General features: G+C 41.3%; 4 protein-coding genes and 1 long non-coding RNA gene across 16 annotated transcripts; 1 reads left to right on the top strand and 4 right to left on the bottom strand.

Moving 5' to 3' along the window:
* Nucleotides 1,929–7,392, bottom strand: LOC8084035 (leucine--tRNA ligase, cytoplasmic). 5 transcript variants are annotated; one of them, XM_021462797.1, is made up of 3 exons: nucleotides 7,233–7,392; nucleotides 6,862–6,941; nucleotides 1,929–5,484 (listed from the first exon to the last, which is right to left on the bottom strand). In XM_021462797.1, exon 3 carries the CDS (start codon nucleotides 5,478–5,480, stop codon nucleotides 2,208–2,210), a length of 3,273 nt encoding a protein of 1,090 aa, XP_021318472.1. In that variant the 5' UTR covers nucleotides 5,481–5,484; nucleotides 6,862–6,941; nucleotides 7,233–7,392; the 3' UTR covers nucleotides 1,929–2,207. The 5 variants fall into 5 exon arrangements, with proteins under 5 accessions (XP_021318472.1, XP_021318465.1, XP_002465420.1 ...); XM_021462790.1 differs by having other exon boundaries at nucleotides 7,191–7,390; XM_002465375.2 differs by having other exon boundaries at nucleotides 7,230–7,390.
* Nucleotides 21,271–29,345, top strand: LOC110437413. Of its 5 annotated transcripts, XR_002455514.1 has the most exons (5): nucleotides 21,271–21,578; nucleotides 21,678–21,726; nucleotides 23,024–23,083; nucleotides 23,581–23,585; nucleotides 23,793–24,101. It is a non-coding gene; the product is annotated as an uncharacterized LOC110437413 (long non-coding RNA). The 5 variants fall into 5 exon arrangements; XR_002455512.1 differs by having other exon boundaries at nucleotides 23,581–24,101; XR_002455513.1 differs by lacking the exons at nucleotides 23,581–23,585; nucleotides 23,793–24,101 and adding an exon at nucleotides 29,071–29,345 and having other exon boundaries at nucleotides 21,272–21,578.
* Nucleotides 25,178–28,322, bottom strand: LOC8084033 (omega-3 fatty acid desaturase, chloroplastic). The gene is made up of 8 exons (XM_002465373.2): nucleotides 27,651–28,322; nucleotides 27,474–27,563; nucleotides 27,305–27,371; nucleotides 27,106–27,198; nucleotides 26,805–26,990; nucleotides 26,616–26,696; nucleotides 25,738–25,875; nucleotides 25,178–25,647 (listed from the first exon to the last, which is right to left on the bottom strand). The coding sequence occupies exons 1-8, from the start codon at nucleotides 28,160–28,162 to the stop codon at nucleotides 25,459–25,461; spliced, it is 1,356 nt and encodes a 451-aa protein (XP_002465418.1). The 5' UTR covers nucleotides 28,163–28,322; the 3' UTR covers nucleotides 25,178–25,458.
* On the bottom strand, nucleotides 34,286–37,746 carry LOC110429663. 2 transcript variants are annotated; one of them, XM_021445951.1, is made up of 6 exons: nucleotides 36,801–37,746; nucleotides 36,544–36,705; nucleotides 36,339–36,422; nucleotides 36,114–36,214; nucleotides 35,923–35,985; nucleotides 35,026–35,806 (listed from the first exon to the last, which is right to left on the bottom strand). In XM_021445951.1, the coding sequence occupies exons 2-6, from the start codon at nucleotides 36,584–36,586 to the stop codon at nucleotides 35,702–35,704; spliced, it is 396 nt and encodes a 131-aa protein (XP_021301626.1). In that variant the 5' UTR covers nucleotides 36,587–36,705; nucleotides 36,801–37,746; the 3' UTR covers nucleotides 35,026–35,701. The 2 variants fall into 2 exon arrangements, with proteins under 2 accessions (XP_021301631.1, XP_021301626.1); XM_021445956.1 differs by lacking the exons at nucleotides 35,026–35,806; nucleotides 35,923–35,985 and adding an exon at nucleotides 34,286–34,684.
* Nucleotides 37,908–47,583, bottom strand: LOC8081436 (phosphoinositide phosphatase SAC8). 3 transcript variants are annotated; one of them, XM_021445937.1, is made up of 20 exons: nucleotides 47,327–47,582; nucleotides 47,118–47,198; nucleotides 45,351–45,478; nucleotides 45,139–45,230; nucleotides 43,538–43,595; nucleotides 42,844–42,900; nucleotides 42,721–42,754; nucleotides 42,410–42,490; nucleotides 42,206–42,312; nucleotides 41,813–41,899; nucleotides 41,653–41,730; nucleotides 40,649–40,713; nucleotides 40,418–40,516; nucleotides 40,187–40,286; nucleotides 39,629–39,737; nucleotides 39,475–39,547; nucleotides 39,105–39,198; nucleotides 38,682–38,768; nucleotides 38,458–38,524; nucleotides 37,908–38,327 (listed from the first exon to the last, which is right to left on the bottom strand). In XM_021445937.1, the coding sequence occupies exons 1-20, from the start codon at nucleotides 47,505–47,507 to the stop codon at nucleotides 38,200–38,202; spliced, it is 1,806 nt and encodes a 601-aa protein (XP_021301612.1). In that variant the 5' UTR covers nucleotides 47,508–47,582; the 3' UTR covers nucleotides 37,908–38,199. The 3 variants fall into 3 exon arrangements, with proteins under 3 accessions (XP_021301612.1, XP_021301619.1, XP_021301615.1); XM_021445944.1 differs by lacking the exon at nucleotides 47,327–47,582 and adding an exon at nucleotides 45,662–45,780 and having other exon boundaries at nucleotides 47,118–47,171; XM_021445940.1 differs by lacking the exon at nucleotides 38,458–38,524 and having other exon boundaries at nucleotides 38,163–38,327; nucleotides 47,327–47,583.

The raw sequence follows: 52,401 nt of genomic DNA, 5'->3' as shown, positions 1-52,401 counted from the left end.
TACATGGTTTGTCTAGAACAATGTTAGCACAAAACCTACAAACACATTATAACCCCCCATCGTAGAATATGTGTTTTGTATGTTTTGTACTATGTTAAGGTGACATTATTTGAATGAACACCTCACAAACCTTCTTCTAGTACCAACGTGGGGTTTTTGAAGGTGCAAAAAACTTGCAAGGGGGTCAATGCATCTGCCCAGTCCACACGACCCAAGAACCAACCAGGTCACACTATTAAAAGCAGTGTGCCTCAGATTCAGCATGGCTTTGTCTTCACGAACCTTCCTCTATCACCTCTTATGCACCATCTTGACTACGAAGTGAGGTGTATTGGGAGGGCTTTCTAGCTTTTACAAAGAGCGCATCTTGAGACTACAAATGGTGAAACAATGGGTGTGTGCTAATGGATCGGTGTGGGACTACAATAAGAGGTGGTAGCTAGATCTGACGGTAGAGAATAGAGTTAGTAACCGGTGGCAGGTGGATCCAACGGCGCCATAATAGTGATGGTGGTAGGTCAATATACAACCTGACAATAATGTTGTGATGTTGCTGTCAGGTTAAACCACAACCCAACAGTATCACTGCTAGGTTTTGTTCTAAACAAGCAATGATATACCCACTATCACTTTTAATTTATAGCTCAGAAACAATAGTCAACTATCACAGATGGACTGTGCCTCAACCCGATAGTGGTAGGGGGCTTAACAGTTAGGTTAATAGGGCCCTAAACATTGATCTAGTTATGAAACAATATCACTGCCGATTCACGTACATTTGGTAGCAACAGTCCAATAGGGTCTATCGGTTTTTAAGTAGTGATAGACGATGTCATCAATGTGATTAATAAGAGTAAGGAACTTTTATTAGTTAATGGAGGGAAAGAAATAATAATTTCAGTACTGTAGGCAGGAAGGTATTATCTGTTCTGTAGTGCATCATTTGAGGGTAACTTTTTTCAAACAGGATTATCTTTTTTCCCTCCACTTCAGCGTCGATCTCATATGACTCACATGTACGACTAACACACATTCACCCTCTTTGATTTGTCAATCACACCAAAACAAAAGTTCTGTTAGTTAGAGTTCTAGCTTTCAAAATTCTATAGTTTTCTTTTGATTTGGATATCTAATAATTTATGGATTTATTAGAACCGTGGATACATGTGCGTTATTTGGTTGTTGAACTTTTTTATTTTTATTTTAGATAGATTAAAAAACGAGTCTTCATATCACAAACTATTGATTACATCGTGTGAAAGCACGATTAATGTCAGGCAATTAAGAAATCTAGGCTCCTGAGAAGTACCTGACCAACCAACCAACCCCAGATCCCTTGTCTGTCATATCCTATATTGAATGACGGATAGGTGATGTACCCATCAAATTTGCTCGGCTATTTCTTCAAATCCTTTGCATTTAGGTATAATTTTTCACTTCAATATGCTACGCTATATTAACTGACGAAGGGAGGGTCAGTTAAGTCAATCTCGGGTTGTGCTCGGGTTGTCTTAACACAAGTTTGCAGAATTAGCAGTCGGAGCATCTGCTCCAGCTCCTCCGTCGCACACACATATACTGGTGGAATCGAAGCACATGCTATCAAAGTAGATAAATACTAGTGCTAGTGTGTATCCAAGAGGATGTCAGATGCGGTTGGCTATAGCAAGCAACAAAGGAATTGTATCTTTTTACTCAACATGTAATCATCATGAGCCGCCTCTATTCCTGCACACAATCTAGTCATACAAGTGAATACACCAGAACAGAACGATGTAACTGTGTTGACAATAACAAAACTGGTTTCCCCAGACCAAAGCACAACATACGCTGTTGACAGACACGATGATACTCAGCATGTAATCATCATGAGCTTTCACGTCTATTTCTGCACATAATCTAATCACAGAAATGAATACACCAGAACAGAACGATGTAAAGCCGCATCGCATTAACATACTGTGTTGACATTAACGAAACTGGTTTCCCCAGACCAAAAGCATAACATTCGCTGTTGACAGAAAAACGAAACTGGTTTCACAAAACCGAAGGACAGCATACTCTGTTGACAGACACGAAGCTGGTTTCACCAAAACAAAATGCTACTGTAAGAGCTCAATCTTTAACATTCGACTCTTAAATGTGCGGCAAAATGAACAAGAAAAGGGCCATATGCTCAGACTATTAGCAACGGTGCAAGCAGTCTTTCAGCTCTGTTTGCTGAGGAAGATGGCGATGGGGACACCAGGTGATGGTGGCTTTTCCTCCAGCAGCGAAGCATGCTCACCAGCTTTAGCACGAGCAGCTTCGTTGGACGCCGAGAGCACCTCGACTTGCTCAAGGCCAAGCTGCCTCTTGATCAGCTCCAAGTTCTCCTGGAGAACATCCATCTCACTGAACGGAAGCTTCAAGTCCAGCGCCTGCGGACCAACCTCCTTTGCCTCGTCTTTCTTATCCTTGATGAAGGGCATGCACAGCTTCAGAACTTGCTTCAAGTTCATTTCCTGCCCGATGGGACACTCCTTCAGAGCTTCTGCTATTTCCTTATCAGGTGCGAAGGAGCGACTTTGGCTGTCGAACTTGGACTGCAGCACCCTCAAGCACTGCTCTTTCCAGCCAGTGTAGTGCTCGTCCACATATATAAGGCCAATGCTCATCTTCTTTTTCTCGGATGGAGGTGCTGGTGCAGCTCCCTTCTTAGGCTTCTTGGAACCAGACTCTTGCTTCTGAAGCAGCTTCCTGAACGAAACTATGGAATCCTGCAAGTATTTATTTGCAATTCTCAGTGTAGGATCTGGGGTGTCTGCAACTGGCCAGCCAGCTTTTATTGCAAAGCCTTCTTTCTTCATGATCTTCTGCCAAATGTGCTCAGCATAGTGTGGGCAAAAGGGGGTGATAAGCCTGGTCTGGACATCCATAAATCGCCACAACAGATCCCGGTTCATGCCTGCTGCGCCACAAGAGAGCCTGTACTCATCTCTAGCCGATTGGAGGTCATAGAACCCAGACGTCAGGGCCTCCTTGAACATGAAAGCATCGTAGCTCTTCTCAGTTTCTTTGATTGCAATGTTCATCTCGTTTGCAAACACACGGTCAGCATATGTAGTGGGCGGCCCAGTTCTTAATTTAGATTCAGCAGCTGTAACCTCTTCCATCCATGAAATTTCTTTTGTAAGCCTCAGCACAGCAGAATTTGCAATGTCAGTGACAAAGTTTGCGTCATCCATACCATCACCAGCATCAGCAAGGGCAAATCTAGTGGCATCAGAAGAATACTTTTTGATGGCATCTTCGAGAGTTAAGAAATTCCCTGTTGACTTGGACATTTTTTCAGAATTAAGCATAAGATGCCCATTGCAGCGAAAACCAAGAGGCCAATGGTGTTCAGGAAGAAGTGCTGTATGATTATATATGCAGAATGTCAGATGGTTCTGAATAAGGTCTTTACCAGACACACGGATATCAAACGGGTACCAGTACTCAAATTCCTGCTTCATTTTGTTCAACAGAGCAGCAGGGATGTCACTTTTTGGTGCTGGACCATCACAAAACACAAAATCCCAGACTTCATCTGTCATTTCTTCTGGCCTTACTGAAGATATTTCTTTCCCATACATATTACCATTTTGCAAATGATGTGCAATTGTATAGTAAGCCATGTATAGGGTTGAATCAGAAAGAGATTCTACAAGGAACTGCTCATCCCATGGGATTCGAGTACCAAGGCCAAAAGAACGCGAACAAGCCCACTGGTTCAGCCAGCCCAATGTGTGCTCAAAACCATTACGGGTTTCAGTTGAGAATGTATTCATGCGGTCCAAACATTTGGCTGCCTTCTGCTTCCATTCAGCCTCACCATAAGTTATGTACCACTGATCAGTGAGGGCAACAACACATTCATCACCAGATCTAGACATGACCTTCTTCTCTGGCTCACTATATAGCACTGCTGTGCCTTCTTCCAAAAGCTTGCTTTTAATCAGCGGCTTTGCTTCTTGAACCTTTCTACCACTGAACTCACCTACAATCATTGTTCCATCAGTAAATCCCTTCAGATACGTCATTCTTTTTGCTTCAGCAAGCTTCTCCTTGTCGTTCTGGCTTTTAATCTTAAGATCATGGCAAACCTTCTCTGCTGACTTGTCTCCAAATTCAGGAATGTGGATTATTGGTATAATCTCATAAGGAAGAACCCACTCATCTTTCACTCCATACTTTGCTCTCAAGGCTGGCTTTGTGACTAAATCTTGCAGCGCCATGAAATCATCAGGTGAATCACTTGGAACACTAGTCACAATGCCAGTACCTTTGTCAGTCAAGACCGTGAGCATTGGAAGAGCATATATGGTGTCATTGAAGGCAAGAGGAGATTTCAGTGGCAAACCAATCAAATCATTGCCAGACAGTTCACATAAGCAGGTTGGTTTTTCAGGGACCCTGGATAGGTGTTGGTATGCAAGATTAAGAGCAGACCTGGCTGTAAGTATGAAGACATCAGTGTCATTGATCTCAAAAGCACCATACATTCCATCAGGAAGGACCCAGCAATTTGTCTGTCCATACATCGTCTCAGGTCTTAGCGTAGCAGCTGCCAAATATACCTTCCTCCCTTCCAATGCCTTCAGCTTGGGAGGAAAAGGTGATATCACCTCCATTTTAATCAAGACGTATTCTTGTGGCTGCACACCTTCACCTGTTGCCCTATCATGATCAGCACAAGGTTGGCCATCCAACGGAGAGTAGATCGTGTACCTCATGTCTTTAACAACCTTGCCCAATTTCTTCAGCTTCCTCATCTGCCACTTAACAAAAGCATCATAGTATGGGTTCATGTCAGTAGTTATGAATGACCTCCTCCAGTCACAACCCAAGCCAAATTTCTTGAGAACCTCCTTTGCCAATGGAGGGAAGTGAGTCAACCAGTGATAAGGATCTTGAAATCTGGCAATTTCTTCATCATCTAGACCAAAGCTCTTCATGATCTCCCACTGGTACTTTTGTGCGCCAGCCTTTGCAGTAGCCTTGGACTTCTTCCCCTTAAACTTATCCGGGGCAACAACATCAGCCTGGTCAGCTTGGGTAGCATCTGCTACTGCAGCACCAGAATCCTCTGCCACAGGAAACACCGGAGGATATCCATATTGTTGGATTTCCCTAGCAAGCTTATCAGCTGAGGCCTTGATGGGCATTCCAGTGCAGTGGAAACCAAAGGGCAAAAGGACATTGGAGCCACGAAGCCTGTGGTATGCAGCACCGAACTCAAGCTTGGACAACGAGAAGGCATGGCCCAGATGCAGCAAGCCATTCATGTAAGGGTATGGAAAGTTCCCAAAGAATTTTTCCCCAGGGCTTGGAGGCTCATTGCCAGGATCAGCCTCAAAAACCTTGTTCTCATCCCAAAACTTCTGAACCTCTGATTCATTGTTGAGCAAAAAGTCTGTCCGGGCACGACTCTTAGGCTCATCAGGATTCGTTGACATTTTCCTGGAATATCAACAAGAAGGAATGTCAAAGACCAACGCCTCAGATTGATTCTTTTAATAAACATTTATAGCTGAAGTGTAAAAGAGCTAACAAAACTAAATTGATATCTGAAGTGTAAACGAGAGAAGAGCTAACAAAGGCATGAAACATACAGAAACAAACATTTATTTTTGGATTGATGAAGTATAGCATCACAATCTCATGTTAACTCGACTGAATTCATATCTTAGATGTATGAAAAAAGAGAGCTAACAGATGCATGAAACATACTTAGCATCTATTTTGAATGAAATATAAAATCACAATTTGATATTAAGTCAACTGAATTCACAGCAGTAACTCAAAAGGAGAAGTGCTAACAGGAGCATGAAACATACGGAAACAAACATTTGTTTATAGTAGCGAGGTATACCATCACAATTTGATTGTAGTTCAACTGAATCCATATCTAAGTGTAAAGAAGAGAAGAACAGGTGTATGAAACACAAGATACAAGCATTTTTTTTAAGTAAACCATCACAGTTTAATGTCAAATGATCTGAGCAGATATCTTAAGTGTAAAGAAATGGAGAAGTTAACAGACACATGACAAAAACAGGAATACACATTTACTTCTGAACAAAGTATAACACCAGAAACTGTCCCCCCCCCCCCCCACCCCCACCCCCATACCACCCTAAGAAGCAAGACAGCTACAGATACAACATGAGACAAGCTGCTTATTTCGAAATTCAGTCTAACCCCAAATTGGCACATGAATGGATTGCTACTGATAAACCTGTCCCAATTCATCCATGAAGCAAGAGATCTGCAGTGAGCCAGATGAAAAACACACAAATAAATTCCTTCTAAACAAATTATCTCAACATAAATTCGACATTTTTATCTCCAAGTTTGTTTGGCACATGAATGAATTCATATCCACCCAGCAAAGGGATCTGCAATGAAAGGGATGGACTGAACTACCCGTCACAGAAAAGGATGCGGATGCGAATGGACGATCATACAAACAGAGTCACAGGGACATCACTTCCTCTCCTCTCCATCACACTCATGCTAGAAATCACCCCACCAAGTCAATCGACAAGCACGCTCATGCTAGAAACCACCCCACCAAGGCAATCAACAAGCAGATCAATGACAACAAGACAGTCCTGTCGAACCCCACAAGGAGAAGCTAGCTAGGATGATTTGCTGATTCAATGGCAATAATGTGTTTCCTAAAAGATGAAGATACCCAAAATCTTAGTATGCCATCTGCTTATTGCCATGAACTGAACTGCCCTATCGTCATTGGGACTTACTATGCATTACCAACTAGGCAATTACAAGTGACCAAGCTGAACAAGCAGGGAAAAGGACTGAAAAACAACTAACCCTCCGTTCACGTAGCAGATGCTCCTGACGATGTCCTTGATTCCCCGGTTCAGCAACTTGGCATCCGAGCAGGGGCGGATCTAGTAAAGGGACATGGGTGTACACCCAATATTTTTTTGCAAAAAGTTAGGAAGTTATTAGGCATCAAATCAGGTGCGGATAGTAAAGGGACATGGGTGTAAACATATACACCCAATAAATTTTGCACAAAGTTAGAAGTTAGTAGGCATCAAATAACCAAATAGTCGGGTACAGTTTGAGCACTCAAATTTAGATCGAAAACTCGGTTTCGCACAGCAGACAGGAAAGAGAAAAGGGGGTGGGAATACAGCGCTCATCGCCGGCGAAGAGGTAGGCAAAGGCCTCACCACCTGAGGTAGGGCGGCGGCGGTAGTCCACCCAGTCGTCGCAGACAGAGAGGGCGGAGAGCCGCAGGCACGGCGGCTCCTGTGCGGGTGCGGGGTGCGGCACTGCGACGGGCGGCGGCGCCTGTGCGGGAGCGGGATACGGGCGTGCGGCTGCGGCACGTGAGGGTAAGAGGGGGGAGAAGAGTAGTCAGTGGGCCGCGCTTGGTGGGCTTTTTTTTACATATACTAGGGTTACAGGTCAATGGGCCGCACCTGGGGGCCTTTTTGCACTAGATGGCTTACATTTCGGGTCCCCGACGAGCACCCGTGCGAAGAGTTAAAACCCACCTCCACCCTGGCCCGTTTCAGGTACCCAACCCGCAAACCCGCAGAGAGAAATCTGGACTTGCTTTGGAACCCACGGGTTTCGGATCCAGACCCACCTTGATGTCGTCTTTAGGGGGACGAAGGTTGGAAACGAGATGTCATTTTATTATTTTGCTATTTACTTCACCCTAAGTTTTTTAATATACATGTACGAGATCTTTCTGATTTATCAACCACATTATTCCATCTATTTCTCTAAATATTCTCTTTGATCATGGTAAATATGATCGTGTTAAGACAGTTTATCTTCAGTCCTAAGGTAACTAAAAATATATTGATTTATTAGCCACCTTTTTATTGGAATTTGATAGGCACAATAAAACGGTTAAAGTCTAGTAATAATGGTTCGTGCATGTCGTTCTGGGTATCCTAATAAGTAATAAAAAAGTTAAACGTCCGATTCGGCTCGTTTGTACCTCAAATTAGCTCGTAATCGAGGAGAAAGAAAACATATTATAATCAATAATTAAGCATGGCCAAATTATCAACATGATTTTCATTGGAAGACTAGAAGTAAAGAGCTAATTTGAATCAATATATGCAATATTGTGTATATTTTTGCTCACTGAAGACTTGACTATGATTGGGATCTAGTACAGTGCTAGATTTTAACATCTTGTGATGGATTGGATCTTAAGAGATGACAAACGGATGTGCATGCACTATCCATCACATTTTACTAGTCTTGTAGTAGATCTTGGGCATCCTGGCATCGATGTGGTAGTATAGCCTATTGGTGGCCCATAGGCCATAATAGCAGTGGCGTGTTTGCTGCTCGGTGGGTAACCATTGTGGGAGTATAGAGTAACAAGATAGGGATACATAATTCGTGAGCAACGATGCAATGGTAGGCGTGTCTATACTATAAGGGATGATAGGGGGGTATTTGTACCGGCAAGTCAAAGCCTTGCTCAGTGGCCACTCTAGAATCTGCGAGAATTTGTACTGTCGGTGGTACCGGGCTTAGGCCGGTAGTACCGGCAGGTCAAATTTGTGCCAACTCTGATTGCGCAGATTTGAACTGCCAGTGGTACCGGCCATCCACTGGTGGTACCGGCGATGGTCGGTAGTACCGGCACAAGCCCAGTGGTACCGGTAGGGTTATTTCTCACGCATTCTAGAGCCTTCTAACGGTCAGATCTAAGGTAGCCGGTGGTACCGATGGTACCGACAGATGTTCAGAATACATGTATAAATAGCTCTTCCCTCATTTCTAACCATTATCTCTTCATTTTGCTTCGACTCCATATCTGAGAAAACAGTCTCCAAGCTTTGACTCACTCACTCTCTCTCCCTCTTTGCTCCTAGGCTTCAATCCTTGAGAGATTCGAGCTAGAGAAGTGAGATTAGAGAGTTGGGAGCTTCGATTCGCGACTTGAGCACTCGGTTTCTTCACCTTGCCGGTTGGTTTGCATTTGTTACTCTTGGATTCTTGGAACCCTAGCCGGCTAGGCGTTCTTCGTGGTTGCACGTGTTGATTCACTTGTAAGGGCACCCCAAAGTGTTTGTATCACCCTTTTATTTTTAGTGGAAATCTTGAGCTAACCTTTTGTGGTTGCTTGAGGGAGGAGACCTAAGTAGTTAGACCTTCGTGGTCACCTTAACAATGGGGACATAGGAACTCCTTAGTGGGGATTACCGAACCTCGGGAAAAAGATAATATCTTGTCTTGCTTGGTGGTAGCTTCGACTACCCTTGCTCTTTGTGTGCTTCGTGTTCTTCCTCTCTATCCCCTTTCTTAGGTGAACAAGGGCCGATCTACCTTTTGGAGAAGAACCAAGCCAAGAGAACTTCAACATCATCCTCTTCTACATCTAGGAGAGTGGGGTAACTCTCAGATCTGAAATCAAAACTCAATATACTCTGATTTCGTAGCCTTCTTAGGGCGTCGGTAGTTCTAGCAGTTTGCGTCGGTAGTACTGGCTGTCTTACACCTGTAGTACCAGCCCAAACTGTCGGTGGTACCGACAGGTATTTAACTTCTGTAACTTGAGTTTTTGAGTTTTAGGTTTTTAAGATATGCCTATTCACCCCCTAGGCCAATTAGATCCTTTCACTGACCTACATGCTATAAGCAACTGAATGAGAGAAAGAGAGGCAATTAGTTGACATGTTGCTGTTGCCTGAGCACTGAACACAGGGTTCTAGCGTCTGGTGGCTCACCTTTTATGCGTCTGGTGCTCCCGACTTTTGTCCACTAAAAGAGCCAACGACTCTATTTGTGTGAGGGGCTTTTAAATAGAAGGTGGTCGGCCTTGGGGGGTTCTCTCTTGCACTTTTGAATACTTGAGGCATACTTTGAGCTAGAGAACACTCCCTCCACTCTTCTTCTTACTTGATTGTCAATCCTAGTGAGATTGAGTGAGATTCAAGTGCATTGCTTAGTGAGTTGCATCTAGTGGCACTTGATCCTTGAGTTTGCTGCAGATTTCTTATTACTCTTGGGTGTTTCCCGGCGCCCTAGATGGTTTGGAGCAGTGGAGGTGTTGAGCTCATGATTGGAGATTGTTTCAAGCCTCACCAAGTGATTTGTGAGGGGTTCTTGAGCCTTACCCACGGGAGATCGCAATTGGATATTCTAATGGATTGTTCATGGCTTGGAGGATCCCCATCTTATGAGTAGATGTGCGGCACGTGCTGAGAGTTTGGCTTTGTATCACCAATTAGCTCGTGATCCATCAAGTGGGTGTATCGCCACAACGAGGACTAGTTTGTCGGGAAGCAAGTGAACCTCGGTAAAAATCGTGTGTCATCTCATGTCGAGGATTCTCTATTGTGTTTGTGGTTGGTTGCATATATCTCTTCTCTATAATGTTGGTATAACAATCACACTTCACTCTTTTACTTACTTGCTAACCTTGCTAGTTGTTTAGCTTGTATAGCCTTCTCTTGTTGTTGTGGTTTAGTGTTTAGCCTTGTACTAAATTGTTTTGGTGGTTTGCATAGCTTAATTGAGCTATTGCTAGAATTGCTTGGGCTATTTGTTTTACTAACTCACTTGCTTAGTAAAGTTTGTAAATTTTTTAAATAGGCTATTCACTCCCTCTCTAGCCATTTAGACCTTTCACCCATCAATGCAAATTAGTTATCTTATGGGTTGCCAAAATGTAATAAAAATATAAGTTAGGGACACATATACATGTGTTGTAGGGTAGAAGCATGGATGATTTGTTCAGCTGGACCTGCAAGACCTTTGTCAATTCATCAATGGGTTGATACTAAGACCTTAGAAAAATTACATATATGATAACAAAGACTTTTTTATAGAATAAAATCCATGCATGATTTGTCTAGAACAATATTAGCATCAAATCCTACACACATGTTGTAACTCTCATCGTAGAGTATATGTTTTGTACTATGTTAAGGTAACATTATTCGAATGAATACCTCACAATAGTACCCAAGTGGGGTCTTGAAGGTGCCAAAAACTTGCAAGGGGGTCACTAGGGCTCCAAACAATGATGGGCCAATGCCTCTGCCCAGTCCACATGACTTTGTTTGCATGAACCTTCCTGTATCACCTCTTGCACACCATCTTGACTACGAAGTGAAGGTGTATTGGGAGGGCTTTCTAGCTCCTACAAAGAGCACATTTTGAGACTACAAATGTTGAAATAATGGATGTGTGCTAATGGATCCGTGTGGGACTACAATAACCTCAGTTGTTCATGTGTGACGATATGCATGTCCAGTTATGATTTATATAAAGATGCAATGGTGGCAGCTGATCTAACGATGGAGAACAGAGTTAGTAATCGGTGGTAGGTGGATCCAATGGTGCCAAAACAATGATGGTGGTAAGTTGATATACAACCTGGCAATAATGTTGCGATGCTACTGCTAGGTTAAACCACAACCCAACAATATCACTGCAAGGTTGTGTTCTAAACAAGCAATGATATAGCCTTTATCACTATTAATTTATAGCTCAAAAACAATAGTCAACTACCACAGATGGACAATGGCTTAACTCGATAGTGGCAGGGGGCTTAACTGTTAGGTTAATAGGCCCCCTAATCATTGATCTAGTAATGAAGCAATATCATTGCCGATTCACACACGATAGCAATGGTAGGGATTATCGGTTTTTAAGCAGTGATAGACGATGTCATCAACATGATTAATAAAATTAAGGAACTTTTATTAGTTAATTGAGGGAAATAAATAATGATATCCTTGCTTTCCATGAGTGTAGGCCGGAACTTTTATTAGTTAATTGAGGTAAATAAACTCTTCATTCATTTATCTCCATCTAACCAAGGGCCTGTTTAGATTTGAAATTTTTTGGCTAAAGAGAAAATTTTTTGTGGGATTGGGGCCTAAAAACTAAATGGGGCTAAAAATTTTAGGGCCAAAATTTTGGACTGCAACTGTGCACGCACTCCCATGAAAGCCCACCAATGACAACTTGAGCTGCATGTTGTCATTGGTGGGTTTTCATGGGAGTGCGTGCACAGTTGCAGCCCAAAATTTTAGCCTCAAAATTTTTTGGCCCCGTTTAGTTCTTAGGCCCCAATTCCACAAAAAATTTTCTTTTTGGACCAAAAAATTTCAAATCTAAACAGGCCCCAAAAAAATTATTCAAAAATCTCCATCATATTAGCTTGGAATTTCATGCATTTATTGCCCTCTGTGCTGCTCATTGGCTACCACTTGTCTGCATTTATTACCTTTTTACTCCTTATTGGTTGTTCTTTGCGTGTGATTACTCATATGCGCTTAGCTTGCGATAATTAAATACAAACTGAATGTTTTTGCTTTGCTACTTAGTCACTGCACGAAAGACTAAAACGATGGAGATAAATGAACGGAAAGAGTATATCGTTTGAGTCTATTTTTTTTTCAAACAGGATTATCTTTGTTCCCTCCACTTCAGCGTCGATCTCATATGACTCACATGTACGACTAACACGCACCTTCACCCTGATTTGTCAATCGCACCAAACAAAAGTTCTGTTAGTTAGAGTTCTAGCTTTTAAATTCTGTAGTTTTTTTTTTTGGATTTGCATATCTAATAATTTATGGATTTAGAACCGTGGATACATGTGCGTTATTTGGTTGTTGAACTTTTAAATTTTTATTTTAGATAGATTAAAAAACGAGTCTTCATATACAAACTATAGGTCTGAGATATAGGACCAGAGTTGTAATTGTACACTACGAAACAAGACCATTATTGATTCATCGTGTGAAAGCACGATTAATATGAGGCGATTAAGAAATCTAGGCTCCTGAAAGTACCTGACCCCCAACCACAGATCCCTTGTCGTCGTATCCTAGCTTCCTCCTGAATCACGTTTCCGAATGACGATGCTGCTCGATCATCTTCTTATTTTGCCTTGTCATTAATTGACTACTTTAATTAGGCTACTCTGACCGAGTTAAGAATCCAACAGACGTGACTCATCACCAGAACCACTCTCAAATCCCAATCATGCCTGCCACGCTGCTAGCTGTGATGCTCAATTCACGTCTTGTCGTCATAATGTAACTACTTCGCAAAAAAAGTAATTAAGTAAGTACTTGAAAGATGTGACTATTTTTAAAAATATAATTTTTAATTAACTAATATTTTCATTCTCCTGAGTTTGTCTTAATAAATCAAATACTTTAATTTTTGTCAAGTTCCTATACATAATATTATTACCATCAATCGTATTAAAGATGACTTTTTACAAAAAAAAATAATATGTTTCATAATATATCTAATGATGCACATTTGATATTGTAAATACTGCTATTCTTTCATATAAGCTTAGTCATCAAATTTAGAATAATAATTTTACTTAAAACAAACATATATTCCTTTAAATTTAGGGTGAATGTATTAGCTTCCTCGTTGCGCCACTTTTCGTTTTATTGCAGAAACTAATTATTATAGCTACAATATGCATGCGTAATCTAGCATCCTAGGTCATTCACCAAATAATAATTAGCACGGTCCGAAAACAACAATAATTAGTGGTTGTTGCTTAGGCTGTCTCCAAGAGGAGACCTATTTGAAAACCCAAACTCAAAATGGGTCTCGAACACAATACCTATAGCCTCATTTTGGGTATCGAGAGAGGCATAACCCAAATTTAGGTATCCTCTCTCCTCGAGACCTATTTGCAGAGAGTTTTGTCTTTTAGGTCTTGTTATTGGAGAAGACTAAAAATAGGTATGAAACCTTTTACCTATAGCGCTACCCAAAGGATAAATGGATCTTGTATTTTAGGTGACGATCGTTGGAGATAGTCTTAAGCTGTTCATAATGCATCATATCATGTCACTGTGTGCTTGATTTGATTATATCATCATGCATCATCACTAAAAAGGGGATAGTAAGGATTATCGGTCATTTGCCATATTTTTTGAGATTTTGGCGATTATGAAGATAGCCCAATCACTAGGACTAACATGTGTCCTTAGACGTGATTCACGTGTCTATTTAGGTTCTAGGGATGCAAGAGAACAAGCGGTGTTCAGTCCGGAGAAGAAACCAACCACAAAACAAATAACATAGAAAATGTATGAATCACCGAATGATCCTAGGATCTTGATTTTGAATGGACTGGACAAACGAGATAGCATTGGACAAATAGGTCATTCTAGGGCAGGGCTGTTCACTGGTCTGAAAAGTCATGACTGAAATTATTATTGGTTAATTTATTGTGAGAGAAAAACATCGTTGGCTGGCAGAAAAGTACGGCTGAAAAGAAAACCGTTTCATAATTTTTTCATGTAGTACAAGATCATCAAAATTGGAATTTGTGGAGCCAGGATTTATAGCCAAAATACATAGCGATAGTCTTGCTGAAATTTTGTAAACACCGGACGGTCCAACACCCCTTTCCAGTTGTCCGATGGTTTAGATTGGAGATATTCTTATAGAATCTTGCAAAGAATTTCATAATTCATGGAGTACAACTCTACTACAATAACTTGATCACCGCCGGTTGAGGACCTCATCATCGCTGGTTTTGCAGCGCGGTGGTGAAAGTAGTTGGCAAAAATAAGATTTAATGGCATTATTATTTTAGTAGGAAGCAACGTGGTTGTCAATTTCAAGATTTATCGACTCAGTCTTTATAAAGTACTCACAGAGTGAGCTCCTGAGTCTCTAGTGTGTTTCAAAACCAAACGCACATGTGGATAAGTGGATAACACGCATCTCTCGTCCTGCCGTCCATTTGGCCCTCAAGTGGGCACGCAATAACCTGTAGAGTATAGGGTAGTAGTTAGCTTTGAGTTACTTTCTGACCGATGACATTTTTCTTTGCAAGTGGATTGATGACATTGCACGCATGCCAAACAGTTTCATCAATTTGCAGTAATCTTGACGAGATCCCGCGCCAAAGAATTTGCGACAGCTTCGCTTTTAATTGGTCGATTTTCACCATTATCGTATGCGGAAAATTCAATGCCAGCTCACGCTGCTACTTATGGTTTGTTTGAAGGAGTTGCTTCTATGTCGGAAGCCTTGGCGGAGTCCAAATTTGTTTAGAGAATGTAAATAAAGTATATAGAGTGTGATTGGTTATTTGCATTAGGCTTAGACCTCATTCAATTAGGGTGATATTCTAGCCAATGAAATTCTTATATAAATTAAGTAACGATTCGGGCCAGAAATTCTTCCTAGCTAGGTTTCCCCGGGAAACTAACAGACCTAGCTTGCATTAGGCCTTATGCAGCACAAAATGTTTTCTGGTAAAAAAAATCAGATGTTGTCAGAATATATATTAGCAAATCAAATTTGTTATTTATTCTGGTTTTATCTACTCCTGGTATCCAATCAGGTGGTAGATTCAATAATGAGGAATTGTGGATAGATCGGGACACAGGAGATAGGACTTTGGGGTACCAATATCTAACGGCAGGGTTGTTGTCACGCACATGTTTCAGACTTGGATGGGCCAAAAGGAAAGTTAATATTAAAGATTGGTAGCTCATCCTCCGCGTCCTAATCTGGCCAACTCAAGCCCATTTGGACCTCTTTTGACTCCAACGAGATGATCTCCGACCATGACACCATTGACAGTGCCCCAGCAAAGTAGCTGGACACAATCATTCACGCTATCGTCCTTCTGATGGATGCCCGTACGGTTGGCCTTTTACAATAGTGAATTCACCTTTCACAATAGTGTATGATTAATCGTCTTTCCTCGATTAGATGTAAACCGAACTTCCTACTCTATCCCAGCATATAGAGACTAGATTGATTGTATTACCTGAAACGTATAATTATCCATATATATAGATCTTTGTCAAATGCTAAATGTTGGACTCAGCAAATCTTTCTTTGCCGAGTGCCACACTCGGCAAAGAAAGCTTTGCCGGGTGCCGAACACTTGGCAAAGCTAAGACACTTTGCAAAAGGCTATCCGTGTCGAGTGTTAGACACTCGGTAAAGACGACCATAGGTAACGGTCATCAATCTTTGTCGAGTGCCTTCGTCGGACACTCGGCAAAGTTTTTTTTTAAAAAACATTTTCTTTATCAAGTGCCTCTTCTCTGACACTCGACAAAGACCCTGGGTGAAGACAGTTGACAAAGATTTTTTTAAAAAAAAATCGTTGCCAAGTGTCCTAGGTGAAGGTAAAAAAAATCTTTACCAAGTGTTCTGCGGGAAGGCACTTGGCAAAAGTCACCATTAACGATCACCATGACGATGCTTTTTCTTTGCCGAATCTTGTGGCAGCATTCGGCAAAGCCTCTATCGAACACTTGATAAGTGTCACTCGGCAAAAAGATCTTTACTAACAATTTTTTTGTCGAGTGCGATATTTAGCTTTGCCCAATATAATTAGGCTTTTTTGCCGAGTGCGATAAAGACCCGTAGCGTGATACATTCCATTTCCATTGCAACGGACGTACACAAGGGACGGACACATTTGCTGGACCACCCGCGGACGGTCGGGCGGACGGCTTCGTATGTGGGGTGCCATAACGGGAAACAGCAGAGCAATGTTCGTGCACGCACCGTCCCGCTCGCCAGCGCCGGGTACACGTCGACAACCCGCCCGATGGGCGATGGCGACATCAGCCGGTGACGCGACGTGACGCTCCCCGCGCCGCTGGCACGGCCACTCGACACTCGCGGCGGAGGGGCGGCCAAGCAAACGTGCGGCCGGTGCTGCACCGACCCAGAAATTGCAACGTTTCCTCACGACATCATTACCATAGATTTTTTTCTTTTATGGTCAGTCTCAGTCGCCACGTTTCGGTCGATCGGAGACTCCGCGGTTGTTGCAATTTAGAGGCATGTGCGTGTGTTAGTGTTACAGCGCCTAAACGGCTGAACGTGACATGACTAGGAATTACATGTGGCTACCAAGAAATGTCGCAGTGTGCGCTATCTAGGCAATAAGCTGTCAGTGTTATACTGCTGTAGTTATGGAGCTCGCCGACATGTGAAGAGATTTCAAAGTTCATTTTCCCAGATCGATCGCAACTATGTGCTAGGACAGAGACACCATAATATTGCACATGGGAAACGCATCGAAAAATATGTAGGTACACGTAGAATGCTCATGAGTCACGACTGCATTCCACTTTTCTTTACAGATACTTTTTTTTCCTGATTCGTTGGTCCAGACCTTGTGGGTGTACATGTCAATGCAGAGGCAGATTGCTTCGTACTCCTATGCAGCTATACCGTATTTGTATTAAGGGTTTTTAAAGATTTTTCGTCATATCGAATCTTACGATACATACATAAAGCATTAAATATAGATAAAAAATAACTAATTATACAGTTTATATGTAGTTTGCGATACAAATCTTTTGAGCGTAGTTAATCTATAGTTAGACAATAATTATTAAATACAAATGAAAGTGCTAAGTGTCAAAATAAAAAAAAATCTAAACCACGCCTTAACCGCATATACCGCTGCTCTCTACAATAGTTGGCTGCGTCTTTCAATCAGAAGAGAGGCAGCAAGTGAGCAAGATGCAGGAGGAAGAAGGATTACAGAGTACTATTAAAAGATTATTATTACTAGCAAAATATATCCGTACGTTGCTACGGGAGCAAATAGACGTTTGTAAAAAATGAGCACTTTATTATATTTATTTGTGTTTTATCCTTTGTATTAAATTTGACAATTTTTAAACTTTTACAATTGACTTTGAAGCAGACTGTCCATATATAGTTTATATACATGCTCTTAGACTTTTTAGGATTTTATTTCACACGCAATGGCACCTTGTACTCTCTGGTTGAAAGGAGCCTAATAAACTTTTGAATTATAATTTTTAGATTTGATTTCGATTTTATATAGATTGTATAAGTTTCTGTCAATTTGTGTATTGTTCGTGAAAAGACAAGAAGCTAACAATATACTTTTTATTGGTAAGCCGAAGTCTATGTAAATCTTGAGATTGATTTTTATTGTGCATTGCAACGGGGAAAAACATCAAATGCGCATAGAAAGTTATGACATAATGTTACATTCTATTTATGTTTATGTTTTTTTATAAAATTTAAAGTCTATAATTTATTTTATTGATAACCATGACATCTATGGTATTAGATAGTTAATATTTAAAATAATATATAGCTTGGAGACATATTTATTTAATAATAATAATAGAAATTAGTCAAACCTTCTCTTACTTTAATATTACCTCTTTATATACCTTACCTTAGTATTATATTAAAAATGAGAAGTTTGTTGGTAGCTTTATTTTTTTATTTAGATTAGGATTTCTATGAATATGATATATCAGTTAAATGTATGTAGATTATAAACACATAGACTTATAAAGTGTTCATATGATATAACAAGACATCATGCAAAGGTAGTGTAAGCATCCTCAAGCATAAATTTAGTTAAATTAGTAAATCAGTAAGATATATAGGAATTGTGCTAAAACTTTTACCACAAATCAAGCATCACATTAAATAGACTAGGATTAAGTCCACTTTTTAGGATTAAGTCCACTTTTAGCCCCTCAACTATTGGCCGAGTTTATTTTTAGCTCTCAACTACAAAACCGTCTGTTTTTCACCCTCAACTATCAAAACCGGTCATAAAAGAGTTATGCAAAAAGTTTCATGATCATAGGATATATATATATATATATATATATATATATATATATATATATATATATATATATATATATATATATATATATATATATATATATATTATCCAACAAAAATCATAGAACATGTATTTATTAATTGAAAGAGCTAATTTTTTAGCATCCAAAAAATACTTACTTTCATAGTTTCACATTTTTTGTGCATAGAGAACATCATGACAAGGCTACCCAAAAAATTTGATGAATTTACCATGCTGAAACAATTCACTATGAAATTCACAGGTTTAACTATAGAAAAGAAAAAGAAAAAACTGCTCAAAGTGGCTCAAAACCGTCCGGTCCTCTCTCCGGATGCTAAAAGTGACCGGTTTTAATAGTTGAGGGTGAAAAACAGATGGTTTTGTAGTTGAGAGCTAAAATTAAACTCAGTCAATAGTTGAGGGGATAAAAGTGGACTTAATCCAAATTTTTATAATAATTGGAGCAAGATAACTACAATTTTAGTTTTTCACTAAAAAGCATAGACAAGCATCTACCAGCAAAAAAATATACTAAAATTTGTGATTTTTTTGTTTACTATATGGATCTAAATATGTGGAGCTGAACAAAATTTGTTTTGTATTTTTAGATTTTTCTATGAATTACTATATATTTATTAATTTTTATAGAAGATTTTGCATTAGAAACCCTAAAAAAGCTTCTATTTTTTCCTCTTCCAGTCTATCTACGGGCTGATCATGGATCGATTCTAGACGGAAACGGATAGGCACGCGGCAGACTGAAATTTTCTCTTTTTATAAATAGGTATAGATTAGCATGGTGAATCTACCAGCAAGTGCAGGTAGCCATGTCATCTAGAACCACTTTTATTAGACTCGCTTTTCCTGTTTTTTTTTATAGATAATTATATATTATACGTTTCTAGGATCCAGTTAAAGAGGAAGTAGATGAACTTTGACACTAGGCTGGCGGGTCTAGGATTTTCAGGTTGGGCATCGAAAATATAAAGAGGTATCAAAACTTTTTTTAAACAACCTAAAGGCTAATACAAAGATCTAAGAGAATGCATGTTTTTGGGCTGAATTTTTTGATAGGATATTTATTTTGGCTTTGTTTTCTTTTTTTTTTCCCAAAAAATCTTAACAAATTTTCTTTATGTTAAGTGTGAAAAACTTAGACTAAAATTAAGTGTGTGGAGATTATGTGAGTAGTTTGCATTAAGAGGTTAGGAGTTAGTGAAATGATATCGTTATTAATGAAAGATGACATAGATAATGATGATTGACGTTGATAGTTTACATGTTGAAATAGATTCGTGTCACATGTTACTGTTTAACAATGCAATGTCAGAAACTCAAGCCCAAGAGCACAATCTAGCACCGCCATACATATCGGGCCATCGGAGTCATGCCGGCACTAGGCCCAACTCAGTCAACGCAATCAATCTTCCATACAACATAGTATCCATTTGTAGAGTTACTGGGCACGTCATTAAGCCCAGAAAGGAACTAAACAGGCCCAATCCGACTAGTGCGTTTGTGCCCGCCGCCAAAAGATTGTGGGAAGCCCATGCCGTCGCTGGGTCCTTTTTGCCCAGTCCGGTCCGGGACCTCCGTTGCATTCAGCGCTCTTTGATCGCCGAATCCCACCGTGCCGATCCACCACGTCTTTGACGGCCCGGCCGCGATCCCGCCGCGCGTGCGCGGCCTCCGCTCCGCTACTTACCCGTCTCCTTGGCTCAACCAGCTGCCGCCCCTGCAGGCTCCATCGCCAATTCGTCACACCACCGCCACCACTCGAGGAAGTGAGCAAACACCATGGACCCCGGCTATTCATGTTCTCGCCTCAATTACATGGTTCATCCAAGATAAGAGACACAAGGAAACATTTGTATGTACCGACCACACGTTAAAACAACAGCTTATTGTGGGAGAGCACGCACGCCGCAAGGAAACGTGGCCATGCTATGTTTCTTTCATCGTCGCAGTCGCAGCCTCGTAAGGGCTGAGTGCCTGACCAACGAATGTCATTCTAATGCAGCCACTGGCCTGTCGAGTAGCCTTAGTCTAGTCGCGGACGCCATATATGAGTATATAAACAAAACAAAACAAAAAACTACGTAAGACCCCGCTCCACCTGCGCGGTCGACCTGGGTTCTCCGATTCAATCAGGTCAAAGGAAATAAACGGTAAAGAAAGAAGCTCTGGTCCCAAATCGACAATACGTGCTAAGAATACGAGAAGATTATTAACACATGGTTCTGACTCAATCTGGCATGATGTAATTTGGATCTTGGATACGGGTCACTGGAAGGTGAGATACGAGAGAGGGACGGCAACCACCCGGACATGGCTTTTTCAAAAACGGAGCAAAAGGGGAAAAGTCGTAATGCCAAGGACCAAAAGTTTCCGCGGGCGACAAGAAAAGTATTATAAGCGATAGATACATGCGACACCGATTCTGATAGGTTCCCCCCTCCCCCCCTCTGAGGCCTACTTTCGCAGCCCACATTCCCGGCGGGATCCTGGGCTTTTTCCTGGACCAATTTGTCCCGTGCCAGTCTCCCCCGGGTCAAATTGTTGGGCCATTTGGCAGCCCACCAACCCGAGGATCGCAGCCGCATTCCCTTCATTTTCCACGCGGAAAGGCTCCACGAGCGAAGAGGCCGGGAGGGTTTCCCGTCGCTCGCGAGTCGCGAGTCGGCTTCCCCTCGCGACGCCGCCGCCTCCGACCACCGCCTCCGACCACCGCCTCCGCCTCTGCCCCGGCATCCGGCCGTCGCCTCCGCCCCGGCATCTGGCCGCCGCCTCCGCCCCAGGATCCAGTCGCTGCCCCAGGTCCCGTCTTTGCTGCCCCGTTGCCTCGCGCCGGTGAACACGCCTCCGCCACCGTGACTTCCCTGGACGGCGCATCCGGCTCCGCTTCGTTCCACCACCGTCGTTATCGTCGGTCAGTCCACCTCTATCCACATCTCCTTCACAGAAGCTTCTCGATTTGTTAGGGTTTCGGGTCTCTTGATCGTCTCTTCACACAGACTATTTCTTGTAGATCTTGGAGCTGCTGCTGCCATCTCATCTGCAATTTCGGGCCAGTGGAGGTAGCTTCTGTATGAAGAAATCTAATATCTAGTGGACTCGTGTAAAGTTGAATTGTTGCATTTTATTTGGCTGCTCGGTGTGTGAACCTCTGTCTCGGTGCTCTCGCTTGACTGTTGATTTGACTAGTTTGGTTGCTTGGATGTGAACTGATGGCTTAGATAGTCGAGTAGGGTGAATCGACACTCATGTTGATAGGACTATCGCTTGGGAAGGGAAGGGAAGGGAAGGGAAGGGAAGGGATAAGTTACAGCAAATTCAATGTTTAAATAGCTGCCTGAAATTTCCATGACATCAAGTTGTTAGAGCCTGCTGTGTGTGGCCATTTGGAAAACAGTGTTTTTCTGGACTGCTTGCATCTGAGGATTGGTGAAGCAATCTGCTTTGTTGATTTAGTGGTGCTTTATTGATATATATAATAATCAAAGTTCAGTTGTTTTGTCATTGTCTTTGACTCTTCCTACAAATATTTTCTGAATGCCTTAGTATAATACACAGACTGTTTAAATATTCACCCCATCTGCAATTTTATGCTTGCGGCTAAATAAGTTTGTCAGCTTAGGCTCTTGACAATCTGCAATTTTATGCTTGCGGCTAGTCTCTCAAGAAATATTCACCCCATGTTCTGCTGATAGATTACTTTTTAATTGTTGTTGGTTATCTTGCATTTTTCTTGCCGTGTCTAAATGTGCTCCTACATTGTCATTTGTACACCTTCGATGCATCTGTCAAGAGCCATGCTAGCAAGTATGCCTCTTTTCTGGGTGTTGTATGTTTGATTGTGCAATTCTACTGGCTGGATGGCTTGCTGATCCTTGCAGCATTGCCTGCAAATATACACCTGTGAATTGGAAACTCTAGGCAACCATTACTGAACAATGATTCAATCTGGTTTAGTATGCGTGCCTTTTAAGAAGTAACAGCAAGTTGTGGTTCAGACAAATTATGTGTTTCACTTTGTAGATTATTTATGGTTGTATGGATTGGGACTTATTTAGCTAATATTCCTATTAGTATGCCAGTCACTTCTTTTTGGGTCTTGTATGTTTGATTATGCAGTTGTATTGACTGCATAGCTTGACGGGTATTGCATTATTATGGCACTGACGTCGCCCTTCTTGTTAATTAATCTGTCGCTGTGCCTTGAATTTGTTACTCTTATTAGAATTATTATTATACTATTAGATGACGCCATTACCACGCATGGTGCCATGCCATGCAATGCAGGCTCACAAATTTTAAAGGAGCCAGTTAGCTCTAATATTTGTCTTTATGCTTATTTTTTGATTGTATTGGCAGGAAGGTCCGCCCCACGCCTAGCTCCACGTGCTGCTCCAGTGAGGAATCCACCACAGCAAGGTACCTAACTGCATGCTTATTGCCTGCTGCATCTATTAATGAGATGGATACTGTTTTCCATGGCAAACTGGACATGGCTTGTTGATAGTATGCTAACTGAACACGTGCAAAAGTGAAATTTAGTTGTCTAGATCTTAGCAACTTGACTGAACGCTCAGCTATTATTAGTTTTGTGTTGAATAAACAGAGCTTTTCCTTTATGATAAATGATTAAAATATGGAAACTTGTATAGCTTCCTGCTATTTGTGTTGAATGATTTCCGGTGTGGAAAATACTCTGCATTTGTTCTAAAAACTGTGGGATGAGTTTCAGTTTCTATTACTATGTATGGCTTCTTAACTTTAAATAGATGCCATTGAATTTTAGTCAAGCCATAACTAATATACTCTACTAGTTCTATAACATAATATCCTGTTTTTTGACTTCTATGATATTGCATGCTGCCTACATGAAAAATGTTTGTCAACACACATCTTATTTCCTACCTTTTTTCTAGTGCAGGTATATTGTTTGAATATGCCCTTCTATGTAGATCTTCGTAATTTGCAATTTGCTTGCTGTGGCACTAGATTTCTGTTTTCTGGGAAACACATGACAATTGTGTTTAGGATTACACTAGTGGTTTCCTTTAAATTCTAAAAGTAAAGGTCAATTACACAATTACAAAGGATGTTGCAAGCTAATTCTAGTTCTATATGCTGTGACTAGAATGATAGTTCTGAACATTCTCACGAATACCATCAATATCTACTGGAGGAGCAGCGATGAAGGCGATAATAAATACGGAAGTTGCGGTCAATAAGGTAGGGATCATCAAAACACCGAACCATCCAATGTAAAGACGGTTTTCGGTGCTAGTTATCCAGTTGCAGAAGCGACCCCACAGGCTTGTACTTTCGCGTCTCTCTAAAATTGCACTCATGGTAAGATCTTGGTTTATTCAAATTGCAAGGACTCCCAAGCACACGTATTAACTAGAAAGAAAATAGATAATAGAAGGCTTGTTATTTAACAGTATAACATAGTCTATATACCAATGTCAACCAAGCCAGCCCCAACAATTGGATTTTCGTATAACTTCATTTACCAAATCCAAAAATTTTGGAAATGAAGTTAGTAAAAATTCAAAACTCAGATTGCTCTTTTCTATTTTCCATATGGGTTGCCCGGGACTCGAACCCGGAACTAGTCGGATGGAGTAGATAATTCTTCCTTGTTACAATAGAAAAATCCCCTCCCCAAATCGTGCTTGCATTTTTCATTGCACACGACTTTCCCTATGTAGAAATAGCCGATTTCTATTCCGAAGAGCCCCCCCCCCTTGAAATCTTCAAATCAATTTCTAGTGCTAGCAAAAAAAAAACTGTAAGAAACGGGTGAATGCAGCGGATCAAAGAAACGCTTGCTTTTGTCGGCGCCTTTCCATTTCTGGATAGGAATAGGATAGTGTTCAATTCATTTCCCACCCAGCCGGGAAGCTTCACGCCGGCCTATCCTAAGTTCCTGACGAAAACCTGCACACCTCGCGGATTACGCAAAGCGTGTCCGCCCCAAACGGGTCGCCATGGCCTTGGTTTGATTCGACAAGGAGGACTTGCGCTGGTCTCCAGTCTCCACGCTTGTTGTTCCCGGGCGGCGTCGTGCGCGTCGCACTGTGAAGCTTGAAGCCTTGAACGGCAGCCACACACCCAGACCCAGCCCTGCACACACCATAAGATGGGGTGCAGATTTTTCGGGGAACAAAAGAGGGCGGGCTGGACTGGGTTTCGGTCAGTAGTGACAAACGACAGAAACCCACTTGGGTATTGGAATGAATCCCACCAGGACTCAACTCCAAGTGCAGCTGCCACCACCATTCATCAGGATTCCATCCCCGCTCACGAGGGCAGCCAAAAAAATGTGACAGCGATGGGGCCCTTTTCCAACTACTGAAAACCATCGCTTTGCTCTCTCCCTTGCCAAGAGAATACAATGTTACTGGTTTCCAGCAAGCATTAGCGCGTGACGGCGTGAGCATGCCAAAGGCGGCATTTCACTGTCGTACGATCAGGCTCATGTCGCACTCAGGGCAGCTGAAACATCAGAGGTAAGCCTTTCATGTAGCTAAGTCCTTTTTTTTCACTCTTTACTGTAAATAGTATACCTCTAGTCCAAAGAATCACATGTTGTTACATCGGAAGCAGCATCCGTTTTCCATCATTGGAAAGAACTACATTTACCCTCCCATACATGATAATTCTTATGCCACCTTACATTCTTGATTGAATTGACGTGTACCAAGTCACACCAATCAGAGGTCCCGGGAGGCTGGGCAGGTCTTCAGGCACAGCCCCCCTGAGAAAAATGAAGAATACGCTACGTTCTATAGTCCGTGTCAATCAGATTTTTGTGCAGAGGTGTTCGTTTTCGAGTCAGTTTGGTAGTAGACTACATCTCCGGTGTCGCTAACATAGTGGTCTTGCTTTAAGCTTTGTGCTAGCACCCCAAATAGGTGCCACGGAAGAGCACCCGACTTCTTTGGTTCTTTGTAGTACTTGCCAAGAACCGGTTTTGCTGCCTCAGTCTGCAGGTCAACCAAGAACAGGTCTTATGATCTAGGCAAAGAAACTTATAATAAAAATGAAAAAAAGGCAAGAATAGGGGAAACTCTTACCGCCTCAATGAGATGGTAATGTGGGATTTGAGGGAAAAGGTGATGGATGACATGGGTTCCAATGTCATGATGGATATTGTTGATCAATCCATAGTCCCGGTCGAGTGTCGTCAGTCCTCCACGCAGATAACTCCATTCCTAATATAGAAAAGGACAATGTGGTATCAATAACCAATCTATCTTCAAAAGGAGAAATCAGGATAGAATACTTATAAATTAACAGCAATCGATAATCTGAAAAGTAAAGTGAAAACTGAAAACTATATAATAGGCTGACCTAGCGTTACACTCGGTAAGCGACGAAATACAAAGTTACATCATTTCCCCTCATAAAGACAAAAGAGAAATAGACATTTTGTCCAATAGTTCAATAGCATCCTCCAATTAGATCTTACTCCAGAAAATTACCAAGGATAGAACTTTGGTTTGTAATATCCACCACTAGGGTTTATATATGATTTAAAGGTTTCAAGGTCAAGCTAGCCATTTGCAAACAAAGTGAGTCCAGATGTTGAAGTCTATCAGTCTACCAAACATGTATCTACCAGCAAGAACAGATAGCCTACAGATGCTGAAGTCAAGTGGCGCAATGGAAAGCAGCCAGTTTTATCCAAAATACTGGTAAATCAAAAGGAGAGGAAGTCATTGCGCATCTAACATTTCTGGCATGGTGTGTCCTTAGTCCTTACACAACTTCCATTTCTAGGATAGGATGTATTATGATTCAACAATTCGCTGCAATTAATAACGTCCTGACTTAGCTGAGGCAAACATTTAAAAGCTTCTAACCAACCAAAAACGGAAGTAACTGTAGTTTTTTAAGATTACTGGGACCTTGAAACATCAACAAATTGGAAAATTGCTTTGCTAATAATCACCTTTCCACGGTACCAGGGAAGCTTGTCTTCGTGGCCATGATGGTGCAAGTATGTGACCATATCCAGCCAAGCAACAAATACCTGCACACACCAGCAGCAGCCACATAAATTTCGAGCACACAGACATCACCCATTCAAATTATCCTTTTGCAGAAGTTGGGTCTGAAGAGGAGGACATGTCGCTCTTACCAAGTATGGGACTCCGTAGAGCTTTAGCATCGGAATAGGACCCATCATAAAGGTGAGACCAGCCAGAACACCAACCATGGCCAGCCAGGAGGCCGTTGATGTTATGATGTCCTTCTTTTCATTAGGTTGGAACAAATCACTGCTTGGGTTGAAGTGTGATCCTGTCTTCCCTGGACTCCTTGCGAACTACATAATCATGAACCCACAGGGCAGGAATTTAGCACCACTACCACGCCATAAAACAAAAAACATTTATTCGTCCAATTCATGTATCATACAATAGAGATGCTCTTAGCCTCACCAAGTATAACGGGAACGCGAGCAGGGGGAATGGCATGGTGAACCGCAATTTCTTAGTCATAAAGTCCAGGCTTTTGTACAGCCTCTCTGGTAGCTGCAAGTAATCACAATCCGAGGAACCATCAAGCACCATTCATAGACATGTACCATCAGCATAACTTCTCAAGCTCCAACTGAAGAGAGGGCGACAGGAAACCTACCGGGTGCCAGGACTCGTCCTTCTCAACGTGGCCGTGGTTTTGATGGTGCGTCCTGTGGCTAATCCTCCTGAATTCCATTCAAAGACAGGTCCTTCCTTAACATCAACGATAATCCTCGACAGAAACTAACTAACAAAGTAACAAGCGTAAGAAACATGGGCAATCCTACCATCCGTGGTATGGGACAAGAATGGAGGAATGGAGTATGTGGCCGACCACGCTGTTGAGCTTGGGGTTGTTTGAGAAGCTCCCGTGTCCACTGCAAACAGCAGAGATGAAGCAGAAGTCAAAGACCTGAGTTGAAAGCTTAACAGGACAGTTCGGCAGGGGAATCGTGGAGGTGTACCAGTCGTGGCCAAGGACGAAGAGCGCCCAGAACATGGTGCCCTGCGCGGCCCAGTAGAGCGGCCAGACGAGCCAGCTGTCGAGGCGCGCGGCCGCCGCGGCGAGTCCCAGGACGACGACGACGTCACGCAGCACGTAGCTCATGGAGCGCCAGGGGTCCTTGACCCAGCAGTGCTTGGGGATGGCCGCGCGGATCTCCGCCAGCCCGAACGGCGGGGGCGCCCCCGGGTCGAACCCGTCCCCGCCCGCGGCGCCGCTGTCCGCCACGCCCTCCTCCCCGAGCGGGGAGCTCCTCTTGTCCTCCTCGACGGCGGAGGTGAGGCGGGTGGGCGCGGAGACGCGGAGCGCCCAGTCGCGGTGGATGGCCGCGGACGCGGGGCGGCCCGGGACCACCGCCGCTGCCGCCACGGAGAGCGCGGCGGGCGACGGCGCCGCAATGGCGGCGCCCCGGCGGCCGGCGCGCAGGCGCAGCGGCGCGAGGCCGCAGCACTCGGAGAGCACGAGCCGCGCCATTGCCGGCGTCCGCGGGGGCCGGGCGGCGGGGTTACGGGTGGACGGGGATGCCTGGATTGATGATGGCTACCAGTCCACACCACACACACCGTCGCCGCCGCTGGCACGGGCACGGGATCTTCTGCGTTCGGGATGGGGTTTGGGTGTGCGGTGCCAGGGCAGGCTCAGCTAATCCCTGTACTTTTATACCGCGCGCGAGGGCCACCCGTGCGTGCAGCCCGTCGAGACGGATTGATGTGCGCGTGGCGGCGGACCGGGACGCCGACGCGGTGCGGTGGACTCGGACCGGGACTAGCACTGTGGAATGTGGGTTGATGATGGGTCGGACGCGAGTCGAGAGTGGGGGGAGGAGGTGAGGCACGTGTGAATCGTTGCGGGTCTGGACGGGAGCCAGCCAGGGAGCTTCGACGCCGGCGGCCAAGCCTGCTTTTTAATTCGTGTTGACTCCCTTTGGTCCCGTACGTGATGGGAATAACTCGTCTGGTCTAAAAAGTTTGTGTCGTGTAAAACTAAAAGTCGTGCGCTCCTGTGGAAATCGCACAAGCACAATGTCGATGATGCGTGTTTCATTCCTTCCCACTATCTAATACTAAGGCCTTGTTTAGTTCTTTGCTAGATTTTATAATTTTTTCAGATTTTTTGTCACATCGAATCTTGCAGCACATGAAAAATTAAATATCAATTAAAAATGACTAATTGTACACTGTAATTTATGATACGAACTTTTCGAACATATTTAATTTATAATTAGATAATATTTATCAAATACAAACAAAAAATGATACAGTATCTATATTATAAATTTTTTTTGCACCTAAGAGAATTTTAGTATGACAGGTTGGCAAAGCAGCTTTGCCTCGATACTTCGTTACGGACTTAACACCCCTGCCCTGTGCTGTCTTTGACAGATGCAGTCTCAGAGGACTTGTTAACGACGGACGGTGGACCCAAAGCCAAATCCGACGAACGAGTCAATGGTTTAGCTATGCTGTGTTTACGAGTCTTTCTTCTGTAGACGACTTTACTTGATCCATGGTATGTTTGTGTTGTCACATGCGTGATCCTCTGCTTAAGGAGCGAGTCCATACCAGCTCGCTGACATTACCGCATCGGAGCGAGAATGCACGATCAATTCAGGCCTTGTTTAGCCCAAAAACCCAAAACTTTACAAGATTCCCCATCACATCGAATCTTGCGGCATATGTATGAAACATTAAATATAGATAAAAAAGATAACTAATTACACAGTTTACCTGTAAATCACGAGACGAATCTTTTAAGTCTAGTTGCTCTAAAATTGGATAATATTTGTCAAATAAAAATGAAAATGCTACCGTGTTAAAAACCAAAAAATTTTAGATCTAAACAAGGCCTCAGTCAGCACGCCTGCCTCGCGGAGACAAGTCAATGGTCAATTGGTCATCCCCCAACTCCCAACGCAGACAAGTATAAAAAAAAGAATATAGATTGATTTTGTGTTGACATGAAGAAGGTTGTAGAGTTCGTGAGTTTATAGTCAAGTGACGTACAAGCTCAAAAAACACTGGGAGCTAAGAAAATAGACTATATGTATTCATAACGAGAGATTTACTTGTATGACTCTAAAAAAAATACATTTTTCTTGTATGGCTTTTTTTTTTAACTTCTTTCTATGGCTCTCAACCGAACTTTTCTTCTTTCTATGGCCTTCCGTCCGTTTTCAACACTTAACGGTGTTGAGTGAAGGGTAAAAAGACCATAATACCTCTGATGTCAAAAAAAATCACAAAGTTTGATTTGTTTATTGTATATTTTGAGCAATAGTAAACAAATAAATTGACAATTTAGACATTATAACAGTACATATTTGGATCATAATAAATATTTAGACAGCATCACAGTACGGTATAGTATGTGCTCAAAAATTTTATTTATACAAGAAACAGACCAATCTTTATGAAATAAATTTTCATGCCAGAAGCATTATGGTCTTTTTACCCTCAACTTAACACCGTTAAGTGCTGAAAACGGACGGAAGGTCATAAAAGAAATGAAAATTCGTTTGAGAGCCATAGAAGGAAGTTCAAAAAAAGAGGCCATACAAGAAAGAGACATTTTTTTGAATATCATACAAGAAAATCTCTCATTAATAATAAAGTTGTCCTTGTAGCCAACAACTATATAATAACTTATAATTGTATATATAGCAAATAATGAACTGTATTATTAACCATACTCTCGTGACATAGTGTTGGAGAACGACCTAATGCATTCCGTTCAGTTCGTATATGTTTGTTTTTATATATTCAAATAGAAGAAAATAATACCATTTCATCCCATGTCTCATGTAATTTGAAGAGCATGAGACTCGCAACATCTCGTCGTATCACCGGAGCTAAGTCAGACAACTCGAGACATGTATCTATATGGATTTATAATTAATTGATGTACAAGCTCAAAAAACACCACGAGCTAAGAAATTGGACTATGTATTAATGGTAAAGTTGTCCTCGTAGCCAACAGTGTTATAGATAAGATAATTGTAGGTTATAAATGTGCATATAGCAAGGAATCAATTTTACTATTAGTAATCATACTTTCGTGACATGGCATTGGAGACCAACCTAATGTATTCCATTCAAACCATACATGTTTGTTTTTATATATTCAAATAGAAGAAAGGAAAACCATTTCAACCCTGTGTATCGTGTAATTTGAAGACCATGAGACTTGCAACATCTCGTCGTACCACCCGGAGCTGAGTCAAACAACGCGATACACGACGTAGAAGCTCAAAAAAACACCATGTGCTCAGAAATTGGACTATATATTAATGATAAAGTTGTCCTCGCAGCCAACAATTGTATAAATAAGCAAAATAGTAGGTTATAATACATATTATATAGCAAGCACTGAATTGTACTATTAATCAACTCTCGTGACATAGCATTTGGAGACCGAGACCGATCTAATGCATTCCGTTCGGTTCATCTATTTTTATATATTCAAATTGAATAAAGGAATACCATTTCATCCCATGTCATCTCCTCGTATCATCAGAGGTAAGTCAAACAACTCAAGAAATGTATATATACATATTTAGTCAAGTGACGTACAAGCTCAAAAAACACTGTACTCGGACTATGCGCCTGTTTAGATTGGGATGAAATTTTTTTGGGTGTCACATCGGATGTGTCGGAAGGATGTCGGGAGGAGTTTTTAGAAACTAATAAAAAAACAAATTACATAGCTCGTCAGGAAACTGCAAGACAAATTTATTAAGCATAATTAATCTGTCATTAGCATATGTGGGTTACTGTAGCACTTAAGGCTAATCATAGAGTAATTAGGCTTAAAAGATTCGTCTCTTGATTCTCAACTAAACTGTGTAATTAGTTTATTTTTTTATCTACATTTAATGTTCTATGCATGTGTCCAAAAATTCGATGGGATGGATGAAAAAATTTTGGGTGGGGAAGGGCCTATGTATTAATGATAAATTTGTCCTTGTTGCCAACAACTGTATAGGCGAGCTAATAGTATGTTATAATGTATATATACTGTATTAATAGTCATACTCCCGTGACATAGCATTGCAGACCAACCTAATGCATTTCGTTCGGTTTGTATATATTTAATTTTATATATTCAAATAGAACAAAGGAATAGCATTTCATCTTGTGTGTCGTGTAATTTGTAATTTGAAGTCACCATGAGCAACTCCAATAATTTGCTAAAAGTACTTGGCATCCTAAGATTTTTGCCAAAACAAAAAAACAGTCTCCAACAAGTTGGTGTGAGCTTGGCATAATTCCCCCTTCACTTGGCAAATATGCCAAGTCCTCCATCGCTTAGCAACACCTGTATCCCAATTTACCAACTAGTTTTGTCAACTTGTTGGAGGCTCAATTTTGTGATTTTGGTAAAAATAATAGGATGCCAAGTTCTTTTGCCAAGCCAAAATAGCAAACTATTGAAGAAGATCTCTTTTTTCACTTGGCATTTGGTTTTGAGACTTGATAAAACTGTAGATTTGCCAAGTGAGTTTTAGCAAACTTTCGGAGTTGCTCTAAGTCAAACAACTCGAGACATGTATATAAATACGTCTCCGTTTTCTATTGGCCCTACGTTCCGTACCAGTAGTATGGCCCGCGCTGGTCAAGATATACGACTTTCTTGGCAGACGAAAAAAATAAGACGGCTTGTGAGTATAAAATAAACTAGTATATGTATAAAGCATGGTATAGTATGACCATCTATGATGCATGTGAAAGCCTGTACTAACATGCCGTGGTGCAGGTGCGCCCACGTAGCCGAGCGGCGTGCCAGGCGCTCTTGGCTGGTGGTGACGCGCCGAGATATTTTCCTCTCCGTCCAAGTCCAAGCGGTGGCCGTCGGCGCGCGGTGCGATCTGGCTGACACGGCCAGGCCCGCGCGGGGGACGGGAATCTGGGCGAGATCCTAACTTTCTGGTGCGATGTGGACCTGGGGGCGGGGCTCGGTCGCTTGGACCCGGGCACATCCAACCGGTGGAGTTGTTTAGTTGTAAAAAATTTCAGATTTTTTTGTTATATCGAAACTTATGGTATATGTATAAAGTATTAAATATATATAAATAAAAATTAATTATATAGTTTATTTATAATTTACGAGATAAATATTTTTAGTCTAATTTATTTATGATTAGATAATAATTAATAAATACAAATAAAAGTGTTACGGTACCCAAAATCAAAAACTGTTGCCAACTGAACAAGTTGTAGATGATGAAAGCATATAGTAGTGTTTCCATTTATATACGGGTAATAGATAGATATATACTGGATCGTTTTATGTATTCCGGCTGCTTATACCTTGTCTTCTCTTTGGGTTTTTTTTATTCGCTATCGTTTTATGTATTCCGGCTGCTTATACCATGTCTTCTCTTTGGTTCTTTTTTTATTCGCGGAAACCAACCACCTGCCTTGTGTTTTGACTTTTGACGCGGTCCTGCTGCATCTGCTCTCTGCTTGCGCGCAGCTTGATGAGGTGCCCTGACCTCGACTTCAGGTAAGCCGAGCGGCCGGGTTCGTATATCCCGGCGGCGGACTAGTAGTAGTAGCCGGCTGGCCGCAGCCCTCTGCGTCCGGGTCCCGTATGTGGACACGAGACGACGTCACGAGAGCGGGGGCGCAGCTGTCGCCGCTCCGCTTCCTCGATCGCGTGGTCGGCGGTGGAGTGGAGCACGACGACCCCTGGCCCCAGCTGGGCCCAAACACCTCGGACCGGGGCTGCAGACTCCCAAAGTCCGATTGGTGGACGAGGGTCTTGCCGACCATCTGATTGGTGGACGAGGTGAGACGCCGGATTTCTTTCGGATGGGGCTCGCAGTCGCAGCTCCGGCTCGGTGCGGCTCTAGCCGGCGACTCGGCGTTGTCGGGTTTGCTTGCAACGATGAGAGTTACGGTAGTTAAGGAGTAGTGGCTGCAGCGGCACGACGAAAACCATTGCTTCTTTTGTTCCTCTTCGTTTGTCAATCTATTAGCCAGCAAGCCAAGAGTTTTCGCAAGCGAGCCGTAAACATTCCTCGATTTTTAATTTCTTTTTATTATGTCAAATGGGCCTAGGGTTCATGTGTGTTTCTTCACAATGTTTTCGCAAACGAGCAAGCGTCCTTCGCGAAAACAGAACAGTCTGTAGTCTAACCATTCTCTGAGGATGAAAACATGTTTACAACTAAGAATCTATAACAGATACTTTTCCTAAAAAAATAATACATTAGCCACTTAAGAATATTTTTTTTTGTACTAATGGATGGTATGCATGCGCAATATTCAATTATCTGTCATCATGGTCAGAGCATCAAGGTCGGCTCATGTGAACGCCGCGCGCGGCCCCTACTAATTTGTTTTTCTGGAACGATTTTTTTTTTACGTTTATTAGACGAAGCTTTTTAGACACGAACGTTCCATTGAAATTTAGCTTATACTAAAATGCTATGAGAGTAAAATATTATTTGTTCACTAAAAAGTACTATTAAAACTAGATAGTATTTTAGCAAAAATCAAATTTCAGCGAAACGTCTTGTTTACGGTCACCACTCTCGCGAACCCATGATGGCCCATCCGAGAGAACAAGATGTTGTTTGGTTTGCTCATTTTACAGTTGAACCGATCGCAACCAATTTTCATTTTGTCTCTGTTATGTATTCTGCTGCCGGGGCAACCGATGCTGTGGCTGCCGAAATCCGTTCCCGTTCGTTTTGTGCGGCAGTAACAATTTGAGACTGCCTTTTGAACCAAAAAACATAAAAAAAAAACAAGTAACTGTTTCATTCCCATTACCGTCGTTTGTGCATTCCCTTTGCGTTGCCTTTGATGTTTGTGAACCAAACGGCACCCTGTCGCTGATACTTTGTGGTGGACGGAGGAGGGGATTAGTTGTGGGGTGGCAGCATCACCATCACTATCACCCATCACCATGGCCGGTGCTGCCTGCTGCATGCGCCATGCCCTGCTTTGTTTGGTTGGTCATGCCTTTGTCCTGCTTTTTTCCGTGGGGGACCTGGACAGGAGGCCACAACCATTACATCCACTAATAATCAAAGTGCTGCTATAACACATGGACTAATAGTAAGATACTATGTTGCTCGGGAACCTCGATTGTGGCCGGCAGCAGCACACGAGGTCCTCGTGGTCGGCATGCGAGGACACCAATTATTTTGGCCCCACTCTGTTTTTTTTTTCCCGATCACGCCAAAGATGGCGCGTATTGCAGCCCCCCCTCCGTCATCGGCAAGATGTGAGTGAGCGGTAGGGGTACTACTGTACTAGTACTATTAGGACTACTAGCTAGGAGTCAACCAACCCACAAACACAAAGATTAAAGTTACTAGATGCATGACGTCCTGGTGTCTTTCAAGTTTCATCATCAGCATAGTAGTACACTACTATTTCTCTTCCTACCTATCCGATCCGCATGTTAGCTAGTGATTCCGCTATAACGACCTGACCGACCTGAGAGTCTCTCTGCAACGAAAGATACATTGCCTGCTCGGATCTGTATCTAGACGAGAGAATAGTGTTGATTCTTTGGTTTCTCTTTAGCTCAGCTGGGCTGCCTACACTAAATGTGGAGACGGCATATGGGCTAGCCTTGCAAAGAGGCCTGGCTGCGCTCCTGGCCCAGAGGTTCAAAGTGTTCCAGAGGCTCAACACTCAACAGCCTCCGATTCTCTCCGTGCAACAATCGTCGGCTGCGATTGACAAAACGGTGAACAAACTGAGAAATCAACCACGACAAAGCCGGTGCTTATAATAGACTGATTTGTGACTTTGCAGGGAGGAACCAACCAACTCGAGGGTTACAGCCATGCATACGACTCGTGGCGTCCAGCCTGCTTACTCTTCATCATGAGCTAAGCGTGTTACAAGCGCATCGCTTGATCGATCAGCCAGCCGGCCAAGGCGACGTAGGCAGCCAGCCAGCGCGGAGCTCTGCTGCCTGTTGTTGCCTGTTGGAGATACGATGACCGAATGACCGATGCGATGCCCCCGCGTTCATCAGGTTCAGGCGGCGGAATCATCGCTTCCACCACCAGGTCTCGGTGTTTTTCCTGATCTGCTGCGCGAGGGTGGCGAAGTTCGCGGCTTCGCTCTCCAGCTCCGCGGATTGCTCGGTTATTCTCTGGGGACAGGTAGGGAGGATGATGGCCATCCGTCACCGTCGGTCATTTATTTTTATTTTTAAGAGAAAAAAGTGGGTATTCCTATTTATTTATTTATTTATTTTATTTTATTTACCGCAAGTTTCTCCTGCCGCTCCACGAGCTTTTGTTTCGCGTGGGCCGCGGCGGCCGCGGCGTCCTGCAATGTATATATATATATATATATATATACCCCCCGCGCGACGGAGGATTATGGAGTCCGGTAAATCATCACAAAAAAATGAGCGATTCCAAACAGCATTGGTGAGACTGTAGAAAGAAAGCTACCCCTTTGAATTTGTATTTGGTGAGGATCTCTTGGGTGCTTTTCTTCCGTGGCGTGTGAACATCATCGCTTGATCCTCCAAATAGCTGCTCTCGCTCCACGTCTAGCGGTAGCAGCAGCAGACGCTATTACATTATGATTAGATTCGAAATGGGACAGCCGTACGTACGTACCGTCTCCTTCGACTTCACACAGTACACATGCTAGCTGGAATCTGTGTGCCGTACCTGTCTTGCTCTTCTTGTTCACAACAGACGACGTGGACGGTGGTGCTGCCTTTGACGGTGCTTCGTCGTCGATCTTGATGTCATCTGCCGCGTGGATTATGGACGAATGGTTCTTCAGTATGCGCCAGGGGCATAACCATAACACAGCTGGGGTGCAAAGAGAGATCACAGAACAGAAGAGTAAGAGAGGGAGACAAAACAGAACCGATTGTCAATTCTTGTGTTGGCACTGGTCCCTTATTTCCCATTTCAAACAAGATTGCGCGCCCAGGACTGTCAACGTAGTTTTGCCGTGTGATTTTTTTTTTCTTTTTCCAGATATGTGTTGCCTTTAATCCTCTTGTGACATCATCGCCAACAACTCCAGCTGCAAGATCCACACATCGTGCAAAAAGGTCAGCCGTGAGCACAAGAAATCACTCTCTAAGTCTAAGACAAGAATGCGAATTCAGGACCAACTACCTGCAACCGAGGATGGAAACGGAGCGAAGCGTGGAAGGCAGTCTCGTTCAAAGTTGTTGAATGCAACATGGCAGAGGACGGTTTGAGTTCCTAATGCAGGATAGCAAGCAAACAGATGAAAGAGATTGGGGCAGGCTAGTTTGCTGCTAACCACATTTAGACACCTTGAAATGTGGCTTGCCACAAAGGGTTGGCCGGTGCTCTTATTTTTGGGCAGACAACTCCGATCCAGCTCCTTCTTGTTTGAAAATAAATTATAGGCCACGAATCAGCACAAACGAAATTGCACGCTGAACTTTCCCTCTTGAATACATCCCGGAAAAATTGCACGCTGAAACTGGGATGAAAAGGTTGCTAGTTTGTTTTCAGAATTGCAAGTATTGCAAGCCAAAAGGTTCGCTCACTGTTTGTCGTTCTCCCTCCATCCTAAAATAAATGTACTTGTAAGATTAGTCTATTCGTTTAGCTAATGATCCATGGCTGAAAGTACTGTTTGCTGATTTGTTGTGAGTGTTGAATGGCTGTCAGATTTGGCAGATAAGCTCAAGCGAACAGAAGTTTAAGTTCAAACATGTAATAGTTGCAATTTTGTGAACAGAGAAAGTAGTAAAGTCTACTAGAGCTAGATGGTCCCATAACTAAAATGCACTTGTTCTATGATAAATTTTAAATTCTAGAAGTGCACTTATCGTAGGACTGAGACTAGAAGTGCACTTATTATATGACAGAGACAGTATTGAAATAACACAGTAGAAATATTGTCAACAACAAAAGAATTCTTGTAGAAATATTGTCACGAAATCTGCCTTTTGCCGTATTCCATAAAACTTCACGCAGCACAAGCTCCACAGCAACGCGAGCTACCTGAACCATAAAACTAGCATTGCCTACTTTCACACTTTTACCCTCCATCTCCATGTGCCCCGTAGTTGTAAATCCTTGCCAGCAAAATCCAAACGAGCAAAACCGACTGTATAGCCCTGCGTGACATTTTACTTTGGCAAACATCTGTGCCTGATAAGTGATAAGAACAGCATCATTTGTGTCCCTCACCTTCACTGTAACAGACAGCGAAGGTGTCTTTTCTCTGTGTCATGCAACTATGCAAGAGCCTCGCTACCACCCAGTAACACAAAATATGTGGTCTCTCGGTTTTATTACAAATTTGGACTTTGGAGGCGCAATTATCTATTCATGGATACATATCAAGTATAACAAATAGACTGTAGTCCAAACTAGGCTTACAAATTAGCAGCTTCAGATTACAGGACCGGCAGGCCATCCTGCCTCCTTATTTAACCTACTCTTGCAATGAGTAAAACAACATTTTAATCCTTTCACCTTTAATTTCTAACAAAGGGCAATATGAAAGGGGAGGAGAAAAAAAAAAGACCAAGAATTAGATTAGACCACACAGACGGGGCCTAGAGCAAAACTGTTTTCCATTGGCTTTCACCAAGGCTACTACTCCGACTGTTAAGCCCGCACAGATAATGGAGGAGATCAAGTGTTGTGCATTCCGTCCAACTGCAGATGAAACGAGACAACGGTATAAAATTTTGCGATTTGTGCACTTTAGTGTTTTCAAAGAGAATATGAGCACAACTCATGTAAGCAGGCTCTATCAAAACTTCAGAACTCTGGAGACAAGGAAGACCTTGACTAAGAGTGAAAGTTGTTGCAGTAATCCCACCAACTATGATTGCAGAAGCCACAGGCAGATACTGCAGTATGTTTTTGCAACAGCCACAAAAGGTGAGATCAACAGCAGAGTTATTTAACTTTTTTTAGAGGATGTTGTTTAACCATACAAGGGTAGCTATTCCCATCAGATAAATGAAAAGGCTCACAAGTAAGACAGGCAAAATATTAGTTAATTACCGAAGAAGATTCAAATCCACCATTATGAAAAGGAGAGGAGCTGCCTTGACTGACTGTATAATAACCGCTAATAAGGTCAAGAGCATCCTGAAGACAAATAATAAAAGAGGCACGTGATAAGAATAAGTTCATTGAGTATAAACTGCGTGATCAACACAAGGGTGTAGACAGGGATAATCTAGTAAGACACAGGGAAAGAATATAGTAGTATCATTACATGGCTGTAAAGTTGCATCTGAATCAATATATCTCATGGTACCTCCTTAAACATTGAAAGAGAAATGATGCGATGCATCTTGCTACATCATGTGAAGTTTAGCTAAGTGTCCAGCAACTTAAGTGAAGATTGCACAAGAAAAGGCCTAAGAGGAGCGATCGCTGATAGGGCTAGAGCAAATATTTGAGCACAACATAAGAACTTACTTGCCGCACTCCATCATGAAAATTATTCAAATAATATCTTGAAAGAGCACTCATTCCATCTTTAATTAGTCCAGGTAATGTCTGCCGTCCATATCTGTGTTACATCAATAGTTCCCATGTAAGTTAGCCAAGCAACACTTACACAGGCAGTAAATGCTTTGAAGACTTTCGTTTGAGCTTTATTAGTCGAGATTGTAACAAAGTAGCCCATGAATGTGCGCGTATGGTGTCCCGAAACAACTGGGTGGTGGAGTGGCTTATAACCCCACCAGGTTTGATGGACATCTTAAACTCAGAATGTAATTTGGTTCATGAGTAATATATGAAAGCTCTGGCTTCCTAAAAAAAAAGGCAGTAAATGCTAGAGTACCTCACTAGATCCCCTTTCAAAGCATAAGAACCAGCGTACTCCAGGCTCAGCTCATCACCGTGCTCAACCCATACTGCCAGGCATGAATTCATGACCACAAGACATTTAGATAAGAGTCTAATTATTGGCAATAAAACCATAAAAGATACCTTACATTTTTTGAATATATCATTAATGTTATCAGAGAGAGAAATGCTTTCAGATGACAATAATGCCCCCATCCGCTGCAATTGAGAATCCAATGATTTTCTTGCAAGGAAACTCTGTAAAGGAGGAGAAAGGATGTTCCAAAGGAGTTAATGAAATGACAAAACCCAGTTCATTAATGCATTTAAAAGCACCTATTATAGTTTGCACGCTCTGCGTAGAACTGAGGGACTATTGAGCACAGGTTACATCATTCTCTTGCTTGTTACCATGTTTAGCAAGGTACTTTCATGTACAGATGCTCATTAGGAAGAACTAGTTATGTAAAGACAAGTGCATAATACCAAGTTCTAACTAACATGTAAGTGAACAAAATAAATTAGGATAGGCTTTCCAATGACAGAGGATTCAGGATAGAAGTATATATTATTAGTGAGCTCTCATCACCTTTTGTGCTTGGGGACTCTGTGTGTGTGCAAAACTGCTATCAAGATGTACCTTATTAAATTTATTTTGGAAATTAGTACATAACACATTGAATCACAGAATAAGATGACGTGCAAACCTGTGTCACATTTGTACGGTCCAGGCAATCGATGCAATTGGACCTAACTACACCACTTTGCTCCAACAAAATCTCTCCTTTAGTGTTCATAAGAAAATATCTGCTCAGCTGGCCCAGAAAATAAGCAAAAGCAAATTACTTGCCACAGTTAAACCTTTAGTTACGAATAAATCTTAAAGCAGCATGCTTAGGAAAGAACTAAGCATGAAATGTTAGATATTCGAAAATTACCCTTGCTTATGAATAGCTTCCTCAATTTGATTGTAGAGAGCTTGCAAATTGTCAAAGTTACCTCCACGACAAACATGATGGAAATCAAAATGTATATACCTGTATGGCAGAAGGACCACATCCAGCAGATAACTAATAAATTTTATGTAAATGTCTGGGGTAAGGTAATCATTTGATTACTTGTGAGAACAGAAACTAATACAAGTAAGCATTTCCAAGAAACATAATAACCTGACACCAGGAATTCTGCCCATTTCAGCAGCAAATGCATTACTCAAATCTCCCTCATCACCTCGCTGCAAGTAACAACAGATTAGATGAACCGTTGTCTCTTGATAGCCAAAAAGAACAACTGTTTGGCAGAGATGGTGCAGCCTTTCCCTTGTTTTTTTCTCTTAATGAAATAAGAATGCAGCTCTCCTGCCTATTTTGAGAAAAAAGAACTGTTTATGGGTCTCCAAGTTAGTATACCAACTACCAGCTACAAGGTAGGAGAATGACTAACCCTCAAGCTTAAGTGCACTAAGGACTACAAGACTTCCCTATATTTGGCAACCAATGGAACTGGTCTGCCGTACTTTTTTTTCGTCAAAAAAACAATCACATATATGACATGTGCTTTTTCCACGAAGGTATGATCCTGCTTCAAGCATATTGCCTTTTCTTTCAATTATTATTTTACTAATCTTGCCCGAAATCAAGCAAACAAAGAGTTGAATGCCATAGCATTAGTGCAAAACTGTAAACTAAGTTCTTCCCCTCAAACAAACTGCAAAGTTGGCAATAGTGAACATGCTGTAAATAATGCTTTGCTTTGTAAAACCCATAATACCCATGTCACGGTCCTGGAGCAGGTAAGCCCAACAGCAGGCCCATTAAGGCCCACACAGACTGTAGCACACATGACATGACAGTACAAGGGTTCTGTATAGCAGTGGCCCACCCTCCTAGAGCGTGGTTATTGGCCCATTATGTTTAGCTGAATTAGATTATGTAGTCCAGAGTCTTCCAACAGGTTCCCTAGGGTTAGGAATCAAGCCATGGTATCCTATCTAAATAAAGGGAGTTAGAACTATTAGAGGCAAGAAAGAACTAAGGGATTAAGCCTCTCCCTCCAATTTTTGTCCAAACCCCCTTCACCTTTATCAAAAGAGAAAGAAAATCACCAAATTTGTGTGTAACAACCCATTTGCTTAATAAAAAAAGTATGTTACATCAATGTATATAAAACTTACTTTATCAGTCAAGTCAATAACAATTGCCTCGCCATATCGTTGTGAAAGATCATGGAAGTGGCGTTGAACAACCTTGGGCTGTATGGAATCAGTTTAAGAGAAATCTCAGGCTATATTAAGTGTGGGGCCACTACAAATGTAAAATGCAACAAATTCTTACAGTTTCTTCATGTTCAATAATGCTAAGCCGTGGTTTGTAGCTTAAATCCACTATTTGCTCCCAGAGAAGTGGAATTGATCCTCGAACCTAACAAAGTAACAAGGGAATGAGTAAGCTTGTAAAGCGTTGAAAATGGGACACAAGTAAATGACATTCTAAAACATTCATGGACAATTAAATGTTTGTGACCACATTTCATTGTTAAGTAGTTCAAATAGATATGGTCATTTAGATGATGGGTTCTAGTGCCATTTTCATCTTGGCAAGTTGGCATTGGACTCTATTGCTTTGCATGCATTATTATGACATAGCATTGGTTAAAAAAGCCATGTATTATGAACATCATCCAGCAACCAGCACCGAGAAATTTCATTTATTATGTCATGAAGCCACCTGTATAAATGAGGATGTGAGACCTTCATACTCAACCAACTGTTCTGTTTCTACAAAATTTGCTGTGGCGCCTTCAAGATTCGCACCCCTTCTCCACATTCTTGTTCCTGTAATGAGCGCATTACAATTTAGAAGTATCATTGTGTTCTATAAGTCATTCATGTTTCAGTAAGTGTCAGCAAAAAAAGGGGGAAAAAGTGCAACCTAAACGCCTGTTGCATCTCCTTGAGAACAATGTTATTCTGACTGGTCTATCCTTCAAGGTAAATTGCGCTGACTGAAAACGTACAGAAGTTAAGGACACTAGCTTACTGATCATGTTTGTCCTCCAATTCTAGAAAACAAATGGCAACGCATTGCATCTTTTTGGAACATTTCCTTCTAATTTGGATATGTGATAACAAAGTACAGAGCCCACATTATGCACGCAAAGCAAGTATATACTATATATGCACCTCTAAGCAATAGAGATACAAAATAAGAGTGACATGGAACTATCTAATTTTTTTGGATATTTCCTTGTATCAGTGGGATGATGAACTCATCAAGCTGCAGAACATTATCCAGAAAAAAATTAGAACATAAGCAAGGATACAAATAGATAAAATACATAAGTCAAATCCTTCATAAATGTTTACCTTAGCTTCAATGAGCTCCTCTAACAAATTTTTGTTCCAGACAAAACGTGGATCAGCCTGACCAAAAAAGAAAGAAGAAAAATGGTAGGCACAATGATTCCTTATCTGGAAAAAAAATGGCATGATCCCTTATCTGGAAAAAAAATATTGAAATTTGTGCGTAACTGCAAGGAAAATGTTTGCTTTGTTTTGAAAGTTTTTGTAGCATGTCTCCCAACATCTTGCCTTGGCACATCAAACTTTGAAGGGTAAGCACAGCAAAACTTGCGTTCAAATACAAATATATTACAAGGTTCGTGCGGCGATCAAGTTCAACTTATCCTTTTCTAGGATCAGATACAACTGGTAGAAAGCGCAGACACCATCAGCACATGCTCCAATAAGCTCAATCAAGAATTGCTAGTGGCAAATAAACAAGGCAGATGGCATATTGCACAATATCTACTAGTATGTGATACGTTACCTTTATATTTATATGCCGCAAATCTTTAGACCGTTCAGGGCTTATATTCAAGCTTTGCTTCCTCAAGTTACAAATACATGTCTTTAAAATTGCAGATGCATTTTAGTCACTCCTACTAATTCAACCACATTTCAATTTAAAAGTGCATACCTAACTGTCAACAGACTAAAAAACTAAGCCACAAAGATTTTGAGTATCGGGGGATATATCAAATGACAAATCATCACGAACCTGCTTCCATAGTGGTTTATGTACCCTCCCTGCAGCCAACTTGGATGCCCTCTGCAAGCTATATAATCATCGTGTTTATAACTTTATCTCTACTGAAGAGCACTAGATCATCACAATATTTCCGTCTCATCAGTCAGATACAATCCAGTATAACAAGAGAAAAATAAATGCAGGCGTTCAGTACATGATAAATCCATACTTCGAGAACCTACTACACATCTGCAAGGAACAATGGACCTAACAAGCAACCGATTTAGTTATAAACACAGGCGAGGAGATGAGCGGTACAGGAGGCTTTAGATCAGATTCTCTGGAGGATTGGGATTTAGTTGTGGAGGTAGAGCTTCAGCTTGATACACCAGACAGTCATCCTTGGCGGTTTACTAAGTCAGGATAGTATACAGTCAAATCAGCCTACAGAACATTGTTTGTTGGATCAATGTCCTTTGAGCCTGGAGATCTAATTAGGAAGACCTGGGCACCAGAGAAGTGCCATTTTTTTTCTCTGGTTAGTGGCACATGAGAGATGTTGGACTGTGGACAGATTGGCCTAAAGAAGTTTACCTCATCTGGAGCACTGTCTTTTCTGCTTACAGGAAGACGAGATCATCCATCATATCGTTTCTGGATGTGTTTTTGTAGAACGGTGTGGTTCCTTCTGTTTCACCGCTACGGATTACCAGATTTCTCACCCTTCCCAAACGACAAGAGATTCTTTGAATGCTGGATACAAATCATTGCTTTCTTCTCTGAGGACTTCAAGCGTGGCTTGCATTAACTGATTACACTCGGTGCTTGGATGCTTTGGAAACATTGTAATGACTGTGTTTTAAATGGAGTTATTCCCAACATACAGCTTGTGTTTAGAAATATCCTTGAGGAGGCTCAGCTTTGGTGCATTGCTGGCACCCAGGGGCTTAGCCCAGTTTGAGGTGGCAGCCAGGTAGACGGATTCTTTAGATGTCAGGTCAGGTTGTGTTCTTTGATGAAACAAGTGTGTATGTAACTCTCTAATGGGTTCGACTCCCCATGGGAGAGAATTTCAGGCTGGGGTTAAAAAAATCCCCTCGACTGTCGCACGCCAAAGCACAGTTCTAAGGTCAGGCCCAAGGTTGTGGTCGCTCTCACATGGGCTATGGTACCACTGTGTATGGGTAGAGCAGGGGTTCCGGGGTTTCCATAGGAACCACTGTGTCTTTGAGGGTGGTATTCCTTGCTTTCAAAAGGTTCTGCTTATAGATCATGTTGTAGTCTGTGGTGCTGGGCTGGTGCTAAGGTTTTACATGAGCTCCTTTGTAGGTCGTTGCCATCGGCTGTGCTTAGGCTCCTAATGGTTTTTTGGTCATGTTTTCTTTCCAGCGCGTGGTGCTGTTAGGCTTGTACTAGGTAGACTAGGTGAGTTGGCTCTGCCTCTCCTTTGATTCTTTTTTCTCTATACTTAATGAAATGACACGCAGTTCTCCTGCGTTGTTCGAGAAAAAAATATATATATATCTTAGGGATGTGCACAATCACTACATAAAGGTTGTTGGCCTTTTCTAAATATTATGTATATGTCTTTCAGTTGCCTTATTCAGGTACATGCATGACAAAACACTTACTTTAGTGTCAAATCCCTGACGTATGAATAGTACAATCCACAAGTAGTTTCTGCAATTCTCAGTAGAGACATGAAGTATGCCTCATCCCTTCTCTGCAAGCAGATAGAGGTAAAAAACTTAAATGCAGTGACCAAGGACCAGAGAAAAAATGCAATCGGTTGTGACCAAGCAATGTGGCTGAAATTGCACACTATGTGATAATGTTTACATACTTCCTGTGGAGTTAAGTGCTTTATAGCCTCGTTGCAGCATAAGAATTTCATTGAGTTCACATGGTACACAGGGGATCCCTGATAAGAGCCAGCATCTTTCCGAGAAGTGATAACGAGTACATAGCTTCCTGATGAAAACAAAGATTTGCATAGTGAGAGACCCGATAAATTTAAATTTAAATTCCATATGACTGAAAAATTAGCAGTTCTACAGTGGGGGGGAAACATAATTAAGACACAAGATACAAGTTTGATTATTTCACGGTTCTGAGCAACACAAGGATGTCAAATTCTAGAACGAGTGGGATTACCCTTTTTATACTATACGCCAGAGAGTACAGTTAATCCACAGAAATGGTCATGGTTTTTTGTTGGATATTCCCATTTTAGTTGATAACGGCTTGTTTCCAGCTTCTGCTGCTACGGCACTCTGCTTCATGTGCAATTTACAAAACCACATTCAAATAAAATTCAATAAACTATAAATGGACATAGCTGTGAGAATATGGCAAGGATAGCACAACAGTTCATAGTATGGCAAATTTCCGGCTTAGAATATGCTACCACTTTATTGCCAAAAATGGAATCCTAAGGGCAAGAGCACTATGGCTTTAATGGAACTTTCCTTGAAATCGCAACAATACCTGACACATCAGCACATCGCAACTACTTATACAGCAGAATCAGATTCTGTGTTAACCATTTACACAAGTACTCTCAGTGAAGGAACCTCACAGTGAAATGAAAAACTAACCAAAAAATACATCCAGGGACCAAAATCATCACTCAGTTTTGCCTCCTAGTATTTTTGGTTGCATAGCAGTGGAGCACACTTTTAAGATTTTCTATTCATTGACTGCAGAAATTAACGTTCAGTTGACCATTAAATGTGTTGGCATGGCACTCTGCAGCAGGTGCAAAATCGACTAAAACCACATTATCAATAGAGTTTAATGTCCGTCTAGCTGCAAAGACAACAAGTCAGCAACACACAGAGACTAGTTCATAGATCACACAGTAACCAAGTCCTAATTTGGAACACACTTAAATGTGAAATGTATAAAAAATGTAAGTCCATATATGATGCCAGACAATGTTCTCCATCTCGGTCATTTTGGTGTGAGAAATGGTTACATGGACAATTTTTATCTGACCTTGCAACATCGTTGTGGTTTTTTTTGTTTGGTTGGCGTTGCTAAATCAATGGACTGCTGATCATTTGGCTCATTTTTTTTCGTGCACAGCTGAGTGTCATTATATTAAAAAGAAGACAACTCAACAGCACAGCGGTGAGGAGATAAGATACAATCGAGCCCCCAACCGAACCCCAAAATCTCATCTCTTATATAGCATGAGACACCACACTAGAGAGGCAGGGGAAAATGTCGTTAAGGACACAATGATTACGGTGAGTCCAGATAGCCCAAGCCCCCAAGATGATGACCAGATTCAAACCTCTCAGGACCTGCCCATCAACTATTTCATTGGTTTGAGTCCACCAGTCACTGGATTCAGCCTATCAACTCTTACAGTTCTACTTTGTAATCTTACCTTATTAGTTATTATAGTGATTAGTTGTCTAGCTAGTGTAAACAGTCTAAACAGGCCCGCTGTTAGTAAGTAGGATCAAATGGGCACTTAATGCGTCCCAAAAGAGACATTTGATGATATTACAGCAGAGCAGAACACTATTGTAGGCAAAAAAAGCAAAATGCAAAAAAAAATGAAGTAGTTCGTAATTCGTGAAATTAGGTGAAGGTGACTCACCGGCGAGCAATCTTATGATGCCGACCACCCCGTATATTCTGGAAACCTTGCAGTCGCTCCCAGCCCCAGCTGCGGCTTCCTCTGCCCGCGAAAAGACGAAGGTAAACCACACGTCCAGGACACCGCGCCGATTGACGAGCCATAACATAATCAAAACAACACAAATCCGGAAGCACGCCACAACCCTTCGCGTCACTACACGGCTTGACCTGGGGAGAGAGGGCGGATGGAGCCGCCGGAGCGAGCGACGGCGAAGGCGGCGGCGCCGTCGAGCGAGCGGATCACGTAGCGGTCGCGGAACTCCCGCAGCTCGAGCTCACGGCTGCAGGATCCTGGACAGAGGGGTTCCTCAGAGAGCAGCGGCGCTTCGTCGGCGTCGGCGCTCGCCATCGGTGGCGAGCCGCGTGGTGCGGGACCTGGTCTGAGTTCGGATTGGTTTGGTTGCTTGGATCCGAACCGGGGAGAGAGAGCAAAAACGGTTGAGGCCTTGTTTAGTTCAAAAAATTTTGCAAAATTTTTCAGATTTCCCGTCACATCGAATTTTTAGATGCATGCATGGAGTATTAAATATAAATGAAAATAAAAACTAATTGCATAGTTTGGTCGAAATTGACGAGACGAATCTTTTGACTCTAGTTAGTCTATGATTGGACAATATTTGTTAAATACAAACGAAAGTGTCACTGTTTATATTTTGCAAAAAAATTTGGAACTAAACAAGGCCTGAATGAAGGACCGAAAGGAACGTGTTGCTGATCTGGTATCACATGTGGGCCACCTCTGGATTTACTCGGTGGGCCCATGTGTAGTTGGGGAAAGGGCTAGGCGAACGGACTTCCATGTGTTCGGATTTCGGAACTTCGGGCCATTCTCTTGCTTTCGGCATGTGACTCCGCTCTCTAGTTTTATTTTTGGAAAAAAAATCTATATTAGAGCATCTTTAAAAGATTAGCTAAAAAGACTAGCTAAATTTACTGATTTAGCTATTTTTTAAAATAGATTTGACAAAAAGATATTATAGTTGTTATAAAACATGTTATCTCTCATGATCAACATAGTAGATGAAAGTAGAATAACAAATATACACAAGACTATTATTTATTCCTCTGAATATTAATAATTACAATATAGAACTCCCACGTATATATAGTCCTGACAAGATCTAAGAGTTTTGGTAAGAGCCCACATACAAACGGACTAGGATTAGAATTCCTCATTCTCTTTTTTTTTAGGATCGAGTCTGTATGTTTTACAACAATAATATTCTAACAAACTCTACAAAGGATGACTATTGAGGTAGGCTATCTAAAAGTAGAGAACAAATAAGGTGGGATTAAGAGCTACTAAATTTGAAGAGTCATTTACATATTGGAGACGTTTTTTTCTTCAACAATAGACAAATATACCTTTGTAAAATAGTTTTGCTAGTCTCTTGGAGATGTTCTTAGTCTCTCCAAGTTTGGCCTATGTCTAAATAACCCTCTAAACTAATATTCATTCAATTTACTCACTCCAACTATTTAAGTTGGTCCAACTAACACCTTAAAGAAAATTTTCTTTTTTGTTTATCTATGTATAAATTATATTTTAGTTTCAAATTTTATGAGATGACAGAGGCCATTGTATTTTGTGTTAGAAAAATGCACTATGGATTTTCATCATTATGTTTTATACATGATATTATATCTCTATTATTAATTTATTGTTAAATTTCCTAAGCTATCAAAATTTTGGAAAAAGTTAAGATATTTTTTTTCTAACATAACGTATGATGTTCTCTATAATATCACAAAAATTGACATTAAGACTCAACTAATACGTAGAAAAATAAAAATAACAAATCTTGTTAAGGGGTAAACTAGACCAACCGAAATAGTTGGAGGGAGTAAATTAAACCAAATGTAAGTTTAGGTGGTAATTGGGACATATGCCGAACTTGAGAGGAGTAATTTAAACTTTTTCCTTTATTTTTTATATAGCTAGAAAATGTTAATACATTGTAATAAAAAAAGTAAAGTACATGCCCGGTCTTTCCTTGAATTCATATAGATTATGTCATTTCTGTCCTTAATCTCCGTTCAAATCTATGTAATCATCCACACGGGTCTGAGCCCATACCACATGCCAAGATATGACTAAATTATTTGACATAAAACATTAGAGGAGGTTTTGTGAAAATAGATTAATCTATACAAACTTAAAGTTATTTTTTGAAACTATCATCTTTATTTGGCATTAGCAGCCATGTGAGTTACAAATGGCAACTCTCGTGGAATCAAGAGACTAGTTGGAGGGCCTTCTTGATTCATCGATTTACAGGCGAGTACCCATGTTGAGGGTCAAGCTTGAGAGCTTGCTTGCTCATGGAGGAATGGGAATCCAAGGACTCACCTAAGTAGGGACATAGGTCGCCAGCAAGTAACCAAACCTTGATATCACAAAAAAAATAACCAAACCTCGAGGATAAATCTTGTGTCTTTTGTCCCGTTTGCTTTGTTCTCTTCTATACTTGTCTTTACTTTTGATTATCTTGTGTTTGTGTAGTTTCTAGGGTAGCTCTCCTAATCGAGTAGTTGTTTATCTTTCGTAGATCGTTTAGTTGTTTGACTAGTCTTGAGTAGGTTTGTGTGTTCTCGTAGTAGTTGTAATCCTTACTACTAGACTTGATTAGGAGGCTTGCATTTGAGGTGAGCTATGTTAGGCTTATAGAGTTGTAGTGGCTATTATGCTATTCTTTTACTATTCCTTGCGTGTATTTGTCCTTGAAGGAAATTTTTAATAGGCTTATTCACCCTCCCGCTCTAGCTATCCTACATCCATTTAGACGCGTTGAGAATGGGCCAAGACCGAGAGGCATAGAAGGTGAAAGTGTAAATGGCCCCTAAGTGGGTTTTGATGAATTAAATGACAATACGATTAAGGAACTAGCGTATTTCATGAGAATTGCATGTGTTTAGTTTAATGAATGTTTCAATGTGAGTGGGCTCAAATGAAGAATGACATGCATATGAGAATTAGGTCCAATGCATATTGATGAAATGCATTGGTGACGAGCATATGGTGAATATGATGAAAGAGATATGGCTTGTGGTTATCTATTGTTCTCTAATATATGAAGCTCGGTCATATAATGCAATGTGGAATTTGGGTTTCATGAATCATGACACATAAATTGGCACGCATGTGCGCTAAGTAAAGATGAGACATAGTTGATTGCATATGGTATGTTCTCACTACATGAAGCTTGCCTGTTCAAATTGAGTAGAAGACAATAATGTATATGAAATGGTTTTCATTGTATGCTTAAAGTTAATTCGAAGCAGAATATGACTTGATGGCTTGATACAATAAAGATAGCAAGAAAAGGTCTTTGAGGGACTAAGGCAAAGGTGAAGGACAAGCGACGACTTGACATTTGAGGGACCAAGGCTAAGGTGGAGAAAAGTCGAGGGTATTGGTCAAGCTATGCAAAGTAGGTTGATGCAGAGGGTCGAATCATTGAAAAATTATTTGGAAGGGTGAATTTTGGGTAAAAGTTGTAGTCTTGATCAATGGCCGGAGAAATTCAAAGTCGTAGCTCAAGGTGATTCAGCTCAAAACAGTGAAGGTGTTGAAAACCCTCAAATGGTGAAAACCGAGAAAGCATGATCAAATGGTTTAGCCTCTCAATCTCTTGTTCTTGATCCTCCACCTTCTCCATAAGTACATAATATACCCATAGTCCCTATTTTCTTGATCTTATCACTTAGAATCAATCGTACTTTTCTAGCCACAAAACAGTGTTTCTCTCTCACGATAAATCAACATCAGCATAAGCCGCATAAACGATCCATTCTGTGGCTGGGCTAGAAAAGTGCGTAGGATCGAGTAAATAGGGACTAATAAGGGTACACGAGTCAAACTTTTTAAGTTCTAACTAGATAGAGAATATTGTTGATATTTCTATCTCATAATATGTTTGTTATGAAAGTATGTTCTATTATTAGTCAAATAATACTTATTTTGTATATTAAATATTAGTATGTTTATATATATATTTGGTCAAACTTAAAACTCTTTGAAAAGTAATATGTGTAGTTATTTTAGGATAGACGGAGTACGATTTTTTTCTTTAACATTTTTCTAACCCTATAGTTGTATTCTTTTTAGAGGAGGGTTATACTTGTTTAGCTAGGTCTACATATAGGTAGAGATGAAAACAGATATAACAAATCCCGCTCTATTTGATTTTCTATTTTTGTTTCATTTTTTTTTCATATTTACAGAAAATGCGGGAAACGGAATGGGAATGGTAGAAGGGGTTTGCCGCTTGCTTTGGTGGAGTTTTAATCTACGTGCAATATGTCTAACAATTTTGTTTTTGTCCCAACTTCTTTTTAACCCGATCTTCTTTCCATTTGTCTATTTCCATTTCTATTTATTAACGAAGTCTGATGTACGGAGTAGGACGCTAGGGCCTTGTTTACTTCCACCTAAAATCCCAAAAATTTTCAAGATTTTCCGTCACATCGAATCTCTAGGCACATGCATGGAGTATTAAGTATAGACGAAAATAAAAACTAATTACACAGTTTGGTCGAATTTTACGAGACAAATCTTTTAAGCTTAGTTAGGCCATGATTGGACAATAATTATCACAAACAAACGAAAAGTACTACAGTGTCACGGAATCTTTTCGTGCACGAACTAAACAGGGCCTCACTCAAAAAAACACAGAGACCGATAAAACACGGGAAAAAATAGAAGGGAAAGAGACTCAAGTAACTGAAGGTATTAGTAATCTGTTGTAAAAAAAATACTACTTTCTCCATCGTAAGTCATTTCAAAAATCTTAAAGAGTTAAATCTTTTTAAATTTGATCAAATTTATATTATAAAATAATATATTCACTTTACGTTACAAATTTATATTTTTATATATTCACTTTACGTTACAAATCTCAATCTTAATATTTTTCTCTATAATTTTAGTCAAACGTGAAAATAATTTGACTCTCTAAGGCCATCCTCAATGGGAGTTTCATAGCCCAGTTTCCAGCACATCTATATTTTGGAAATAGTGCATTGGAGTTTCATGGGGATGAAACTCTCTCTACTCCCATAAAACTCTTATCATCTCTCTTCATTACTATAGCGCTACATCAACATATTTAATGTGTATGAAACTCTCATGAAACTCCATTGAGACTGGCTTAAGATTCTTAAAATGACTTCCAATTTAGGATCGAAGGAGTAACCCGATTCAGCTCCTAGTACAGGAGGCAGTTTGGGAATAAAAAGCAATC

Source organism: Sorghum bicolor, chromosome 1, assembly GCF_000003195.3.
Source record: "Sorghum bicolor cultivar BTx623 chromosome 1, Sorghum_bicolor_NCBIv3, whole genome shotgun sequence".
Classification (NCBI taxonomy): domain Eukaryota; kingdom Viridiplantae; phylum Streptophyta; class Magnoliopsida; order Poales; family Poaceae; genus Sorghum; species Sorghum bicolor.
Note: the sequence above shows the minus strand (reverse complement) of the source record. Positions and strands in the feature narration are given on the sequence as shown.

Coding starts and splice junctions, on each gene's coding strand:
- LOC8084035 (XM_021462790.1), bottom strand. Junction 5,485..6,861: donor ATCTGCTACGTGAACGGAGG/GTTAGTTGTTTT, acceptor TTGATATTCCAG/GAAAATGTCAACGAATCCTG.
- LOC8084033 (XM_002465373.2), bottom strand. CDS start 28,162: ATGGCGCGGCTCGTGCTCTCCGAGTGCTGCGGCCTCGCGCCGCTGCGC. Junction 27,372..27,473: donor CTTGTCCCATACCACGGATG/GTAGGATTGCCC, acceptor AATGGAATTCAG/GAGGATTAGCCACAGGACGC. Junction 27,199..27,304: donor AGGACGAGTCCTGGCACCCG/GTAGGTTTCCTG, acceptor GATTACTTGCAG/CTACCAGAGAGGCTGTACAA.
- LOC8081436 (XM_021445937.1), bottom strand. CDS start 47,507: ATGGCGAGCGCCGACGCCGACGAAGCGCCGCTGCTCTCTGAGGAACCC. Junction 42,491..42,720: donor CATCCCACTGATACAAGGAA/ATATCCAAAAAA, acceptor TAACTTCTGTAC/GTTTTCAGTCAGCGCAATTT. Junction 40,287..40,417: donor GAAGCTATTCATAAGCAAGG/GTAATTTTCGAA, acceptor CCAGCTGAGCAG/ATATTTTCTTATGAACACTA.
- LOC110429663 (XM_021445951.1), bottom strand. CDS start 36,586: ATGGGAAATAAGGGACCAGTGCCAACACAAGAATTGACAATCG. Junction 36,215..36,338: donor GAACAAGAAGAGCAAGACAG/GTACGGCACACA, acceptor TGCTACCGCTAG/ACGTGGAGCGAGAGCAGCTA. Junction 35,986..36,113: donor CCAAATACAAATTCAAAGGG/GTAGCTTTCTTT, acceptor TATACATTGCAG/GACGCCGCGGCCGCCGCGGC.